This window comes from Musca autumnalis, unplaced genomic scaffold, assembly GCF_047663935.1.
Source record: "Musca autumnalis isolate F117 unplaced genomic scaffold, ASM4766393v1 scaffold_5, whole genome shotgun sequence".
In the NCBI taxonomy this organism is placed as follows: Eukaryota; Metazoa; Arthropoda; class Insecta; order Diptera; family Muscidae; genus Musca; species Musca autumnalis.
The window spans coordinates 149,514,232-149,586,320 of NW_027412088.1; the positions used below are offsets into that span (position 1 = coordinate 149,514,232).

Sequence of the window (72,089 nt, forward strand, 5' to 3'; positions counted from 1 at the left end):
TAAAAATATGAGACACGTGTATCGGCGTTTTTAAAGTTTACATCGGAAAGTAACCAAAGTAGGCGGGGCAAATTCCGCCCATTTCTAGTGTTTTCGAAATATTCGAGTTAAGATATCTAGGAATCTTTGCATTTTAGGTATATAGTGTCTTTAACAAATTTACTAAGGAGGATGAGGGGAATATTTAAGTTAAAAATTTTAACCCTCATGCGGTTCATCAAAGGGGTCTTTTCGGTCCTTTTTACGAAAATCTTTCAAAAACTCCATTAAAATGTGATCATATCAAATCCAAAAACTCTCCAAAATTGTTCGCCATAAAATGTTACTATAGGTCTCAGAATACATTAAATCTGTAAATCTCGGCTGGCAAGCCATCGGCTCCTGCTGCCTTATTATTCTTCAGCCGGTTTATTGCTGTCTTTACCTCCTCCTGGCTGGGCGGTTACATTCAATACAATCTTCTGGGATTGAATCTTCGCCGTCATCGCTACTATCGGATACCAACAGTTTGGAAAAATGTTCTTTCCATAACCTGAGCATACTATCTGTATTAGTTACCAAATTACCTTGCTGGACTCTACAGGAGGATGCGCCTGTACCAAAGCTAGCTGTTTGATGTTTTACTCTTTGGTAGAACATTCGGACTTCATTCTGGCTCCTGTACATCTCGGTTTTTTCACACTCCCGCCTTTCTATTTCTCTCTTTTTCCTGCGGAAAAGACGTTTCTCCTCTCTCCTTTTCTCCTGATACCTTTCTCGTGCGCTACGCGTTGCTACTGATTGTAGAGTAACCCTATATGCCGCATAGAACGGTACCACCCGATTTTCGGTATTTTGAAGGTTTTAGCCTCATTATCAGACCGAAATAGCTGAAATTTGGTACTTATTTTTCGTTGGGAGTTCAAAACTTTCTCCCAGAAATTTGTTGGTATAGGTCCACGTCTTTATATAGCCCCCATAGAACGGTACCTCCCGATTTTCGGTATTTTGAAGGTTGTGGCCACAATAATCCACCGAAATGGCTGAAATTTGGCATTTGGTCTTCATTTGGCGTATTAAACTTTCCATATGAAATTTGGTATTATCTATTCCAATAAATTGTTTAGCCATCTATAACCAAAACTGGGAATTATTATCACATGTTTTTGGAAAATACATTTGATCCTGTCTTTGTTTCTATACGTCTTTGTACAGAATAGACTTACTGGTCTCTGTGATATTAGAGAGTGTCTGCATTGTACCGTTTGTGAGGTCCGAACCAAATAATTGTGTTGCTATCCTCCAGATTTATTTTAAAAGTCCATGGTAAGCGTATGCCTATGTGCGAACAATTTCCTTTACTATAAAACCTTTGTTGATAAACGAACTCTCATTTTCCTAACTTCCCCATACGTCCAATCTACTTTCACAAATGTCGGTTAATTTAAAGACAATAAAAACCAATACTTTTTAAGGATCTATATTAATTTTAGTTAAAGGACACAGCTGACTAAAGTAGCAATTATGCTTAACAAAGGCTCACTTAAGTGCAGTACACATTGTCAGTTTTGAATGTCGATTTTTTGCAATTATCGATAACTGTCCAACCGTCCAGCAACCACAAAATATTTTGTAGTTGCATGATGAATGACAAAAATGAACGGCCACACTAGCCAGCAAACGTCATTCAAAACTGACAATGTGTACCCAGCTTTATACTGGTGTCCACAAACGGAAACATCAATACATACTTGGGCAATCAGTTACACAAATTTTTACCAGCCTTCTTCGCTATCTGTATATGTGTGTGTTCGGTAGCTCGATGAAAAACAACAGAACAGAGAAAAGCTGGTAATGGCACTTCAAGTTCCGTCCATTTGTGCGGCGAGTAGTCTTTATTGAGAGCTCTTAAACGTTTGGCGGGCAAACGGTAGTTGCTGCTTTCTGTAGGCCACTCGATATTTTTATATGGAAAGTTGTTAATCTTTGTAAAGGAGCTGAAATAAGAATGGTGGAGATGTTCTTGCTGCTGTTGTTATTGCTCTTGTTGGTAACATTGAAAAATATTGAGGAAAGTTGAAAAATCCAAATTAAAATGAAATGTGAATCAGACAAGGTTGCTGCAGCATTGTTAAAGGTGAATGTTAAAGCCTTCAATTGCAAGCAAGGTGACTGGAAAGGAATCGGGTTTTAACAGACAAGGTTGGTGAAGTGTAATACTTTAAGGATATTTTATTTGCATAATAGAAATAGCAATGAGTTATCGAGCTGCATGTCAGAGATATTGGAATTGTTTATAACAAAAAATATTTTTTTCAAATTTAAAGGCGACTTTGTTCTTGGTAACATTCAAAATTATCCACACATGTTCGGAATGAATTTTCAAATTTCATTTCTTTTCCAAATAAATCCGAATCATCTCACTTATACATCAAACACCATGAAAACAAACACCAAGAAAAAACTTACACCATCAAATAGTTTGACTTGACTCAAGATTGAGAATAGCAAACACAATAGATTTTTATTGCCAATTGCAGAAGCTTTAAATTTTCTTACAACAGCACTATATACTTTGGCAAGAGTTCAGGAGAACAAAAAAATATGGTGCAAATGGTAATAAAGGTGCATGAATATCCATGAAGCAACTCTACTTTTATTTCTTCGACAGCTACCATCTTCAAGAAGCTACCTACAACAAAAACATTGATATATAAGTTGATTATATTGGATTTTCCATTCAATCTACAACAATTCGAAAAGTAAAACGAAATTGCTAAAGTCTCTCTTTCCTCATGGGATTTTTGTTTAACATTGATGATGGTGGTTATGCTTCTGCTGCGATCTATGCGCTTCTATGGTAGATGTAGATGTTTGTGATTTCGTTCTTCTGTCTATTTGGCGAAACTATTTACACTGTGCAACAAAATTCAATATTTTTTTCAAAATGATGGGAAAAACCATATACATTATGAAAGTAGAGCTAAAAATATGAGACACGTGTATCGGCGCTTTTAAAGTTTACATCGGAAAGTAACCAAAGTAGGGGCGAGGGTGTAAGTTCCGCCCATTTCTAGTTTTTTTCGAAATATTCGAGTTAAGTAAACTTGCAATCTTTGCATTTTAGGTATATAGTGTCTTTGGCAACATTACTGATGAGGATGTGGTTAAAAATTTGAACCCTCATGCAGTTCACCAAAGAATTCTATTCGGTCCTTTTTTCGAAAATCTTTCAAAAACTCAATTAAATGTAATCATATCAAATACAAATATTCTACAAAATTGTTCGCCATTAAATTTTACTGTAGGTCTCGGAATACACCAAATCTGTAAATCTTATCTAAACGCCAGGAATCTCTAAAAATGAAAAACACATTTTAGGGTAAAAGACGGACTTCATCTGAGTTTATTCAAAATTGTCCCGCGAAACTTAACTTTAGAGAGATGTCGTCAAATACAAAAATATTCTCCTTCAAATTTCACTGTAGGCCACTAAAGAATTAGAATGTCTATTTACATTGTATATCATGAAAAAATCAGTATCAATTTTGCTGAAAAAAAACATGAAAATATTTCTCATTTTTTTTGATGAAAATTTGTTCCTTCTTTTTTCGAGTTATATTCACCACAAATATTAAAAAAAAAATTTAAATGGAGCGCACAACATCTTATGTGTGAATTCAGAATGAAAAACCATCAATAATATATTTATGTCAATCACAACGACAATCTGGATAAAAAATGTAAAATATGGCCCTAAACCCTATGTAAAAAATAGGGACTGTTAAGAATGTTATATGTTATGGTTACAGATTTCTTTTATTCCGAGACTCATAGTGAAATTTGATTTGGAACATTTAATTTTTAACAATATCCCCAAAAAGTGAAGGATTTTGTTAGATTTTGATCCAGCATGGATTTATGTAAAATTAAGAGTCCAAAATGAAAGCAAATAATTTCAACCAAAAATATACAAAATTGTAATCTAATTTTCTTAAGAAAATAGTAATGAAATTTTGTGTAGAATTTTTCTTTTTTTGGCACTTTTCACCTAGACCCGACCGAAAAAAGAAGGAAAAATTTTTCATCAAGAAATTGAGAAATATTTTCATGTTTTTTTTTTCAGCAAAATTGATACTGATATTTTCATGATATACAATGTAAATTGACATTTCATTTCTTTGGTGACACACAGTGTAATTTGACGAAGAATATTTCTGCCTTTGACGGCATCTCTCTAAAATTATGTTTTATGGGTAGACAGCGGCATTTTATGCCAGCCCTATTTATGGTCCGGTTCATGTCAAATTTTGGGACTGGGCATATTTTTGGCTTCTGATTAAATTGCAATCGAAACATATGACATATGCATTTTATATATTTTCTTATGCAACATATACTTAAATAATAGGCACAAAAATTTTTGTGTGTACAATTTTTATACCCTCCACCATAGTATGAAGGGTATATTAAGTTTGTTTTTCCGTTTGTAACGCATTGAAATACTCATTTGCGACCCTATAAAGTATATATATTCTTGATCAGGGTAAAATTCTGAGTCGATCTGTGCACGTCCGTCCGTCTGTGGTAATCACTCTAGCATCCACAAAAATGGAGATAGGACGCTGAAATTTTGGGCAAATGCGTCTTTTGTTTGCAGGCAGGTCAAGTTCGATGATGGGCTATATCGGTCCACGTTTTGGTATAGCCCCCATATAACGGTACCCCCCGATTTACGGTATTTTGACGTTTCTAGCTACATTTTTAGACCGATTTAGCTATAATTTGACATTTAGGGTTCTTAAGTGTCAAAAAACTTATATAACAAAAGTTGTGGACATAGGTCCACGTTTTGGTATAGCCCCCATATAACGGTATCCCCCGATTTACGGTATTTTGACGCTTTTAGCTACATTTTCAGACCGATGTAGCTAAAATTTGACAGTTAGGGTTCTTAAGTGTCAATAAACTTATATAAAAAAAGTTGTGGACATAGGTCCACGTTTTGGTATAGCCCCCATATAACGGTACCCCCCGATTTACGGTGTTTTGCCGTTTTTAGCTACATTTTCAGACCGATTTAGCTATAAATTGACATTTAGGGTTCTTAAGTGTAAATAAACTTATATAACAAAAGTTGTGGACATAGCTCCACGTTTTGGTATAGCCCCCATATAACGGTACCCCTGATTTATGGCATTTTGACGTTTTTAGTTACATTTACAGACCGATTTAGCTATAAATTGACATTTAGGGTTCTTTAATGTCAATAAACTTATATAACTAGTGGACATAGGTCCATGTTTTGGAATAGCCCCCATACGTTACCGCCCGATTTCAGGTATTTTGACGTTTAAATTCACCTTTCTAGACCGAAATAGCTTTAATTTGATATTTAGGGTTCTTAGTGACCAAAAAACTTATATTCGAAGTAATTATGAACGTAGGTCCATGTTTTAGTATAGCCCCATATAACGGTACATCGGTATAACGGATTTCGGTATCCCCATATAACGGATCTTCGATATTTTGAGAATTTTACCTACAAGTTTTAACAGAATTATCTGTAATTTGAACATTTGACATTTGAAATTCTTAGTGGTCACCACACCTCTCCATCAAAAATTGTCAAGAAAGGTCGATGTATTGATAAAGCTCCCATATAAAAGTACCTCCCGATTTTCAGTAATTTGATGATTTTAACTACAATATTAAACCGAACTAGCAGTAATTTGACATTTGAAGTTCTTAGTGGCCACAACACCTCTCCATAAAAAATTGTCAACATAGGTCCATGTTCGGATATAGCTCCCATATAACGGTACCTCCCAATTTTCAGTAATTGGCAATTTTAGCTAAAATTTTTAACCGAACTAACTGTAATTTGACATTTGAAGGTTGTAGTGGTCACCACACATCAACTTTGCCCCAATATAACGATACTTCCCTATTTTCGGTACTTTGAGGATTTTACTTAAAATGTTTAACCGAACGTAGGTCCATGTTATGGTATAGCCCCAAAACAAACCTCCCGATTTTCTGTACCTTAGCTTTATTCTTTGGATGAATTTTCTGTAATTTGAAATTTAGAAGCCAACAAAAATTGTTCATTTAAGTTCATATTTTCGTATAGCCCACATACCTCCGAACTAGCTGTTAATGACATTTGAAGTTCCCACGTTATCTACCGATTTTCGGTATTTTGAGGATTCTATCTACAATTTTTAACCGAATTAGGAGTTATTTGACATTAAAGGCTCCCATCAAAAACTGTCAACATAGGTCCATGTTTTATTATAACCCGTATATAACGGTACCTCCCAATTTCTAGCCCACCAAAATTGTCAACATACATAGTTAGATATAAGCACCATAAAAAAGGGCCTACCGAATGAAACATTTTATGTACATTATCTGACATTTTCACGTACTCACTTAAAGTTAGGGGCAGGAATGAAAACTAATTATTCCATTTTAGTTCAGAATATTTTATGGTGGAGGGTATGAAAAGTTCGGCCCGGCCGAACTTAACGCTTTTTTACTTGTTTTGTTTAAAGTTCTCTTCAGACAAGTCACTAAAATAGAGAAATGTGTAACCACAACCACAACCTTCAAAATATCGAAAATCAGGATATTCAGGTAGGATATTCACAAACCCTTGCATATGGTTTTGCATACACTAATTTTATGCAAATATGTATGCAAATTTTCTGGGCCTAATTCGTTTTATTTTATGATAAAACGAGCTTCTGTCAAAACAGATTTTCTCTACGACCATCCTAACCATATATGCATTTGCATAGGATTCCGCTGTCTATTTATGGGACAGTTTTGAATAAACTCAGATGAAGTTCGACTTTAACCCTAAAACGTGTTTTTCATTTTTAGAGATTCCTGGCGATTAGATAAGATTTACAGATGTGGTGCATTCTGAGACCTATAGTAAGATTTTATAACAATTTTGTAGAACATTTGGATTTAATATGATCACATTTTAAAGGAGTTTTTGAAAGACTTTCGAAAAAAAGGACCAAAAAGACCCCTTTGATGAACTGCATGAAGGTTAAAATTTTTAACAAAAATATTCCTCCTCAGTTAAGTTGCCAAAGACACTATATACCTAAAATGCAAGGATTCCAAGATAACTTAACTTGAATATTTCGAAAAAAAAACTGGAACTTGCCCCACCTACTTTGGTTACTTTCCGATGTAAACTTTAAAAATGCCGATACACGTGTCTGATATTTTTAGCTCTACTTTCATAGCCTACTCGGTTTTTCGCATCATTTTGAAAAAAAATTGAATTTTGTTGCACAATGTAATATATGACATTGTTTACTATTCAAAACTTCACTTTACCTCTTTAAATTTCTAAAGTTTAAATTGGAATTTGTCTCTCAAAATGTTCAATCTATCCTAATACAAACTTATTTACTCCTTGTGTATGTTGCAACAACAGCTGTACATTAAAATGCCCATCATAGTACTATTGAAATGTTAGCAACTAAAATTGTTGTATTCATTGCATACTTTGTGGCATTTTCAAAAATGCTTATACGTGTTATTCGTTGGAACATTGGGTCTCATGCATAAAACGTGAGCATGAGCTCGAACTCGATTTTTTGAGTAAAAGGTGCTTGTCGTATGCATAATAAAATTTGATGTATTTGCTTTTACTCACTGCTCACGTTTGATCTCTTCTTGCTCAGTTTGAACTTAGCAGTTGAAGTTAGATGAGATTGTTCTCATTTTCATATGCATAAAAACAAGGTTTTGCTTACTTTTGTGAGCTCTTGCTTAAATTTTGTGGAGCATGCCTTTTAGTTAACTCGCGTGCACTAAAAAGGAATCATGGCTGAATATTTTGTACCACAAATAAATAAAAAATGTTATCAAAAGCGTAAGACAAATTTAGCAAGTGAGGATAACAAATTATACAGGTTTGTAATCTTAATTATTATTTTTTATATAACTAATAATAAAATGATAAATACATAGATTTGATGGTAGTATCATTTGCCGGTTAGCGAATTATTTTTTTGAGGAGTCAGAAGAAAGACGTGGTGGTGCCCTCAGCAACATTGATAAAATTCGACTCTATTTAAGATTCTGTGCAGATCCTGGATTCCAAAATGGTACAGCCACAGATATTGGGGTCCATCAATCAACTGTGTCGCGAACAATTGCGGAAGTTGCAAAACTTATATCTACCAAAGCAAGCGAATGGATAAAATTCGCGAAAGATGCAGATCAAATAAAAGACTGTCAAAGGAAATGGCAGGCAAATTATTGCTTTCCATTTGCAATTGGAGTTATTGATTGTACTCACATAAAAATTAAAAAAAAAACCACAAATCAAACCCAAAATCTTTCATTTTTGTACTAAAAAATTAGATATATCGTCAGTTTCTATTTTATTATTATTTGCTTCTACTTCTACTTTACATCCACTTGACGACTTGTTTGTACTTCAATAACAATTAGAGGTTTGATCTCAATTTACTCAAGTAATTGCAATTGGTTTGAACTCATTTTTATGCATACGAAATTGAGCAAAAGCTGTTGCTGTTCGATCTAACTCAACTTACGAGCAATTGCTTTCTTGACTCAACTCATCGCTTTTACTCGTTTTTATGCATGAGACCCATTAACTTTTAACTTAAGAACTCAAATCTATCCACAAGGTATGCAGCTGCGCATACACATGGATAAACATAGTATATCATATACAAATGCATCTATGTACATGGATAAATACGTGTATATATGCACTAGGGTTATTTCTTATTGAGTTTTTTCTTAAGAATGATTTCCTGTAGCGAAAATGAATGAACTATTGCCTATTAATGATTAAAAAAACGTTTATTCCATTGAAATATTATTTCTCAAAAAATTATTTCCTTTGCACAAATAAATGACCTTCTGCCTACTAATGACTAAAATAACTAAAGGCCTGCGTACATAAGCTGCCTTGCCTGCTTACCTTGCTTACTTCTGATAAAAGAATAAAAAAGAAAAGGGCAACCCAGTTCGAAATTTCCTCGGCCTTCTTTATTCTTTTATTTTTATTATGTCAGAAATGAAGCAGGAAAGCAAGGCAATCAGGCAGAGCAGCATATGTACGCAGGCCTTAACAAACTAAAAATAATTTTAAAATAAACTCATCAAAATATGATACAGGATACGAAATTATAAAAAAGTCTTAACCCTAATATACACATACATATTGTAATAATTTCAGCCTCATAAATTTATAAGGTACGTGCTCATAGGATCGACATTAGTGTATAACAATATTTGAAAATATTCTTAAAAATTCCAGCTTCCAAGAAGTTGACTTAATGTTTATACCCTACATCACCAACAGCGTGACCGCTGGAATATTTCAAAAAGTATCACAAAAAGTATCATTCCAGGAAAAAAGTGGCACAAGTATTTCAAAAAGTGGCACACACTTTTCTTATTATTAAAAACGGAAAGCAATAAAGAAGCTTAACAGAAACAGTTCGAATATAAGTAGTAATATACAATAAGTTAAAAAATACACTAAAATTAAAAAAATATTAGGAAAAACACATAATTTCAAGTGTACACGGTTTCATGTGTTTGTAAATTTAGCTTATTTGCAATATTCGTAATGAAACTAACAGTCCGTTTTATTTTTCTTTTTTCACATTTGTCAAAATTTCAGTGAAATTACTCTTTGTGTGGACCGGGACTAACCTAAAAATAATAATGAATTTTCCTTCAAATAAAGAATCCACTCAACTATTTTTCTAATTATACTAAATGCATTATCCGTAGAAATTTCTACAAAATGACTACATGGAAGGTTATAGCACTCTGAAACTTGGATTAGACTTTACACTTATACGATGATTAAGGGCATTATCTCGATTTATTTGACATATATTGTATGAAAATGACAACTAAAATCCACAGGAGTTGCTAAAGCAAGCATACTCTAAACGGTATATAATGTAGATACCTTCACCTGATAAGAAGGGTCTTGAGTGTAGTTGTTATGAGGATCAAACTGTCTGACTACCATTACCAAGCAATTTCGTTCATTCCTACCAACCAAAAAACTGGTTTTTACATACGCAAATATCACTTAAAAACAAACTAATAAAATATTGCCGCATGTTACCTCAACTCCCTAATTCAAAATCGTGTAGTTCGACTCCTTTTCTACTGCACCTTGTGATTTAAGTAGAGTTTGAATTACAAATTAGAATTACAAATTAGGTATGAAAAAGTATCACAAAATTTCAAAAAGTGGCACATTTGGTATCGAAATAAAAAAGTGGCACAGAAGTATCAATGCCGAAAAAAAAGTGTCAAAATTGATACTTTAGTGGCACAACGGTCACGCTGATCACCACACTGTGGTAAGAGGTCTTTGTGCATGGCTACTTTTGACGATCTACATAGCATCACATTCTGAGTTGATTTATGCATGTGCATCAAAGTGCAGTTCGCACAGTACAGTTCGAATTCTAATAAAAAAATTCGAATTCTAAAAAAATGTTTTAGTTTGGCATCTTAGTACTCTTGTCGGATCAGTATGATTTTTTTTAATTAATTGAAACTAATTGAATTTTAATTTTTTTGCGGCAGATTGTGTTCGCGGTCTCTTTTACAACAGTACAATTTTTCCGGATTTTTGTAGGATTCTTTTTATAGCCACAAGAATGAGCAGGTAAAAAATTATCATCGATTGTACCATTAATGCGGCTTTTAAAGAATTCTTTTGAAAATGCACCTTTGGCCCCATACAAATTATAACAAAGATCCCTCTGGTGGCACCAGATAAAATGCAACAAGTAAGAACGGCGTTAAGAGGTTCGCTTCTATAGGGGATATAGGAACCCGCGGACCTATACTGATAATTCTCCTCTGGAATATTTTATAACCACATGGAGGACTAAATAACAAATTTCAGTCTTTCGGTTGGATATTGACGTCACAACCTTCTGAATAAGAAAATCAGGAGGTACCGTTCTATGGGGGCTATATCGAAACGTTGACCTATATCGACGAATTTCAGTCAGAAAGGATTTTACTTCAAAAAAAAGACTAAATACCAAATTTCTGCCAATTCGGTGGGTTGCTGTCGGGGAAAGTTGTATACCCCAACGAAGACTAAATACTAAATTTCATCCATTTCAGTGGATTATTGTGGCCACAACCTTCAAAATACCGAATATGGGGACGTACCGTTCTATGGGGGCTATATGAAGGCGTGGATCTATACCGACAAATTTCTGGGGAACGAAGTCTAAGTACCACATTTCAGCCATTTTGGTGTGATAATGAGGCTAAAACCTTCAAAATACCGGAAATAGGAAGGTACCGTTCTATGGGGACTATATGAAGCCGTGGACCTATACCGACAAGTTTCTGGGGAAAAGTTGTATAGCCCCAACGAAGACTAAGTACCAAATTTTTGTGTGATAATGAGGCTAAAATCTTCAAAATACCATAAATCGGGTGGTACAGTTCTACGTGGGCTAAATCAAAACGTGGACCGATATAGCCCATTTGCAGTACCTAACATCCTAGGAGTAATAGAAACTTCTGTACAAAATTACAAAGCTCTATCTTAAAAATTGCAAGCTGTATCTTGATTTCAACAGACGGACGAACGGACAGACGGACATGGCTATATCGATTTAGAATTTTACCCTGATCAAGAATATATATATACTTTATAGCGTCTCCGATGAATATTTCGATGTGTTACAAACGGAATGACAAATTTAATTATACCCTCCATATTATGGTGGAGGGTATAAAAATGTAGGGGTAGGCGTTTCAAAAAAAACTTTGTCGTTTTTTTGGTCGCCATAGTGTACATAACGCCGCTGAATAGATGTGCCCCGTTTTATCTTCCCAACAATAGTTTTCTTTTAGAAGAGAATAACCGTCTGGTACTAAGGAACTTCAATACTCATCACGAACTTTGGTTCAACAGATTGATGACTTCACATTTAGCACGGTGAAAGAGGAAGCACCACACAGATTATGGGTGGTGATTCGCGGTGATGATTCCCGCATTTTATCCACGTCATCTCGTGGCAACCGGTCATGTCGATTGGATCGGATCACCTCCTCATAATCATATCCATTGATCGGCTAGTCGACTTTATAACCTCTGAACGAATCACTTTCATTAATTTTTTGAAAGCTAATTGGCAAGAATTCAGTGAACTCAGTCACAATTTCTTCAGGGAACTGCCTCGGATCAGTGTGAAATGTTTCAGAAAAAATATCAACTCTGCATTTCTATTCCTGCTGGGAGGATACCTGATATAAGACCTGTCATCCCAGCTGAGGCTGTAGAAATAACCATGGAACGAGATGATATCCAACATACCGACCAAGGTGAGCCAAGGGTCGGAGAACTGACGATCGCGATCAAAAGATTGGTTAGGTTAGGTTAGGTTGAGAAGAGTGTAACGTGGTTTTCTCGTCGGCTGGGGTAACTTCAGTCGCGTCCACGGTCTCCATAAGGACCCACTAAACCTTACGAAACGAAAAGACTAGTATTCTCCCTTTCCTGGGGGCTAAATCGGGGATTTATTGATTAAATACTAATTTACAATCTACTGGTGTTTAAATGCGATAAGAATGAATTCAATGGGTATATATTTGGATTAATAGTTTGCGTAAGTATTATGCAGACTCGCTGGGGTTTGGCAGTTGAGGAGCTCGTGTTAAATTAGCGGGTTATTCTTCGTGGAAAATGGTGTTGTTTGTGTTCGGGTGTGAATGATGTATTCGGTGTTCGGCTGTAGATGATCGGGAAGACGATGTATTCGGTGTTCGGCTGCAGATGATCGAAAAGACGTCGAATTCGGTGTTCGGCTGCAGATGATCGGGAAGACGCTGTATTCGGTTTTCGGCTGCAGATGATCGGGAGACGATGAATTCGGTGTTCGGCTGCAGATGATCGGGAAGATGATGAATTCGGTGTTCTGCTGCAGATGATCGGGAATACGATGTATTCGGTTTTCGGCTGCATATGATCGGGAGACGATGAATTCGGTGTTCGGCTGCAGATGATCAGGAAGACGATGTATTTGGTGTTCGGCTGCAGATGATCGGGAATACGATGTATTCGGTGTTCGGCTGCAGATGATCGGGAAGAAGATATGTTCGGCTGTTGATGTTCGGGAACACGATGGGTTCGGCGTTCGGCGGTTGATGTTCGGGAACAGGGCTCGGGTGTTGATGCTCGGGTATCGATGTTCGGGAAGACGATATGCACGGCGTTCGTATATTGACGCGATAAATTCGTCGCTCGGGTGTTAGTCTAGGATTACGGTCTAGTTTCTACAGTCTACTACTATTACTCAAACAGTGGAATAGATGACCCGAAGGCCCTGCAGAACTAAAAACCCGAAGGTCCAGTGCCGAATAGAACAGATGACTCGGAAGCCCTGTAGAATTGGAAACCCCGAAGGTCCAGTGCCGAATGGAACAGATGACCCGAAAGCCCTGTAGAACTGAAAAACCCGAAGGTCCAGTGCCGAATGGGACAGATGACCCGAAGGCCCTGTAGAACTGAAAACCCGAAGGTCCAGTGCCGAATTGAACAGATGACCCGAAGGCCCTGTAGAACTGAAAAACCCGAAGGTCTAGTGCAATTTATTAGCTACCACAATTTGATGGGTAGCTTCCAAAAAGTATTCCCAACTCGGTAACACCAAAGTGTACGTTGGCGGATTTAGAACAATATTTAGTTCCAACCCGTGTAGCTAACTCCCTGCAGTAGCCAGCTCAGCATTTGCCTCCAAAACTGAAATACTTTAATAACTATGAGTATGAAGCGAATGAGAATTATTCGCCCTAAGTATAAATTACGATGGTTGCAAAAATACACTGGAGTTAAATTTAGCAGTGTGTGACCTGTGATGCCACTAGTGTCAGGTAGACAAGTGTTGTCGAAGCGATGTATGTAGGGGCGTTTTCTTGGTAATAGTTGTTGTATTAAGTACGTGAACATATTGTCACGTTACAAGAGGGGTGATTCAAGATCACCACATGTCCTTAAAAAGAAAGGACATACACTTAAGCCAGAAGAGGCCTGTTGTGCGCTCTAATTTTATGTGTCCTGGAAGTTGTTTTTGTTAGTTTAGGAGTTCCGTCCCATTGACGCAGTCCCTCAAGATTTTGAACCCGATGTCCTTGATATGGTCGAGTCCTGTAATTATGTCGTTTCCCATTAGTTGAGTTCTCAAGTTTGTGAAAGCCTGGCAGTGGCAGAGATAGTGTTCCAACGTTTCGTTGTCCTCGCCACATGCCCTGCATTCACTATTCTCTGCACAGCCTATCCTGTGCAGATGCGCTTGTAGTCCTAGATGCCCTGTGAGGACACCGATCAGTCTACTGATATCCTTTTTACTCATCACTAGGAGGTCACTTGTTTTGTCCTGGTCTGGGTTTCCCCATAGGATTTTTGTAGTTTTTCCTTTTCCTGGTTATTCCATAGGGATACATGAGCATTCTTTGCCCAAGCTTTTAGTTCTATACCCGCCGCCTTTAAAGGTTTGGCATTGTCTAGACTTACTGTAGGTAGCTCCCTGGCTTGTTTTGCTAAGGAGTTTGCTACTTCGTTTCCCGTAGTCCCTATGTGTCCTGCTACCCATATAATCTTTACCGAGCCATAATGGGAATAGTCGTTAATTGAATTTTTACACTCTAAGACAGTTTTCGATATTGTTGCCTTACTTGTTATAGCTCTAATTGCTGCTTTACTATCCGTAAGGATGTTAACTGTGAGTGGCCTTGTATTTGTTTTAAACCAGTTCAGACATTCTGCGATCGCTCGGATTTCGGCCTGGAGGATCGTGTTATGATCCGGCAGACGAAGGGAGATCCTCGTTTCCGTGTCTACGATATAAAGACCCAGTCCCGTTCTCCCCCCTAACACAGCCCCGTCCGTAAACCCGCAGCTTCCAGCGGGAATCTGTGCAAGGGTTCCATCGATCCACATATCTCTGTCCGGTATTAGAACTTCACACAGAGCTACTTCACTTGATTCTGGTATCCGGTCCGATACTATTTGATTTATAGATTCACCCGTTGTGAACCGTAGTATGCATTGGTGGTATGTTTGGTGATCTCTTTCGATCCACTCGCTCATCGCTTTCAGTCTTATAGCCGCGATGGCTGCTTCATACCTTACCTGGACAAATCATCGGGTGGACAAATAGAATTGTCTCTAAAGCCCTAGTTGGTGTAGTCCTCATCGCCTAGGCAGCACATTCTTTGGACTCTTTGCAATGTTTCCAAATTGTACTTTTTGTCCATAGTTGTCTATCATACAACAGATGCGTAAGTAAGAATCGGTCTTATTACGCTTCTGTATAGCCAGTGTATCATTCTAGGATTAAAACCCCATTTTGAGCCTATAGCCCTTCTACAAGTTGACCAACATCTGTGTGCTTTGGCAGCCCTTTCCTGAATATGGTCATTCCATTTGAGATTCTTATCTAGAATTACCCCCAGATATTTAACTGTTGGAGATATAGTTAATGTCTTATTCAGGAAAACTGGTTCCTCGACGGAGCCCAATTTTGTTTTCCTAATGAAAAGACATAACTCTGTTTTTTCCGGGTTAACATTAAGACGTCTTGGTCTAGCCCAGTTGTAAGCTATATTTAGAGCCTCTTCGGCTCTCCTGCAAAGTAGATTTGGATTCTTTCCCCTTAGAAGTATTATAACGTCGTCTGCATAACAGACTGGTTCAAATCCTTCCTTGGTTAAGGACCTTAGTATCCCCCCCTGTGACGTTCCCTGCCCTACTTTGTCTCTTCTTGTTACGTCATGTAGCGCGCAGCTTATCCATCTGTTCCTTAGCATGTCGTCTATCCAGTTCCTCAGCGTTCTGTCTACACGAAATTCGTCTTAGGAGTGGATCAGCGTTTCCGTGCTGACGTTGTTGAAAGCACCTTCTATGTCGATGCAAACTGCGAGTGTGTACATCTTCATTTCGAAGGTCCTCTCTATGTGGTGTACTACCTCATGTAATGCGGTTTCCACTGATCTACCTTTCACGTATGCATGTTGTTTATATTTCAACATGTCGTTGGGGATTTTGCTCTTGATCATGGTATCGACTGTCCGTTCCATTGTCTTGAGTAAAAAAGATGTTAAACTTATCGGGCGATAAGATTTTGGTACTGCGTAACTTGCTTTACCTGGTTTGGGTATAAAAACCACCCGTGCCTCCTGCCAGGCTATATATACGCAAATTTTAAGCACGCGTTGAAAATTCTGACCAGCTTGGATGAAATGTAGTCCACTTCCCTTTAAAGTTAGGCCGGGAAATCTGGTCAGGTCCTGCTGCTTTGTTTGGTGAGAAGCTCATTATGGCTTGCTTAACCATAGAGCTGTCTATTTTTGGTACTTCTTCTGATGTGTGGACATTTTCCTTGCTTGTTTCCATCTTCCTTCCCATTTCATCAACCATTAGCTCGGCTTGTGTATGGGTTTTGGATAGAAACTTTTTAATTTTTGATACGTCGTTTACGCTATCTACCTGTTCGCAGAAAAGTTTCCAGGAGTTGCGTTTGGCGTTCCTTGTCAGTTTGTTGTATTGTTTTAGTTTTGATTTGTAGTTGTCCCAGAATACAGCTAATTTTTTTCGTTTTGCCCTATTGTAAAGTCTACGGACCTCTTTGCCTTTGTTACGAATTTCCCCTGTCATCCAGGGTTTTTCGTAGGCAGACTTCGTTTCTCGTAGGGGACAGCTATCCTCGAAAGACTTTACCAGAGCTTCGGCTAATTTGTTGACTTTACTGTCAATGTCCTCTTTACTTAGGCATTTCTCATCTTCTCCTTGCCCTAGTCTGTACCTTAATTTAACTCCGAACTTGGTCCAGTTTGTTTTGGATTTGTTACGGAATGTTATCGGGTTTGGCGGTGGCCTTGATATTTTGAACCTAATATACCTGTGGTCAGAGAAGGAGTGGTCATCTGAGACCCTCCAGTCATGTACCTCGTTTATTCGGTTTTCTGAACATATTGTTATATCTAGTACTTCCTCCCTAATTCTGTTAACAAAAGTAGGTTTATTTCCTATTGTTAAGAGTTATTAGGTCGTTAGTATTCAAATAATCTAGAAGGGCTTGACCCCTTTTGTTAGTGTTAGTACTAGCCCACGAAATGTGGTGTGAGTTAGCATCGCTACCTACTAGTACTTCGTTACCTGTTTGCTTGATTTTCCTCACCAGCTGCTGGAATTCCGACGTAGGTGGTAATGTCGGGGAGTCGAAAGGTAGGTATATAGACGCTAGGTATATATTACCATTCCATGCCGTCCGACGATGGCGTCCGACGATGGCGTCCGACGATGGCGTCCGACGATGACAACTCTGGAGAGAAAAGAAAGCATACATTTTTATGGACTATAATACGGGTCCTCGGGCGGGTACCTGTACTAGCGTAGAAAAGTTGATAATTTATATGGTTCAATCCATAGACCTTGTTCTTCACTATCCAAGGTTCCTGGATTAGACCTATGTATATGTATATTACCTTTGTTCATTTTCTCCATTAGCGCATGAGTTGCCGTTTCGCTCCGATGGAGGTTGATCTGGATGACCTCAATCATTGGTCGTCCAGTAGACGGTTTTCTTGGGAGGCGCTGATGGGTTCGTCTCCCTCTGTGTCTTCGCTCGGTAGGTTTTTCTCCCGGCTAGGTGGTTGGGCATCTTCCTCCTCTCCGACTCTTGCCCTCCCAGTCATGAAGGTGACTGCGTTGCAGATATAGAACGCCCTGCCCTTCGTCTTTGAGAGACTGGCTAGTGAGAGGTCGTCAATTCCCACCACAAGGAGAGTGCCATCTTCTTTCTCCTCCCTTCCTTCTTTCTCCTCCCTTCCTCCTTCGAGCATGCGCTCTGTCTCCAACTTGCAGCCATAACCTTTTACGAAGACTGCCGCTTTAGTCAGGTGAGGTACTTTCTCCTTCCTCACCTGCTTTAATTTACCACCTTCCCAAGGGATGCACACTGGTCGAAACAACTGATCTAGCGGCGCAAAAGTCAAAAAATCGAACTATAAAATTGCGAAATATTTTCCATTGTATCGATTACAGACACTTTGCAGACAAAGATTTTGTTTTTTCATTTTTGTTGTTGTAAATATTCTCTCAGTTATTCACTATCAAATACAAGAGTTTTTGCTGCATCAGATTTTAAAAAACTGTTGCAATAAAATTAACTTGATTTTTGTTTAAATCTTTATATATAAAACTCAATTGTCGTTTGTTGGTAATTGAATCAGTTGAAAACGGCTGGAGCGATTTGAATAATTTTTTGTGGAAATGTTAGTCATAGTCCAGTTTAGGTTTTTATGCAAAGAAAAATTGGCCACGCCCACTTTTCCGCCCACTGTTATAAATATGTTATATCTACGAAACTGCTCAACAGATTCCTGAAATTTTCAGGGAACGTAGAGTGAATTTGGTTGAATTTCGGATCGGGCGGGGTACCTCCCCTATGCCCTATTTTTGTAAAAATGCAATATTTGCAACAATTACAAATGTATTGCTTTGAAAATTAATTTCCGAGTCAATGGCGATTGTGTCTCCGACCTTACGTGCTTATTTGGGGCATTAAGACTGGACAACGCCCACTTTTTTAAATATGTTATATCTATGAAACTACTGAATTTATTTTCCTGAAACTTTTAGCGAATGTACAGGGTTGGTCCCCGATGAAAATAGGCTACATATTTTTTGACTTTCGGATCGGGCGGGTACTTCCCCTATGCCCTATTTTTGTAAAAATGCAATATTTGCAACAAATACGAATGTATCGGTTTCGGAATTTATTTACGAGTCAATGGCGATTGTGTCTCCAACCTTACGTACTTATTTTGGGACTAAGATCCGACCATGCTCACTTTCTAATTAGGTTATATCTACAAAACTACTGAAGGGATTTTCACGAAAATCGCGATTTGTCTAAACTTTTAAATCTTTAAAAATAAAAATCAAATGTCGTTCGTTGGTCATGGCATCAGTTGAGAACGGCTGGACCGATTTCGATATTTTTTATGCAAAGAAAATGTACGCCCACTTTTTTCAATTTTCAATTTTTATCATTTCTACAAAAACTACCGATTTTCCTGAAATTGCCAGGGAATGTACAAGGATGGCCCCCGCTTAAAATAGGCTACAAATTCAGTTGAATTTCGGAAGGGGCGGGGTACTTCCCCTATACCCTACTTTTTTAAAAATGTTATATTTACAATAATTACGAATGTATCTATTTCGGAAGACCTTACCCACTTTTTTAGGATCCAATGACTTGACCACACCCACTTTTTAAAATATGTTACACCTACAAAACTACTGAACCGATTTTCCTGAAAATGTCAGGGAATGTACGGGCATATTTTCTTGAATTTTGAAGGGGGCATATTGGAAAAAACGCCTTACCTTTATGAATAAAAATCAAATGCTGTCATAACCCAACTTAGGTTTTTTTGGAAAGAAAAGTTTACCACGCCCCCCGAAAACAGGTTACATATTTTATTGAATTCCAGAGGGAGCGGGGTACATCCCCTATGTGATATTTTTACAAAACGTTATATTTGCAAAAATTATGCATGTATCGGATTAAAAATTTACGGATTAATCTACAATCTAGGTACTTCTTTAGGGCCTATAGGCCCGACCACGTCTGTTTTTTAATATGTCATAACTCCAATACTACTGAAGGGATTTCCATAAAATTTGCGACAAAAGCTCAATGTTTGCCGTTGTTATGTATATATTATGAATTTCGGAAGAGGTGGGGTACCTTCCCCATGCCTTTCTGTTAAACGCTATATATAAGCCAAATGTATGATTATATCGGTTTCAGCATACATATTGGTAGGCAATGAAGTTGTGTGCACCCTAGGTACATATTTGGAGCCAAGATGCCGGACAAGGCCTACTTTTTTTAATATGTTATATCTTGAAAACTGATGACCACGCCCACTCTTTTCAAAACATTATTTTTCCAAAACTACTGAACCTAATATTCAGAAAATGTTCAGGAATGTCCCGTGGTCCAAAATGCTATATATTTGTAGACGAATTTCGGGGCCTATTATTTTATTATCGCTATATTTGCTAAACTTATGAGTGCATCGGGTTGCAAATTAGTTTTCGAGACAACGGTGGTTGCGCCCCAGATCAAGAAAAACTATATATTTACAAATTTACTTGAATGGTGAGGTTCAACGGCCATGAAAAGCTAAAACATATAAGTCTCAATAAGCGGAAGAATTCGATTTAACCACTTTTTAAACTTTAAAATTAGATCGCTTTAAGATAAAGACATGGACGATAATAAATCCTAAAAAGCTTAATTTGGCGAAAAAATCCGACAAAGTCCGTAAGAGATAAGAAAGCTTACAGACAAAAAATCCTTCTCGGTTTGACAATAGACCGAAGAAGTGAGGTAGAAAATACCTATTTTTTAATTTTCAAGCATAAAGTCGATAAAAAGTTGTCATTAAAACTCATTACGACGGGCCAGCAACGCGGACCGGGGTCTGCTAGTGTTAAATAAATTTGTAATGAAACTGGACAAGATATATTTTTTATTAATAGCAGAGGGTGTGATTTAAATTATAAAAATTAGTTTGGGGTCTGGAGAGACTTAGTTATATAGCAAAAAGTTTTCAAAAAATTAAATTTTTTAGAGTTTTTATGGTTGTACGCGCTTGTTCCATAGAGTTCATCTTGTAAACTTAGCCGAACTTAGGTTCGATTATTTTTTGGGGAATAAAATTGGACTCTCTGGATACGGAATAACCACATTAGGGCTGCAAATATTTGCAAATCTTTTGATGACTGCACTTTTAAAATAAGGGATTTTGCATGAAATTCATACAAATTTAGCTGTGCATTTGTATGGGACCTAAATAAAAATATGGACCTATCTTGAGAAATGTTTGCAAGGAGGAGTTCTACCCCCGGAGAAACTATAATACCATATTATAGCTAAATATGTTATTAAATATGGGATAACAAGTAAAAATTCAACGAATCGGAGGTACCATAAAAGGGACTACATCGAAACATAAATCCGCGTTGAAAATGTTTTGTAAGAAGATTTTATTAGCACTGAGAACACGGAATGCAAAATTACAGCCAAGTTGGTTTAAAAATGTGGTCACGCTATTCAAAATACCTTAAATTGGGAGGTACGGTTACATGGGGGCTATATCAAAACGTGGACCTATCTCCATAATTTTTGGTGAAAATATTTTGTGACTACTAGGAACCCTAAGTACCAAATTACAGTTAATTTGCTACGAAATTGTGGCTTTAATCCTCAAAATACCGAAAATCTTAAGGTACCGTTATATGGGGCTATACCAAAACATCAGCCGATATTGTTCATATTTGGCCCATTATTACCCACAGGTACAAGCTGAGTTTGTGCCAAATTTCAGTGACGTATCTCAATTCGTTTGCAAGTAATTAATTTCGCGCCGCTAGATCAGTGCTTTCGACCACCGTGGGATGGTTACTTCACGGTCGGTTTTGCTTTTGGGCCCAAGTAGAACCACAGGAAGTCCCCCTTGAGCTCGCTGCTAATTATGTTTATTGGGCCACTTCTCAGGATGCGATCCAATATTTTGTCGCCGATCGTTTTTTCGATGGCCTCCTGGTGTTCTTTTGGCAATCTGCCGGACCCTCTACTGGCGTGTTCGTCCCTGTAGTACTTCCCTTCATGACTGAGCTCACTTCTTCTCCCTCCTCATAATCATATCCATTGATCAACTAGTCGACTTTATAACCTCTGAACGAATCACTTTCATTAATTTTTTGAAAGCTAATTGGCAAGAATTCAGTGAACTCAGTCACAATTTCTTCAGGGAACTGCCTCGGATCAGTGTGAAATGTTTCAGAAAAAATACCAACTCTGCATTTCTATTCCTGCTGGGAGGATACCTGATATAATACCTGTCATCCCAGCTGAGGCTGTAGAAATCACCATAGAACGAGATGATCTCCACCATACCGACCAAGTAACCAAGGGTCGGAGAACTGACGATCGCGAACAAAATATTGGTAGGCGAATATAAAATAAACAAAAGACTAGATAACTGACTTATTTAACGGATAAATCGCTTTCCAACCCTTGTAGGGGAACGACCAAAAATCTGTCATAGTTGGCGATGATGTTGTGAAAATTCGCAGAGGTGCGTCAACAGGCAGCTTTTTGAGCACCAGGAAAGTAATAGGCCGAAGAAAAATGAACCATCTCCAGTGTCGAAGTTGCAGAAGTCATTCGCAAATCAATGTCATCCAAAGTAATTAGCCTGGTCTGGGCTTTTTATGATCATGTTGAAGCAAATTGGTGAACCTGAAGTAACAATATCAATGGCTCCCAGATTTTAGTTCGATTTTAGATTTTAGTTGATTTTTCCCAATTAGTAGTCATTTTTGTCGAAACATGTTATGTGTGGGTACGTTATGAGACACACTTCACTCCTCAATCATTTTGTTCACCCCGTTTACGCTTATTTTTCGAGTATTTTATTGACGGACTAGGGTGTACAGTTCTTTTTAAATGCCCTCTCGTAATGAATCTTAGCCCAAAGAAATTCGAAAAAATAGGAATAAATGGGGTGATTTAATTTATTTTTATTATTTTTTTTTTTTTGCCAGCACTGACGAAGTATTATTTGTTGTGGTACAAAAGCGAGAGAAAATCTCTAAAGACTGAATCGTACTCATAAATTTGGAAATTTCCTGATAAGAAGATGCTGAGTTATCACGAATACAATGCGCAACAACACAACACGCTGAGCAAACAAAATGCAGATGCAATTTAGTCAACGTCCAGCATTTCAAAACGAATGACGCGAAAAAAAACGGACAATACGAGCGATAATTTAAAAATATATTGGATTATAAACAATATATACGCGTATATATGTATGTAACGAGAACAATACATATCTAGTAAATAATTAAGATAAAAATATTCAACGAGAAAATGGATTAACTTATTTATACTGCATAGTTTCGAAAAAGATCATAGAAAAAATTTGTTTTATCTATCTTGTCATATACGAAGAGTAATTTTGTTGTAATAAAAATCGGACCGGTAATGACGTCACCAAAAGTAAACAAAACAATTATAAGTGCCGATGCCGTACTCAGTGATTGGGATGGACATATAGCTCTAATGGAACAACCAGATTTATCAACAATACCACCGTATAATGGAAATAGTCCAAATGGAAAAAATAAATCCAACAATCCTAATGAAAACAAAGAATCCCACGGAGATAAACAAAATGGATATGATGGGCGAAGAGAAAAATCACACAGCGAATGCAGCAGTGACTCAAGCGATACAAGCGTGCAATCTATGTCATTACAAAGTGATGAAGAGAAAAGTACTGATTCCAATGGACCACAGTGTTCCACAAAACCTCTCACCTATACCAATCTAAGTTCCAGTACTTCAGATGGTCGTGAAACATTGGCTATATCAACGGTTTTGGGACGCCATGCTAGTACAGATGGTATTAGTCGACCACCATTATCTCGTGGTGGTTCCTTTTATCAACCCTTGACAATGGGTTCTTCTATTGTTGCTGTTAGTCTAACAGAAATTTTAGTAAGTATTTCTGAAAATAAAATTTGCAGCAAATGAGCCAGATCATCAAACCACATCCATCTTCATTACGCCCTTTGTTGTGAATAATTAGATTGAAATAAATCAATTAAATTGAATTGTGATAAGAGAGACAGCAGATGGGATTTTTGCTGATCATTGTGTTTAAGATTGAATAATTTGTTTAATTTTTGAAGCATGTTCAACGTCGTTTTGAAATAACCCAATTATTTCACTGAAATTAGATTGAAGTCTATCATACAGTACACCCGATAGTATCATACGTGCCACTTGGTGCTCTGTAGTTAGTGCATCAGCCCTTTCGCCGATTACTAAAATTTTTACACCCACCCCCTTAAAATAATTGAAAACAGTTTTCGGCGATTTCGGTTGGATTATGTGGCTCTATGGAGCTATATAGACCTATTCCAAGAAATTTCATTTCAGCCATTTCGGCGGGATATTGAGGCCACAACCTTCAAAATACCGAAAATCGAGAGGTACCGTTCTATGGGGGCTATATGAAGACGTGGACCTACACCAACAATTTTCAGGTGGAAAGTTTTATACACCCAACGAAGACTAAATACCACATTTCAGCTATTTCGGTGGATTATTGAGGCCACAACCTTCAAAATACCAAAAGTCGGGAGGTACCGTTCTATGGAGGCTATATAATGACGTGGACCCTTTCCAACAAATTTCAGGTGAACAGTTTTAAAGGCTGAACGAAGACTAAATACCAAAGTTCAGCCATTTCGGTGGATTATTGAGGCCACAATGTTTAAAATACAGGGAGGTACGGTTAAATGGGGGCTATATGAAGACGTGGACCTATAACAACAAATTTCAAGTTGATTGTTTTATACCCCCAAACGAAAACCTAATATCGAATTTCCGCCATTTTGGTGCAATAATAAGGGCACAACCTTCAAAATACCGAAAAACGGGTGGTACTGTTCTATGAGTGCTATATGAACGTATACTAAATACCAAATTTCAGCTATTTCAGTGGGATATTGAGGTGGCAACCTTGATCTATGTTTGGGAGTCAATCCTTTCAATAAGTGTCGCTCCCACCATTTCATTCGAAAATATCTACTTGTACACGAAAAACATAATATCGTTGTAAGCAGGAAAATTTTTGAAATTATCCTAGAACTGCGAACAGAAGTGCACTGATAAGGCCTATCTTCAAAATTTATCTAAGTTTGGACAAAATATTGAATGGTTCACATTTTGGACCAAATCGGTTCATACGTTAGAAAGCTAGCGTGCGCATCACCTGCACCAACTAATCCAAATCGGCTCCAAATTGTCTGAATTTCGTCCAAACATACACACAATAGTATAGAGGGTGTATTAAGTTTGTTTTTCTGTTTGTAACGGATTGAAAATAAAATATAGTTTAAAAAAATTAAGTAACAGTGTTTTATTTATAAATGCACTTAAAAATAGAAAATAATTTTTCATGCTGGAATCTCTCAAATAAAACGCTTGCATTTGAATTAAAAATTGTGACAATATTGAACGGCAAGCGTTTTATTTGAGAGATTCCATCATGAAAAATTATTTTCTATTTTTAAGTGCATTTATAAATAAAACACTGTTACTTAATTTTTTTAAACTATATTTTATTTTTAACTTTTTAGTAAATACATTTTTTGACCACTGAGAACAAAATTATAGTCAATTTAGGCCGAAAAATTAGATACAAACTTTAAAATGCCTGAAATCGTGTAGTACCGTTATATAAAGGCTATAACAAAATGTGGACTTATGTCCATAATTTTTGGTGGGGAAGTTTCTGTACCATTGGGGACTCCAAATGCCAAGTTACAGCCAATTCTGGCTAAAAATGAAGATAAAATCCTTAAAACACTCGAAATCGGGCGGTATCGCTATATAGGGGCTATACCAAAACCTTGACCTATGTCCATAATTTTTAATGGGTATGTTTCTGTACCATTGGAAACCCTAGTTGTCAAAAAACAGCCAATACGGGCTTAAAATGATGATAAAATACCTTAAATCGAGTGTTACCGCTTGATGGGAGCTACAGGAAACAATGGACCCATATTGGCTTTGGTTTCATATTCATGTATTGTCATCCAAATCTGAAAAGTATACAAAGTTTTAGTTCGATTGGTCAACTACAACTGTGTGAAAAATGAGTTACCAGATTTGAAAAGCAAATTAGATAAAAACTGTAAAACAGTTTAAAAATGGACCAATATTGGTTTTGATTTCATATTCATGTATTGTCATTCATATCTGAAAAGTGTGCAAAGTTTAAGTTCGCTTGGTCAATTACAACTGTGTTAAAAATGAGTTACCAGATTTGAAAAGCATGTAAAATTGAACACTGTACAACACTGTAAAAATGGACCAATATTGGTCTTGATTTCATATTCATGTATTATCATCCAAATCTGAAAAGTTTGCAAAGTTTTAGTTCGATTGGTCAACTGTAACTGTGTGGAAAATGAGTTACCAGATTTGAAAAGCAAAATACCGGAAATCGGGTGGTACCGTTATATGGGGGCTATAGGAGAAAATGGACCCATATTGATTTTGGTTTCATATTTACGTATTGTTATCTAAATCTGAAAAGTTGCAAAGTTTTAATTCGATTGGTCAACTGCAACCGTTTTAAAAATCAGTTACCAGATGTGAAAAGGGGGTTAAGTTGGACACCGTAAAAACAATGTAAGAATGGACCAATATTGGTTTTGATTTCATATTCATGTATTGTCATCCAATTCTAAAATGTGTACAAATTTTAAGTTCGATTAGTCAACTGCAACTGTGTGAAAAATTAGTTACCAGATTTGAAAAGCAAATTAGATAAAACACTATAAAACAGTGTAAAAATGGACCAATATTGGTTTTGATTTCATATTCGTGTATTGTCATCCCAATCTGAGAAGTGTGCAAAGTTTTAGTTCGATTGGTCAACTGCAACCGTGTTAAAAATGAGTTACCATATTTGAACTAAACACACCAAGGCAAGTTAAATAAAACACTGTAATAAAAATCATTTGTTACCACATAAAATATATTCTGAGTCGATCTAGCTATGTACGTCAGTTGTAATCACTCTAGCGTCCGAAACAATTGATCTATTTTTGTACCCGTGTGTCTTTTTTCGAAAGGGAGGTCAAAGATGGGCTATATCGGCCCATGTTTTGCTATAGCCCCAATATAACTGCACATCCCGATTTTCGTTATTTTGAGAATTTTATCTACAATTTTTAACCGAACTAGAGGTAATTTGCCAAAGGTCCATATTTTGATATAGCCTCCATAAAACGGTACCTCCCTGTAATACCTGTAATGTGACATTTAAGATTCTCCTCCAAAAATTGTCAACATTGATTTTGTTTTTTTATAGCCCCCACAGAAGGGTACCTCCCGTTTGTCATATTTTTAGGATTTTAACGACGCAGAATTCGAAAAAAAAATTAGAAAATATCGTGGCATCAAAGCGTATCATCCCAGATCCCCAATTTGGGTTCAGGAAAAAACACTCAACCTCTGAGCAAGTACACAGGGTTACTCAAACAATCGAAAATGCATTTGAAAACCAATAGATATGTACCACAGTGTTCCTTGACATCTCACAAGCTTTCGATGGGGTATGGCATAGTGAACATAGAAACAAAATAAAAACATTACTTCCTCAAAAGTACGCCGACATTTTATCATCATATCTGGATGAAAGATTTTTCAGAGTCAGATACGACAACGAATATTCGGAATTATATCCCATAAAATCTGGAGTCCCACAAGGCAGCATTTTGGGACCAATACTCTATCTACCCACGATATGCCTTTACACGATAATTGCTTTATTGGACGAAATTCCGCCGAATCTGTTCATGTCGACTTTTCGACAAGGCAGACACAACACAAACCATTGTATATTATGTAATATGAAAGACGTACCACACGAATTCTCTGCTAAATATTTAGGAATAACTTTAGACTCAAAACTCACCTGGAAGAAGCACATAAACAAAAAAGAGAGGAATTGAAATACCGCAGTTTAAGTTGGTTGTTGGGAAGAAATTCAGTTCTCTCAATCGACAATAAATTAATGATATACAAACAAGCTTTAAAGCCGGTCTGGCTATATGGTATTCAGCTCTGGAGCTGCGCAAAAGACGATCATGTGCAAAAAATCCAACGTTTTCAAAACAAAGTTATACGAAATTATATCAATGCACCTTGGTATGTCCGCAATAGCGACTTGCACCGCGACTTAAAAATCGATACAGTAAAGGAAGAAACATATACCGTAAAATACTACACCCGACTTCAAGACCATGATAATAGGGAAGCATTGTAACTATTACATACATCGTATCCTCGCAGAAGACTTCGCCGATATAAGCCATACGATTTAATTGAATCAATAACTACATATGAACCTTCAATTCAAATGTTTTTGAACAAAGCTCAAAAATTTGGCAAAATAATTTAATTTGCCTGGAAGTTATGACCACGTAAATGAATAAAAATAGGAAAAAAACGTTGAAGCTAACGAGGTTTTTTTCGTTACTATTTGATTGCTGATTAAACCGTTCAAATGACGGACATATGTCCAAAGTAAAAGTAGAAGAATACAAAATGAAGATTAACTTTCCAATGTATCACTTTTCAAAATTTCCACTGCATCCACCTTTTATGGATGCTGACATCTTGAAGCCGGATTTTAGGTGTTTTTCGTATTTTTAATTTAACTGGAACGCGCATTCGAGTATTTTAAAAAAACAAACAAAAGGATTAAGGTACTCGCGATTACGCATAATTTGATATGTATATTGGCTTGGTAGCCCACACAGCAGCAGAGTAATCTACTGCCAAATCCCAAAATTTAGTGCGATATTTTTTCTAAAAAACCTATTTTTTTGGGTACAGTATTTACAATATCCTTTTGAGTGTACTGGTACCCCGCGATATTTTAGTTTTTCGGCGGTCCGGATCATATAAATCATAGATCGTCAAAATCCATCAACTAGAACGGCGAAAACAGCAACTGCAAAAACCGAAAAATGTGCGAAAAGTGTTTTTGAAAATATCGCGGATTTAGTCGTATTTTCTTTGGATCGTTTCCTTGTCAATGAAAAAACTGACACATCACTCGCGGTTTTGCGAAAACAGCGGTTTAAAAAATTTAGTAGCAAGGGAGCTGTATCTGATTTAACCCAAAAATAGTGTGTGATGCTACATCCACGGTTCTTGATGGATTTTATCGAAATAGGATTAGATCGATGTATTTTTCCACGGTTGGTAGTGAAATCGGATGCGCATAAAATGTGTATGCACTTTGTGCAAATTATAAGTGTTATATAGATTGTTGCACACTAAACTGCAGACGACGCTACATCTTAGCGGCCAAAGTAAATCCTGGCAAATGTGTACAAATTAAAAAAGAAGAATTCGCCGTATTGATAAACCGCATTCGCATCAAGCGATTTTGAGGATTTCGCGATTTACACGGATTTCAAATGATACAGTTTTATTTGAAGATTATACCCCATTCAAAGGAACCCAACATTTATTTGAACGTTACCCATATCTTCCGCTAGATGTTAGCGTGTACTCGAGAAGTGATTAGTATAAAAAACGTGATTTTTTGCGTGAAATTTAACTGAAATATAAGAATAACTCCGACCTAATTTTCTAACATTTTCTTCAACTAACTCACAAGAAAAATTTGAAAAATATTTTCTCATACAAAAATTTTATAACTTCCCTCAATATAATTCTTTATGTTTTGCTAAAATGTGCAAACCGATTTCTATATTTTTGGTTCCATTTGAATCGTCGCGATGTTTAGATTACGTACATATTTTTAAAATATTTGTCCGATGCATAAACAGTTTAAATTTTATTAAAACAAGTTGCAAGCAAGGAATTTTTTTATTCTTTCTTTATTTCAGCGAAAATTTAAAACATCTTTGTGTTTATTTCAGCTTTAGTCCATATTTTGTTGTATTCAAGTATTTGAATAACAACAAAATGTTTTACAGTGGATATGAAATTGATTAGTTGCGGGCGGAGGGTCGGGAATACTATAGTTTCAGTTGTCACCAAACAACTTCATCAGTTCCCTTTTCCGCCGACTCTGTATCGATAAACAGGTCAATAAGCCCATCCAGCAAATTAAACAAAATGAGAAATTTGCTATATGGCCCTAAAACTGATTACCCTACAATTTGAGTCGAACTAAAGAATTTTATATCCACCACTGTTTTTATGTCGTCTTTGCATTGCAAAGAATACGAACATAGTGTGTTGCTTCAATAAGCGGGGGTAAAACAACGAGAAAGTTGTTGTTTTTGCATTACGCATTGATAAACAAGGCCGTGCTGATGCCTATTATTGTTGTTGGCGTTTTTTTTTATTGTTGGACTGCAGAATTTTACATCTTTGTGTTTATTTCAGCTTTAGTCCATATTTTGTTGTATTCAAGTATTTGAATAACAACAAAATGTTTTACAGTGGATATGAAATTGATTAGTTGCGGGCGGAGGGTCGGGAATACTATAGTTTCAGTTGTCACCAAACAACTTCATCAGTTCCCTTTTCCGCCGACTCTGTATCGATAAACAGGTCAATAAGCCCATCCAGCAAATTAAACAAAATGAGAAATTTGCTATATGGCCCTAAAACTGATTACCCTACAATTTGAGTCGAACTAAAGAATTTTATATCCACCACTGTTTTTATGTCGTCTTTGCATTGCAAAGAATACGAACATAGTGTGTTGCTTCAATAAGCGGGGGTAAAACAACGAGAAAGTTGTTGTTTTTGCATTACGCATTGATCAACAAGGCCGTGCTGATGCCTATTATTGTTGTTGGCGTTTTTTTTATTGTTGGACTGCAGAATTTTACATCTTTGTGTTTATTTCAGCTTTAGTCCATATTTTGTTGTATTCAAGTATTTGAATAACAACAAAATGTTTTACAGTGGATATGAAAAGGGAACTGATGAAGTTGTTTGGTGACAACTGAAACTATAGTATTCCCGACCCTCCGCCCGCAACTAATCAATTTCATATCCACTGTAAAACATTTTGTTGTTATTCAAATACTTGAATACAACAAAATATGGACTAAAGCTGAAATAAACACAAAGATGTAAAATTCTGCAGTCCAACAATAAAAAAACGCCAACAACAATAATAGGCATCAGCACGGCCTTGTTGATCAATGCGTAATGCAAAAACAACAACTTTCTCGTTGTTTTACCCCCGCTTATTGAAGCAACACACTATGTTCGTATTCTTTGCAATGCAAAGACGACATAAAAACAGTGGTGGATATAAAATTCTTTAGTTCGACTCAAATTGTAGGGTAATCAGTTTTAGGGCCATATAGCAAATTTCTCATTTTGTTTAATTTGCTGGATGGGCTTATTGACCTGTTTATCGATACAGAGTCGGCGGAAAAGGGAACTGATGAAGTTGTTTGGTGACAACTGAAACTATAGTATTCCCGACCCTCCGCCCGCAACTAATCAATTTCATATCCACTGTAAAACATTTTGTTGTTATTCAAATACTTGAATACAACAAAATATGGACTAAAGCTGAAATAAACACAAAGATGTAAAATTCTGCAGTCCAACAATAAAAAAACGCCAACAACAATAATAGGCATCAGCACGGCCTTGTTGATCAATGCGTAATGCAAAAACAACAACTTTCTCGTTGTTTTACCCCCGCTTATTGAAGCAACACACTATGTTCGTATTCTTTGCAATGCAAAGACGACATAAAAACAGTGGTGGATATAAAATTCTTTAGTTCGACTCAAATTGTAGGGTAATCAGTTTTAGGGCCATATAGCAAATTTCTCATTTTGTTTAATTTGCTGGATGGGCTTATTGACCTGTTTATCGATACAGAGTCGGCGGAAAAGGGAACTGATGAAGTTGTTTGGTGACAACTGAAACTATAGTATTCCCGACCCTCCGCCCGCAACTAATCAATTTCATATCCACTGTAAAACATTTTGTTGTTATTCAAATACTTGAATACAACAAAATATGGACTAAAGCTGAAATAAACACAAAGATGTAAAATTCTGCAGTCCAACAATAAAAAAAAAACGCCAACAACAATAATAGGCATCAGCACGGCCTTGTTGATCAATGCGTAATGCAAAAACAACAACTTTCTCGTTGTTTTACCCCCGCTTATTGAAGCAACACACTATGTTCGTATTCTTTGCAATGCAAAGACGACATAAAAACAGTGGTGGATATAAAATTCTTTAGTTCGACTCAAATTGTAGGGTAATCAGTTTTAGGGCCATATAGCAAATTTCTCATTTTGTTTAATTTGCTGGATGGGCTTATTGACCTGTTTATCGATACAGAGTCGGCGGAAAAGGGAACTGATGAAGTTGTTTGGTGACAACTGAAACTATAGTATTCCCGACCCTCCGCCCGCAACTAATCAATTTCATATCCACTGTAAAACATTTTGTTGTTATTCAAATACTTGAATACAACAAAATATGGACTAAAGCTGAAATAAACACAAAGATGTAAAATTCTGCAGTCCAACAATAAAAAAAAAAAACGCCAACAACGAAAATTTAAAACTTTTTCACTAATGTTATGGGACCTCAGTAATCATATAGTACGAAGGAAGCCCTTAATTAACAATGTTTCGCAATATAATGAGTAGCGTTGTTTTAAGATTTATTTCTTATTATCAGAATTAAAACCGCCATAACTTTTGCGCGCAACAACCAAAATTAGTATCTCGAACAGATTTGAGAATCGGAATTTTTTCCCAATCTATGTACCAAACATCTTTCATGTAGCTTAAAAAAATTTTAATTATACCCTACACCACTATGTGGAAAGGGTATTATAAGTTTGTTTTGGAAAAAATTCATGTAACACCGCGAAATATTCGTCGGAGACCCCCAATGTGGTATACCAATCATCATATCTCGGCGAGATAAAGCGATTTTGAGATGTGTGTCCGTCCGTCCGTCCGTCCGTGTGTCCGTCTGTCCATTATAAATTGTAATCAAACTCCAGGCCGCAATTATGGACCGATCGTCACGAAATTTTGTATGGAGGTCGGTTTCACATCAGAATAGATCGCTATTTTAATTGGTGATGATCGTGAAATATTTAGCGGGTGAAATGGACCAAAAACATAATTTTTATCCGATTTTGTAGCTGCTCTGTAGGTCGCAATAATAGCCCGATGGCCTCGAAAATTTAAATAAAGTGAGAGTATTTGACAAAGAAACAGCTTGCAATTAGAGATGGCGATCAGATAATATTTAGAGGGTTAAATGGACCACAACTTTTGTGTGAAATTTGTGAAAAATTTTAATATACAGCTTATATCTTTTTTCCTGGAAGAGACATTCCGGACAAGTAGGCTATACTTGGAAGAGGAACGCTTGACCTTTCCATTGATGCCAATTACGTTGATTTACGTGCTCAGATAACAGAGTTACAGCCTAATATATCCAGTTTTTTTGCTTGAAGTGTAATCAAAAACACACCAGAGGTCGCAATTATAGCTCAATAGTCACGAAATTTTGCACGAGGTAAGGGTTTAGGTCGAAGAAGATGCCTACAATTTTGGATGATGATCCGATATTATCTGGCGGGTGAAATGGACCATTACTTTTGTATGAAAAATATACAAATTTTATTTTTGGTCCATATTTTAATTCCTGGGGGGCATATACCGGCAAAGTAGCCTGATGCAAATTGCAATAATGTGTCTGCTAGATAACTGGCCTACTGCCTAATATATAATGGGTTTTGTGTAGAGAACCACAATTTCCTCTCATACTACAAATTGTCTCAATCATGACAGAGAAATTTTCAGTTCAGTTTTCCAATTGAAATTTTTATACAAATATTGCAGCTTGGGGTCGCTTCGCCCCCTATTTTATACCCTTAGCCTTTTGGGTTTTAGATCCCAAGTATGTTTGGACGAAATTAGTTTCAAACAACTTGGAGTCGATTTAGCCCTGTCCGTTCATCTGTCTGTCTTACTGACTAGCTGGCTGGTGCGCACGATAACTCCCGAATGGATCTACCGATTCGAACCAAATTTTGCACTTTTTTTTTGCCCAAACTTAGTTTAGTTTCTTTCGGGCACCTCCCCCACAAAAGTTAAAAAATTTTTTGAAAAATTGTGTGAACGATAACTGTCGAAGTGCGAAATCGATTTGGTCCAAACTTTCCAATTATTACTATTCCTTCCAGATATAGATCGGGTAAGACTATATCGGTCCACACCGTCGAGGACCTCCCACACAAAATTTGGAAAAGTGAAATTTAAGAGTCCTATCGAATCGTTTTGATTTTTTTAGCAGATTGTCCTTGCGGCTCCCTTTACGATGGTACAATTGCATTGGCAATTCCATACCTCCAGAGATTATGGCCGAAAAGGTCCAAGAAACCCTGAAAAACAAGTAAGAAACCTAACTAAAATGGCAAATCCGCAAGAAAACTCTCAAGGGGATTTTCTGATGGGTCCAAATTTGCACATCATATTATTTCATTAAGTAATGTATCAGGTTGGAGTATGGACTATATCGGTCCCGTCCTTCGAGTACCTCCTACACAAAATTTGGGAAAAGTGCAGTTTGAGGATCAGTCTTGGATCTATTTGAATTGTTTGAAGAAGGTTCTTTTCACGGTACCTATTGCAACGGTACAATTTTTCCGGATTAAGTCCATACTTCCTGAGATAATGGTCCAAAATTTCAAAAAAATAATTCTCAAACTTTTTCAAAAAAATCAGAAGCTAGCTTACTACAATTGATTTGGTATAGCCTTACATTACGATACCTACAAAATACAAAATATATAGATTTTTTTGTACGGCATAATTATTGTGTTTGTTTCTTTTTTGGTCAGATGCTGAGGGTATATCACCGTTAACGGAGCTGACTTATACTATCTTACTTGGTGTGTAATTGAATATGAATAATTTTGGGATTTATAAATTTGTTTGCAAGCAAATTATTTGAATTTCTATTCATTATTAGTTTTTTCTATCGGTATGAAATATGTATATAAACACAATGAACTTCTCGAAATGCCCTGAAAATCACAAAACTGCGTGCATTACCAAGCATATGTGAAATACTCAGGAAGTATCGGCAGCATTGCAAAGGGGTATTGTGCCACCGTTGAAAATTTGATGTGGCCAGGCCTGGGAATCATACCCGGACATTCAGCGTGCAAAGTGGTTGCACATAGCTAATTCCTAGAGGTTGTGGTGTAGGGTATCACATGATCGGCCCCGTCCGACTATAGCCTTTGCTTACTTGTTTTTTTTTATGGAAAACTGAAAAATTTTGTTTTTTCTTCATATATATTTCTGTACAATTTCAAAGGTAGCAATCTGAAAAATTTTTATATTATTTCTCATTCAACCTGATGAACAATTAAAGGAAATATATAACTTTGATCTGTAAATTCTGTGAGATATTTCTCATCTTTAATAAGTATTTACAATTCTGCTGTTATGATATATCTGTGGGGCTAACATTCAGGACATAACTCTTGCCACTCACTCACCCTCGACCTTACTCTAATGCACAATTTAACTGCAATGTAGAACCAGAAAATATTTTCTTTTTAAAAGTCAAGTAAAATAATCCAAGTGTGTACTTGACAATGTGTTAAAAAAGCCTCTAAATACTAGATAATTGCGCAATTCTTACGTATCAATTTAATTGCTAGTTAGTGTTTATTACACTTTGCAGACACTTATTGTTTATCAAAGTCTATTTTTGTAATTAACAAAACATTAGGAACTATTATATGGATTGTGATTTTTAGCTTAACTTGTCAATGTATCGTTTTCATAGTCTTATGGGACATGAGATAACATTTTATCATATACCTACTTTATAAAAAACGGCTTCGTTATTATAAATGTTCCCAATTATTAAATCATAAAAGTTAAACACATGCAATTGGTATACATTAACTCTTTCTCCAATATTTTTACAAGGGGGTCAATCACACTCAACTGCCGATTTGTTTTGGATCTACTGCAACCATATGTCGTTGTTTTATTGAAGCGTTAATTTTTATCAATGTATATCCAGCGTATTTCTGTTTTTTTGTTTCAAGTGTGACACACACTGAACATTTGTAAAAGATAAGAATGGATTCTTATCAATTGCTAGACTTTATTTTCTCTTAACATGCAAGATTTCCGCTACAGAGAATATCCAATTATGTTCATCATTTAAACAATTTGTACTGAGAACAGCCGACTAATGGATACTGTACATTTGATTTAAAAGGGGACATTATATCTAAGATCATGTAACTGACGACACAATTTGTTGACAAAGTTTTTAGGCAATTTACACACATACGTCCCATACATTCCAGCGACAGTAAAAAAATTGTCTATTCCATTCATATATATTCTCCTCATTCCTGGGCTATAAACAAAGCAACCAAGCATGTGGGGAATATTGACGTTATAATAAATCCCCATATTTTTGGTCAAATAGGTGAAAAAAAGTTTGGACACCGAAAGAATAAGCTCACGCAGAGAAGTTATATTGTAGGAGCAAAGAACAAAATAGGATATTTTAAAACTCTGAAATTATATATTCTTGCTTCAACCATATGTATATATATTTGTATAAGGCACCATCTCTTCTTCTTAATTCACAAATCCGGTATCCGGATATAAGCGTTCATACAACAACTTATAAATGCATTGAAGTATTTTATAATTTTCATGGGATATTATTTCAGTGGTTTCCCGTTCCCTCTAAAGGGTTGAGCGGTTTCCGTCTCCGTATTCAGCCGCTCCAGTGGAGTACAGGCGCTGTTTGTAATCGCCCAATATGGGAACAGACACTGCCATTTGACTTTTTGTTGGTTCGCCCCGCATATTTTATTTTTGCGGTACCCACCATACTGATGAGCGTTCCCCTATCCACCACCTGGGGAGGCGTCCGATGGGAGAAAAGAAAAACGGGAAAAAACAGCTCCATAATGACACAAAATATAAACGGTCTGCTGATGCGCTTTCTTGAAGTGGCCGAACAGATTCATCAACTATTAGATAGATAAACTTAGAGTACCCTCGAGCTAGTTCATCTGCTAATTCGTGTCCCATTATATACTATGTGCTGGAACCCAGCAAAGTTAAACGATATTGTGTATATCATACACAGAGTTTCTGCAATCAAAGATAGCTTAAAAGTGTATGGTCCACGACTTGAAAACCTTCAGAGCCACCTGACTATCGACAAGGTATATTATGGTCACTGGTCAATTAAATTTGCTTTTAAGTCCTTTCATCAATTCTACTGTATTCTTGAAAGACGCTGCAGCTTAATTATAAGTGTTTGAAAAGTGTGCCTTCCTCCATTTGGACCCACGGTAAATATTGCCAGGCCGTTCGGAGAACAGTTCCTGCATTCACCTTGTAGTTTGATTCAAGCTGACTATCAATTGATCCTGATCCTGACACCTGAAGCCTAAAAGCCGTCCTCGAAACCTGAAATTAAATCAATATATCCAGTGGTTGAAGATCCAGAATCACGTTTAAGGCGGCTTGAGGAATGCTTTAAATTGCTCTGGTAATCAGAATTGATGCAGCCTTTTGCACACTTAAATAATAAAACTTTTCCTAATAGGGTATTTAGCAACCGGAGAAAGTGTCAATGCAACTCCCTTCAAAAGAGTCTCTGTTAATAGTTTTCTTCTCGAAACTCTCTCCTATGCACGAATTTATAATCCTGCTTTTCAACATCTTATCGATCCATTCTACTCGAATGGAGGAAATTCCTGTGTTACTGAGAACGATATGGATGGATTCAAGGTCTCCTTTAACTCGAAAAAGTGCAGCTAAAATCCTCCATATTCTTCAAAACGTGTCCAACCAGGTGAAGCGGTTTCCACTGATTTACCCCTAAGGGGTTATCCCTAGTTGTGCAGACCAAAAAAATAATTTGATTTTTTTAAAGAAACTGTCAATATTTTTAAGCATCTGAAAGAGCACTTCCCATAATACTTTTAGAATTTTTGTTGTTGAAAAAGATTGCATAGTGTTTCGGTAAACGGCTACCTGATAAACCCTTTTTTGTAAAAGCGTTTTGCGATTCCAATCAAGGCGAATATAACAAGGTGATCCAAAAGGCAAATTCAGGCCGTAGTCTTCATTTGCTGTCAAATTTTTTTGCTCGAAATATCCACAAAAGGTAGAAGAAAACTGTAATATATTCTTCGCGAAGCTTAAATAAAGATGGTGTACACAGATATTCTTTATAGAACCGAAATATTTGTTATTTATTCTTGATTAAAAATATGTTTTGACAGCAAATGAAGACATCTGTTGGTATTATTGTATTACCTTGTTTCTTCCACCATGGTTCCAATGATAGCTCGAAAACAGATGGGCGATCTACGTATATTTTTGTGGGCGAAACAGGATTTAAAAAAAAAAAACTTTTTTTTTAAGTGATGCGACTTCGACAGTCAAAGTTTCGATTTCAACTAAAAAAATTGAATATTTGTCTGTCAACAAATCGGGCAAAAAATTAAAAAAAATCTATATCGCTTAAAGCCAATTTTTTTATGTATTTAATAAGCTCGCCAAACCATGTTGGCACCGACTTCAAAAATTCTATTTCGAGTAACACGCGTTTAAAGTTTCTATGCAACATACAAATCACAATAAATTGTTCCCTTCAATGCTCATGTCTCAGCTAATTTTGCTCCTGTACTTCAAAATATGTTTATAAATTTTTAAAGATTTTTTAAAGTGATAAGTAGAGGTAGCCCCTTAACTTTAGCATGTTGAGAACTACTTATCTTTTTGGAAACTAATTGTGACCTAATTTTCCGATACAGTCTAAAGTCTTTGGGTTACATGTGACTCGTTTTCCCCGATTTGTGGATGTAGATCACCTTACCTTCGAATTTCGTCTTACTGACTTTATTGTAGAATTACCCAGCTACTTTACGAATATTTGTTACACCAAACCGGTTTGGTAGAAAAGATTTTTTTGAAGATTTGGAATTACTTCGATAATAATTAAGTAAAAACTTCAAAATACGTCAAGTCGATCGGAACCTTTATTACGGTGCTATACCATAACATGAGCCGATACTCTTATCATCGAACTTGATCTGCCTGCAAAAAAGTTGCATCTGTGAAAAATATCCAACCGAAATGGCTGAAATTTGTTACGAAATCTTCATTTGGGGGTATAAAATTGTTCACCTGAAATTTGACGCTATTAGTCCACGACTTCATGTATAATTATAATATAATAATAATTGTTCCACAAACATCCCAGATGGGACAAGGGAGACTTCTCTCATATCAATGAGTGCACGCCGATTCATATTAGCTCAATGATATGGGACCTACTTTTTATTGCCGAGTCCGAACGGCGTGTATTACGACACCACTTGTAGAGAAGTTTTTCAAGGCTTAAATACTCAGGAAATGTCGCCAGCATTACTGAGGGGGAGTTTTGCCACCGTTGAAAATTTGATGTTGCTTGGCCTGGGATTCGAACCGCAGACCTTCTGAGTGCAAGGCGGACGTGCTAACCATTGCACCACGGTGGCCCCACGACTTCATGTAGCCCCCATTAATTGGCACTGGGATGTACTCCGAGGACGTTATTCACACTATATTTGCTTGCTTGATATGCCTGTTGATCCAGGGGTTCTCTCCAGTATCGTTGGACCTTTTCCTCTAGAGCGTGGATATCTTTCCCAATGTGCCTGAATGTTTCGGGCCTACCCACAAGATGGTGATTGAAATGGCACTCACGGTAACACCCGAGCAAGTACAGCAACGAAAACATCTCATTGTGTTGCTGTACTGGAAGAATCTTTGTCTCCTCATGTAGATGGTCCACTGAAGACTTGAGGAGGCAACCTGTTGCTGTTCTCAGGGCGGCATTTTAACAGGTTTGAATGTTTTTTCCATTCGTATCATATAATCCCGGGGACCAAACTGGAGCCGCATAGCTTACCCCAGACCTAACCTATCGCTTTATATGTGTTCAACAAGGTTTCTTTATCTGCACCCCAAGTGCTGCCGGCTAGGAACTTGAGGACCTTGTTCCTACTTTTCAGTTTGTCGCCGATAGCTGTGCCGTGCGCGCTCGACTTGAACGTAGTGTCGTATGTGACTCCTAGAATTTTGGGGCAGTTTGTGGTCGGAATTCTGCTACCGTCGACCACGACATTCAGCTCTCTTCCAAACTGCGCCATACATGTGGTGAACAGAATGGCTGTTGATGTTGTGGCGGAAATCTGCATATCCTCGCCTGCAAAAAGGTGGTAAGATCGGTTAAACTGGAGTTCAGTGTCTCACAGATGTCATCGGGGAAGGTACCTGACGCCAGGATGGTGCAATCATTCGCATACGTTACGATCTCGATGCCGTCTGGAGGGGGCGGAATACAGGAGAGGTAGAGGTTTAACGTTTCAAGCTTGGCCGGAGGGTTGTCCGCTCAATGTCCTCAAACAGCGTTGAGTGCCTGACTGTATCAAAGGCTTTTGACAGATCAAGCGCCACCATCACTGTTCAATCACACGGCGGTCGCTGGTTTAGTCCTTGACAAATATATGTGGAGATGGCGTGCAGCGCCGTTGTCGTGCTGTGCTGTTTACGGATTCCATGTTGATGATCGGCAACTGCATAGCTATTTCTGATACTGAAGAGGACTAAGACCTCAAGGGTCTTTGCTACGGACAACAAATGCGAAATTGGCCCGTACGATTCACTTTTGCTGGCATCATAGGCTGGCTTCGGGAACAATAAGGGTGGCTAGCGACAATTTGAGAAGTTTAGTGAGATACTCCACTCCCGGCTCATCCTGCTGCTGCAGTATTACCATGGAGATTCCATCACCGCCCAACGCTTTGGATGATTTAGCGTTCCCGATGACATTCGCAACATCATCCATTGTAAACTGAGGTGGTTCATCGTCCGCAGGAAGAGATCTGATGCGACATAATACTCTTTGCCCTGTCACATTCGGCGAGCTCGACAAACTGTCGATGGAAATAGCTTAAGCACCTCTTCGTAACAGTCAACGTAATGTCGCCGAACGTGACTGATGTCCCATCTTCCATACTTCCAGGGTTCGAGAGTGACTTAACCCTTGCCCACAATTCACTTATACCGGCTCCAATGTTGCAACTCTTCAGATATTTTAACCACTTCTTACGCTTATGCTCGCCGACCAGCCTTTTAACTTCCAGTGTCAGCTTCCTTACTCTGGGGTCATTGGAGTTGGTTCGACAAAGCTCATCACGCTCATTTGCTAACCCCGTCGCCTATGCTGGGAAGTTTGGTCTTACTTCGGGCATTCGACCAGCACGAATATGGCGAGAAGCTGCAGCAAGATGATGTCTCGTCCTTTCCGCTACCCAAATAGCAGAAGGATTGACAGCTCTCTGAAGCGGTGATTGGTGAACTCTCTGAAACCCGGCCAATCAGCTTTCTTATGATTGACGAATGTGCGGCGTTCAGAGGGAATGAAATCGGATGGTCTGCTAATGGAGACAATTATGGGGAGATGGTCTATCCAGGGGAAATTACGGGTAACGTTATTTGTCAGACCAGGTGACACGACAGCTATGTATGGCACTCTCTCTGGTAGGGGCGTCCTCATTGACCGAGCAAAACGTAGAGCTATAAATCTCTTCAGCCAACGCTGTAGTGGGATTGATTATAATTTAGTATTGCGTGTTGTCAGAGGATACAAAAGCCCAATTCGGAAAATTCTTAATATTGGTCCATGTTTTGGAACGATGACGTCCCATGTGAGCTCGTTTAAAGGGGTACATTTTCCTTCTGAAGTGGATAAAACTTGGTTTTTTGAAATCTCAATGTGAAGAAAACCTCCACGCAGAAAATGATCACTATAAGGTGATTATCATCAGTTAAGATATTCTCCTCCTCCAAGAAATAAGCCTTAACGTAGAGGAAGAGCCTAATACTTTCAGAAACGAAAGGAATCTAATTGCTCCTATTTGTTTCAATAGAGTTCGTGGTGGAGGGTATAAAACCTTCGGCCCGGCTAAACTTAAGGTCGTTCTTACTTGTTATGATTTATTTTATTTATTTAAAATATTTATTATAATAACAAATTATAGTAATAAAGCACTAGCAACACAGGCTATCGGCTTACTTGTTATGATTATTTTAATTTTTTGCTACAGAAATTTATAGATATTTGAGTTCAAATACAAAAAATACCATCAACCGGTACATGCCGAACTTAGGAGCACATACCCTACGTTTTATTAAACCCACCACCATAGTATGGAGGGTATGTTAAGTTCGTTTTTCAGTTTATAACGCATTGAAATAATCATTTGCGACCCTATAAAGTATATGTATTCTTAAGGGTAAAATTCTGAGTCGATCTATGCTTGTCCGTCCGTCTGTGGTAATCACTCTAGCATCCACAAAAATGGAGATAGGACTCTGAAATTTTGGGAAGATTCGTCTTTTGTTTACAGGCAGGTCAAGTTCGATAATGACCTATATCGGCCCACGTTTTGGTATAGCCCCATGGTACCGCCCGATTTAAGGTATTTTAATGTTTTTAGTCACATTTTCAAACCGAATTAGCTATAATTTGACATTTAGAGTTCCCAGTGATCAACAAACTTAAATTATGGGCATAGATCCATGTTTTGGTATAGCAATTTTTAACCGAACTATCTGCAATTTGACATTGACGATTTTCGATATTTTGATGGATTAAATAATTTATGCATTTGGGGTATACGTGGTCGAAAAATTTGTCCACCTAAAATTGTAAAAGGAAACTAATTATTCCATTTTTATTTAGGCTATTTTAAGTTGGAACTTAACGATTTTTACTTGTTGTTTTTATCAGATTTTTAGGCCAATTGTTTAATATATAGAGTTTAATATATAGACATATAGAGTTAAATATGTTGACAAAATACATCATAAGGGATGGGGTCGAAAAATTAGTATCATAGAAAAAAATGACCTTGACAATTTTTCCATAGAAACGTTATACACCTTTGGAACATAATATGCCAAATTAAATCCACAATTTTTATTAATGGTTCATATTTGAGTAGCTCAATCATCAGTCGACCACAGCCAAAGATATCTTATAATAATTTAATGAGTGATCTCTGAACTACCAAATTGTTTGGTTGTCTGACTGACCACATAGCGTCGATGCCGACTGCGACGTTAACTCTGACAAATGATCCAATGCGGGAGTATCTCAGTTTCATTGCTACCGTTTACCGTGGCAGACTCCAAAAATAAAATCAATAGAATCGCTACTTTGATTCTCACTCAAGCAGAAAATTTGACATAAACATTACGACTCTCTCTCCGGCAGAAAATTCATTGACACTCTTTTCGATTATTATTATCATCGGTTTGGGCGCGTAACCCTATCGATCCATCCGTCCACCGATCGATGTAAACAAAACAAATGAATTTAGTGAGTGATTTAGTTTAGCTTGAAGAAGCGACAGCATTTGCTTAAGATATACGATATACGGTGATTGGTGTTGTTGTTATTAATTTTGTTTTGTTCATGGACTCATGGGAATAAACATAAACAGTTTATCATTGCCTACCACAAATTGCTAACTTCATTAACGACATAACGCATCACAACACATTACCCCATTAAATTGTGGAAATGTACCAGAATGAAGCTAATAGTTCTTTTTGTTTTATAAATCGTTGGAATTTGCCACAGAATGAAGACTATCAAAATGAGCCGACCTCCGCAATACTGGACTACTGTAAGCGTACGGTAAGTTGTTGTTGTACAAAACGCACTCTCTTTCGAACTACCTCACTTTTTCATTTGTTGTTGATTCATCATTGCTTTTGTTGCAGTTCTTACGACCTTATATGATCATTTTATCGCTGGTTGGCCTGAATCCCATATCGACGGATACCACAAAATGTCGTTCATTTTTAAGTTATTTTCAGTGTCTGAGCTTGGTGGTGGTCCTGATATTTGGTTATTTTTTACAGTATTTGTCATCATATCGGTAAGTTCAATGCAGCCAACGTTGCTCATCGTTGATTTGTTTTTCTTGGAATGCCTGATTGACACACATTCATACATTGTTATTTTTATCTTCTTTGTCCCCACAGTGGTGATCGTGGCTTTTCAACAAATCTCAAAAGTCTACATTTAACGGCTGAAAATGCCTCATTGGCTGAACAACCCGACATCAATTCGAATCAAACAATTGGTGAATTAATCTTTGGCTATGTTATACCGTTCCTGCTCGATTTGGCCGGTTATGTATCATGTATCATTTGTTGCAAGTTCATTGATCAGGAACAGTTGCAGAATTTAATCGAACGCACCTTTCTCATGTCAATGCAGCCGAAGCGTTTGTGCCGCATGCTTTGGCTTCACATAGCTTTGGCTTTTATCATTTTCGGTTGCCTCTATGCTTACGTAGTACCGGTAGTCGTAATGCAACCCACCATAATCAAGGTCAAGTGGTTGTCTCACATGGAAACTGATCTGGGACTATCAGTAAAGGTATGTATGGCCGTTTGTTTGTTTGCTTGCTGTTGTTGTTGTTTGTATAAAATGATAAGAATGATAGAGCCCTTAATTAGCATTTATTTATGGGATTATAAAAATTATTCTCATCAGCTCTGTTCTGTAGTAAATCTGCCAGATGGGTATGAAGTAAAATAATTTAAATGTAGTGAAAAATGTTATGGGGAAATATTTTATCACAAGCAAATTTATGCGAGTTTGCTTTGGAGTCTGTTGTTTACCGGAAAGAATGCTATTGTATTTTTATGTACCCTACACGACCTCGACCGAAAGTATGAACAGTAGACACCGCATATAAGAATCTCGGGGGAAAATCGGCAAATTTGTTTTTATAAGCGTGTTTTTCTTATATGGATGTATTTTATATAAGAAGGTGGTTTCTTATATGCGTGCATACGGAGATACTAAATATTTTTATAGGAGTAAGAAAGGTGAACCCAAAGACGACAATGATTATTATACCCTCCACCAATTGTTTAATATATAGATTAATATTAAGTTTGTTTTTCTGTTTGTAACACATGGAACTAATCATATGCGACCATATAATTTTATAATTCTTATTGTATTAATTACTAATCATTTTATAACTTGTTGCAAACTATAAAAACAAATATCAAAGTTAAACCCATTTTATAACTTAGATTATTATCGCTTTATAATTATTAATTTATATCTTTTGTAAAAGTAAAACACCCACATTGTAATTTATAACACTTGTTGTTGTGTGGGATACCAAATAAATAAATACATAAATTTTGTTTTTCACCAACCCTCCTAAATACAGAAATAAAAAAATAAATAAATAAACAAATAAATAAATAAATTTATAAATAAATAAAAAATAAATAAATAAGTAAATAAATAAATAGATAAATAAATAAATAAATAAATAAATAAATAAACAAATAAATAAATAAAAAATAAATAAATAAGTAAATAAATAAATAGATAAATAAATAAAAAATAAATAAATAAAAACATAAATAAATAAAAACATAAATAAATAAAAACATAAATAAATAAAACAAGTATATATATATATATATATATATATATACTAGCAAAATGCCCGCTACTTCGTATGCGGAAAGGATATAAAAGAAAATAAACAATATTTAATATGGAAATGGAGAACACTGGAAACTTTTCGTTTACTAATACCAATTTTGAACTATATTAAATTTTATTTAAGTACTGTACCACTTTACCTTTAGTTCGACTTTAGTTCGACTTTTAAAAAAAAGCCGTATCTCACCCTTACACATCCACAGCGACACACATTTTTGAGCGCATTTTAATTAAGGGCGTTCTGTCCCCAGAAGGTAAAACACTCTTGTAAACAAGTACACCCAAGACCAATTTAGTACCATTTGGTACATTTTGTAGCTTTATAGCAGGCATATCTAAAACCATTTCAGAGAAATGTCAGAATTTGTACGCATTTGAAAAAAAAACTCCTTATATTATCGTTCATGCAATAACAAAATGGTAGACCTGAACCTTAAAATTACTTTTTATACCAAAGGCGAATCTCATTTCCAGCTCTATCACTTCTTCCAAAGACGATAATAGTAATTTACTATTAAATTTACGAATTTCCGAAACCTCCCCCAAAAATTCCTGCTAATCCCTTTACATAATAACAAATTATAACAAATTAGTACTTTTCATAGTATGTATTTCCAAAACCGTCTCCATATCTTAACACCAAATACCGGGCCCGGGCCCCCCCCGAAATGATTTTAGTTCCCATAGGATATTAGCTTATGTTATACATTTTTTAATTTTTGAGTAACATTTTAAACAGTTTTAAATAGTTCAAGAAATATGTAAAGTAGTTGGAAGTATTACAGAGAGGTATTTAACTACATTGGTATACTTATTGTCCAACATATTTGAAGATATAAAAATAATGAACAAGTTAGGCTTTTTGAGCAATTTTATGCATAGTTCTTGTTAAATTTTAAGGTGTTGTGTCAGAACAAAACGTTTATTTCTATTTATTGAACGTTTGTAACATATTGCGTACAATACTTTGGCTTATAAACAATGTCAAGAAAAAACATTTTTCCGATATTTTATTTTTGAAATTTTTTATAAGAGCAATTCAACAATAAAATATAAAATCGTTGTGGTTTTAAGTGTTTGTATATTTTCTCTAACACGTTTTTATAATGAACTATTTTGAAATTCATAACAATTACAAATTCTTTATTATGTTTGAAATTTGCAATAAAAAAAACTATATCAACCATTTTTTGATATAATTTCTGTTCCACCGCAGTGTCGTAAATGTCTATTGGACAAAAGGATTTTTTGTCGAATTTTTATGTTTTGTTCGACCTTTCGAATGTTAATAAAATAAAGATTATTGAGCTTGAGGCCAATGTTTATATTTTAATAGCTGAACCCGGTGCGCTTCGCTACCCCGAATAAGGTAAAATATATTTTGACAAATTTATTTGTAGGACAATTTTCGTCAATCATTCCAACTTTCATTAATATCGGGTATATAAAGCTTATTTGGTGCATCAACTACATGAAATCGGACGAAAATATATATGGGAGCTATATCCAAATCTGAACCGATTTCAATATAATTTGGCAAATTTATTTCTAGACCAAATTCCTGCACACATCGAAAATTTGGAGACATTATCTGTTACCATTTTATAGATATTTGCATAAAAAACTAAATTTTTTGGAGGTACCTCCGATTCTGATGCTATATCTCCGGATCAACGTGGAATTTCAGAATTTTTTATAGCCTATGTTACTTTCAGTCCATGTAGTGATATACTCTGAAAATTTTAGGAAGATCATTTCAGCGGGTTTTATGTCCATAAACTTCAAACAAACAAAAGTACAAACATTTTTCTACTTTATATAAATACATACACTGTGCAACACGAAAATTATTAACCATATTCTGACACCGCAGCGTGATAGAAGACCACAAAAGAGAGGACACGTGTCTCGCAGTTTTTTCGTATCCCATCAACTTTCGCGGTTATAGGCCTCCAAAGGTTTGAGGCTTTGATGTAAAATGGGTAATTTAGTCAGGACTATTTCTTCCAAACCGTTAGGAAATTTGAATTCATCTCAGAGGTAAAGTTGTAGCTCTTGTCTTAAATAACAAAAATTGTGAACACTTATAATCCATCAAACCTCATCTGCAAGGTCAAAATCGCCATAGTCAAATTTCTTTTAAATTTTTTTCTCAAGTTTTGTTCTACAGCTATAAAACCGATCAAATTTGAAGGAAACAACCACCTACAAAAATGTACCTCAGATCTCAATAAACATCTTTCTAGAATATACGAACTCTGTAGAAACGGATCTTAATGGTCAAAATAGCAAAACAATTTAGATTTTTATCCTCTCTTCTCGGCTTCTGCTCCATAGATACTAAACCGTCCAAAACTCAAGAAAACAATCAACCACAATATTGTAGCAAAGGCATCAATAAACAACATTCGGGAACATGCGGAATGTCTATGAACGGTTCTTAACGGTAAAAATAGCAAAAATCTTTTGAAACTATCCAATTTTTATACGTTTTTCTCCGACTCTGGTCCAAAGATACGCAACCACCCAAAATTTAAGGATACAGTCAACTACAAAAATGTGCCTTAGATTTCAACAATCAAGTTTCTAGAACAAATGAAGATTCTAGGAACGATTCTTCAAGCTCAAAATTCGATTATTTTAGATCATTTTTTCCTGTTCAGGTCCGTAAATAACAAACCTTTCAAACTTCTTTGAGTTAATAACAGTTTGTTATTTCCAAACCTGAGCAGGGGGAATGTTAAAAATAATTTAATTGTTCGTGATTTTCAGCCCTAAGAATCATTCCTAGAATCTTCATATGTTCTAAATAGTCGTTTATTGAAATCTTAGGTACATTTTTGTGGTTGACGGTATTCCTAATTTTTGGGCGATCGGTATCTGTGGGCCAGAATTGGAGAAAAAAGTGTAAAAATTGAATATTTTCAAAAGTGTTTTGCTATTGTTACCATTAAGAACCGTTCATAGACAGTTCATCTTCAGGGATTTTTCTGTCGATTACTGTTTGAATAACACCAGAAGAAAACGTCATAGAAACCCACAGCAATTATATTTTGGGAAGTACTTTCAATGTATGCACATTTCTAGAAATGTTAATTTTTCCTCCTTCGGTAAAGGACTTTGTGACGACAAACGAAATCTAAAAACTGATCGGAACAGGTTCTTCTTCGTCAAAATCTCAACAAGTACCACTCGACTTTGCGGACAGGAATATACCCTGAGCCTGTGTGAATTGAAACTTTCATCTATAGATCCTTTAACCCAAAAACTATGTATTAGAGGATTTTCTGAAATTTGTAGCCATTTCCGGACGTATGAACTTGCAAACAAAATATGGATTTGTATCATTGATCACAAGTGTTGTGGAGGAGAAATGGACCGGGCCGACATAGTTCATTTTGGGAGTAGATCTTATTTTGGGTGTCTTTCCTTTTAAAAGATATTGCGCCCACCAGTCAATTCAGTTCGCCACAGTATAATTTTCACCTTTTGACTCTTATGTCAGGAAATATGGACTTGCCCACGAAAAACATAATACCGCTCCAAACACAAGGAATACCTTCAGTAAACATGTCTAAAGATTCTCAAATAGACCTTAAACTGCACTTAAACAACTATTTTGAAGGTTTGTGTTTGGACCAAATCTCTTGCTCCGTTCAAGAAAAATCGCGCATACCACTTTAGCTAAAATTCTTGAAATTTGGGGGGAAAATACCAGAAGAAGACCGAAAAGCACCATCTTCGAATTTTGTATATATATATGGCTCGCTGAAATATTGCGATAAACAAAGTTTGGACCAACGCAGTATCCGGTTCGAAAGTTGTCGTGCGCACTTGCCACTACACATAATTTCTTTAGGTGTTCCTTACAGCTTTTGGGCCATTTTCTCTGGAAGTATAGACTTGCCTCTGAAAAACTTGTACTATAGTAATAGGGGCCCCGTGAACACTTGTTGCAAAAAAGCACAGAGAGTTCTTTTTATTTATTAATTTATTTCATATTTTTACTTATAACTAAATTATTAGCATAAAGGAAGTGAAGCCATGACCATTGAGGTTTAAAGCTTACACAGCTTATCCAGGGAGGTCTTAAACTGCACTTCGCTGAAAATTTTTGAAATACTCTGCGGAAGTTTGCCGAAAGAGTAGATCGATATGGCCCATCTTCGAAGTTGATCAAAATATCACGAAGGCCAAATTTTGGACCGAATCGGTTGATCTGTTTGAGAATTATCGTGCTCTTCAGGTAGCTACCCAGACAAATGGACATTGCTTAGTCGACTCCAAGTTTTCTGAAACAGATTTCTTCCAAAAACACACTTTGGCCCTAAAGCGATTATTTCGATGAGGAACATTTTGGCTAAAGGCTGAGAGTATAAAAAATGTAGATTTGGAAAAATTGTGTTTATGGATTTTTGCTAAAAGAATGTATACAGGTATAGACCTTGGATTGGGCGACATAATTTCATTTTAAAAGAATTTAAGACTGGATTCCAGAGTTTCCCTTGTTCCTGATCAATTTATGAGAAGATCCAGGATAGGAAACCAGAATTTGTATAGGTGAAGTCCGACGATTGGACGCCAAAATTAGTCTATTGACAGATGCACGATTTGGCGACAGAATTTGTCATTTACATAACCGCGATTAGGTGCTAGAATTTCTTGATGGATAGACTAACTATTGCTCAGCATTAGTTCTCGGCCTTCAGAAATTCTTTGTGATAAGTAGACATCGGATTTTTGCATATATTTGAAAATTATAATGTTAAGATATTTGAAAATTAAATGTTATGATATTTCTAAGGTTTTCCAATTGTATTCGCTTTCTTTTGGTCTTACCGAAGTGATATCACAGAATTTCATAACATTCACTGTAGTTGTGAATTATTTGATAAATGATACGCCCAAAAATATATGGGATTATTAATATATACATTGTTTTGATATTAACTGTGACATATTATCAAAAAAGTTCTAAAAACAAGATAAAATTGACGCCATTTGAATTAAAAAAAATAGTAATGAAAATTATTTCATCAGTAAAATAAATCTACATCTTTGCTAAATAAGCCATTTTCGCAAACATGAACTTTCAAAATTTTGGTCAGGTGGGCCCCCCCCGAAATGAAATCCTGGCCTCGTCCCTGCCAAATACCAACAGCGACTCTTTGAAAAAAAATGTAGAATTCCGCTTAGGTACTATTCGTCAAGTTATAAACGTATTCCTTAAAACACGTTCATATACCAACGCTACACACTACTACCCACCCAACTCCAAAAAATAAAGATTCCAGCTCTGTCCTTACATCCAACAGCAATTTGAGTTCCATTTAGTAATTTTTGTATACATATGGTACGTATTTCGACAACCACGTATCTCATCCCTACACATACATTAATACAAAATAATAACAGTAATCTTTCTTCCACGAAAATTACGAATTTAAAAAACTACTCCAATCCTACACTCCAACAGTAATCGTAATTCCAAATTGCAAGATTGCAGCTCTATCCGTTCACCCTAATCAAAATTGTACCATACTTAGTACCGTTTAGTACCTTTCGTACACGTAGGTACGAATTTTATAAACTTCCTCAATCCTACACTCCAACAGTAGTCTTAATTTCTAATTCCAGGATTGCAGTTCTACCCGTTCACCCAAACCCAAATTGTACCAAATTCAGTACCATTTATTACTTAATGAGTACTAATTTTCAAAACATCCTCCATCCTACACCCCAATAGCCATCTCAATTCCAAATTTCAGGATTCAAGCTCAACCAAATCCAAATTGTACCAAATTTAGTACCATTTAGTACTTTTCTTAACACAAGTTCGAATTTCCAAATGTACCTCAATCCCACACCCCAATAGCAATCTTACTTCCAATTTCAGAATTCCAGCCCTATCCGTTCTCCCTAATCCCAATAGTACCAAATTTAGTACCATTTAGTACTTTCCGTACCCATAAGTACGAGTTTCCAAAATTACCTCAATCGTATAGTCCAACAGTAATTTTAATTCCAAATTTCAGGATTCCAGCTCTATCCGTTCACCCAAATCCAAATTTAACAAATTTTGTACCATTTAGTAATTTTCGTACATGTTAGTGCGAATTTCCAAAACTACCTCAATCCTATTCTCCAACATTAATTTTGGTTTCATATTTCAGGATTCCAGTTCTTTCAGTTCACCCAAATCCAAGTTGTACTAAATTTTGTACCATTTAGTACTTTTCGTACACATAAGTACGTCTTTCCAAAACTACCTCCATATCTGAATCATACGCGCTAACAGAAATCTTAATTCCAAATTTTAGGTTTCCAGCTCTATCCGTTCACGCAAATCCAAATTGTACCAAGTTTAGTACCATTTAGTACTTTTCGTATCAATAAGTACGAAATTCCAAAACTACCTCAATCCTAAAATCCAACAGTAATCTTGATTCCAAATTTCAGGTTTCCAGCTCTATACGTTGACCCAAATCCAATTTGTACTAATTTTAGTACCATTTAGTACTTTTCGTACACATAAGTATGAATTTCCAAAACCATTTACATATATCAATACCACTTCCCAAGCCTGATTCCCATACCAAATATCAAGATTCTAGCTATAGCCGTTCAAAATATACAATTGGTACTAAATTTTATATCTTTTAAAACTTTTCGTACACTTATAGGCCGAAATTCCTTTGGTACTTTGGTACATCTTTCTAACTCTCCACCAGTGACCCTCATTTTAAATTTCAGAATTCTAGCTCTTCCCGTTTGATTAATACAAAGGATGCCATATTTAGTACCTTTTAGTACTTTTGGTACCCTTCCAGTTCGAATTTCCAAAAACCGAGCCTTATCTCACGCCTGCATACCATCTGCAACCTACACTCAAAATTTCAAGCTTCTAGCTTCAGCCGTTTCGTCTGGGCGATGATCTGTCAGTCACTCACTCACTCCCTCACTCACTTATCACTAAGCTCTTTTATATAATAAGATATATAATAAGATATATATATATATATATATATATATATATATATATATATATATATATATATATCTATATATATATATTCTTCATCAGTATAAAATTCTAAGACGATCTAGCTATGTCTGTCTGTCCGTCTGTTGTAATCACTCTAGCTCTAGGCTATAGCGGACCACTTTTTGGTATAGCCCCCATATAACTGTACCTCCCGATTTTTGGTACTTTGAAGATTTTAGCTAAAATTTTTGACCAAACTAAAACTCCACCTAAAACTGTCAACATAGGTCCATGTTTTGGTGTAGCCCCCCATATAACGGTACCTCTCGATTTTTGGTATTTTGAGGGTTTTAGCTAAAAACTACCAAACTACCTGTAATTTCACTTTTGGGGTTCCCAGTGGTCACAAAATATCTCCACTAAAAACCGTCAACATAGGTCCATGTTTTGGTGTAGCCTCAATATAACGGTACCTCCCGATTTTCAGTATTTTGTGCATTTTAACTATATTTTATTACCGAACTAGCTGTAATTTCACGTTTGGGGTTCCCAGTGGTTACAAAATATCTCCACTAAAAACCGTCAACATAGGTCCATGTTTCGGTATAGCCCCATATAACGGTACCTCCCAATTTTCCGTATTTTGAGGATTTAAGCTAAAATTTTTGACCGAACTACCTGTAATTTGAGAGTTGAGGTTCCTAGTAATTACAAAACATCTCCACCTAAAACTGGTATAGCCCCCATATAACGATACCTCCAGATTTTTGGTATTTTGAGGATTTTAGCTAAAATTTTTCACCGAACTACCTGTAATTTGACAGTTGAGGTTCCTAGTGATAACAACATGTCACCTTCAAAAACTGTGAACAGATGTCTACGTTTTGGAATAGCCCCCATATAACGTTACCTCCCGATTTTCGGTATTTTGAGGATTGTAGCTACATTTTGCGACCGAACTACCTGTAATTTGCCGTTTGAGGTTCCCAGTGGTCACAAAACATCTCAACCAAAAACTGTAAATATAGGTCCTTGTTTTGGTATAGCCCCCATGGAACGGTACCTCCCGATTTTCGGTATTTTGAAGATTTTAGCTACAAATTTTACCGAACTATTTGTAAGTCGACATTTCAGGTTTCCAGTGGTCACACAACATCTCCACCAAAAACTGTCAGCATAGGTCCATGTTTTTGTATAGCCACCCACATTTTTAAATTGTCAACGTAAGTCCATGTTTTGGTATAGCCCCCATGTAACGGTGCCTCCCCATTTTCGGTATTTTTGACCCAACTATCTGTAATTCGAAAAACTGTCCACACAGATACATGTGTTTGTAGAGCTCCCATATATCGGTATGTCCCGATTTTCTGGTATTTGGATTTTAGGTACAATTTTTGACCCAAGTATCTGCAATTCGACATTTGAGTTTCACAAAACTTCCCCACCAAAAACATAGGTCCATACTTTGATTTAGCCCCATATAAGGTTCCCGACCGATTGAATACATTTTTTATGATTCTTGCTAGAGCTGGCAAACTATCGATATTCCCAACATTAGATATTTTCGATATTTCATTTCAAAAAATCGATTGCTATCGATATTATCTTTAATTTGTCGTCACCATTAATTTGGAAATGAAAATGGCAGAAATGTCTAGGCTTTTGTTAACATTTTGCACAAATGTTCACAGAAATATGAAGGAGAAAACAAAAGCGATGCTTTTATTTGATAAAAATATACGAAAATACATTTTACTTTTCCGAAAAATGTGTACGAATGGCTACGGACTTACTTTCTCACATTCACAAAACCGAAAAGCCTCTAAATTTCTATTTATTTCAATGAAGTTTTGATCGTCCCACTGAGTAAATTAATAAAATCTCTTATATTTTAAATTAAATTGTGGAAATTACATTGTCATTTTTAATAAATACTTCAAAATGCCTGAAAGTGGTCGGTACCGTTATATAGGTGCTATATCATATTTCGAAAAATGTAGACAAAGAACTTTAAAATACCTTAAATCGGATGATACCGTTATATGAGAGCTATTCCAAAATGTTTAACTATGTCTACAATTGAATGTAGAAATTTCTGAATGTAGAAATTTCCGACCATTAAAATGCCAAATTACATCCAATTTGGACCGTCGTTGACCAAAAGTAGACCAATGTTCACAATTTTTGGTGCAGAAGTTTTTGACCTACCCATGTCCATAATTTTTGGTGGACCACTTCGAACCCTAAACGTTAAATTACATACAGATAACGGCCGAGAATGTCGATAACAATTTCAAAGTACCTGAAATGGAGAAGATTGAAGATTATATGGAGGCTGTTCCAAAACATGGACTTAAATATGTCCCTATACATTTTTACTACGATAACAATTTTTCCTTTAGGTTATCTAAAAAAATATTAAAAATTCTTGCAGTTCTGGAACAGACCATAAATGAACATTGGAGGGTATAATTAAATTTGTAATTCTGTTTGAAACATATCGAAATATACGTCGGAGACCATATAAACTATATATTCTTCATCAGCATCAAATTCTAAGTCGGTATAATCATGCCCGTCCGTCCGTCCGTCCGCTCGTTTGCACGTTGAAATCAAATCAATATTTAAAATAGAGCCTTATATTACTCCTAGTATGTTTAGTATTAAAAAAGGGACATATCGGTCCACGTTTTGATATAGCTCTCATAGAACGGTACCTCCGACTTTCGGCACTTTGAAGGTCCGTCTATACGTTGAAATCAAGATACAGCTCACAATATTTAAAATAAAGCCTTATAGTTTGGTATATAAGTTTATTTTACTCCTAGGATTTTTGTTATTGAAAACGGGCGATATCGATCCACGTATTGCCCATGGGCAATCTATGCATAGAACGGTTCCTCCCGATTTTTGGTATTTTGAAGGTTGTGGCATAAATATTCAAGCGAAATGGCTCAAATCTGACATTTAGTCCTCGCTGGGGTATAAAACTTTCCACTTGAAATTTGTCGGTTTAAGTCCATGTATTTATATAACCCCCATTTAACGGTACCACCCGACTTTCGGTATTTTTAAGGTTTTGGCCTCAATATCCCACCGAACTGGCATTTAGTCTTCGTTAGGGTTACAAATCCATTCGGGGAACCTGTAACCCCTATTGGACCCATCCCCAGTTTGCGGATAGCTAAATGCTTCCCAGATATGGGTGGAAAGACGGAAATCAAATACGTTTCGCGGACCATCAGGTAGCTGGGTCTGTCATTAAGTACAGCGACAGCAAGCAGCGTCTGAACTCCAGGAGGAGCGGCTGAAACTAGACTCAAAACTATAAACCCTGCAGAAGATCTCGCGAAAACACTGAAGTAAATCTCCCCTGTCCCTCAGTCTCCGGCCAAACGATGGTGCTACTTCAACATATTTATAAATTATTGAATGATCGTTTATATCCGAATAACGGATTTGCCAATTATGAAGAAGAAGTGTTACAAAATTTCCCACCTGAAATTTATCGGTATAGGTCCACGTTTTCATATAGCCCCCATAGAACAGTACCTCCCGAATTTCTGTATTTTTAAGGTTTCAGCGTCATTATCAAGCAGAAGTGAAAGAAAATGTATTATTTTGTCTTCTATTCCAGTAGAAAATTATCAGTATAGGTCCACGTTTTCATATAGCCCCCATAGAACAGTATCTCCTGATTTTCGTTATTTTGAAAGTTGTGGGCTCCATATCGCACCGAAATGGCTGAAATTTGGTATTTAGTCTTCGTTGGGGGTATAAAACTTTCAACCTGAAATTTGTTTCGTATAGGTCCACGTCCTGATACAGCCCTCATATAAGGGTACCTTTCGATTTTTCAATATTTTGAAGTTTTGCTATTTGGTATTTCCACCAGAAATTTGGTAATAGGTCGACGTTTTGATAAAGCCCCCATAGAACGGTACTCCCGATTTTCGGTATTTTGAAGGTTGTGGCCTTACAAATCTTTCCCCAGAAATTTGTCAGTACCGGTCCATGTTTTTATATAGCCTCCATAGAAAGATACCTCCCGATTTTCGGTATTTTCAAAGTTTTAGCCGAATTATCGTACAGAAATGGGTAAAATATATGGTCTTCCATTACAGCAGAGAATTGTTGGTACACACAGGTCCACGTTTTGATATAGCCCCCATAGAAAGCACCTCCCAATATTCGGCATTTTGAAGTCGATTTAACTATGTTCATTAGGGTTATGACTCTTTTAAAACCTCGTATTCCTGTATAATATTTTGATAAGTTTTTATTAATAGACAAAATGCCATACATTCGTGCAAAAGGATAAAATTTTTTGAGAAAAAAAATTTCCTTTCATACTATGTCCATTAGGGCGGGGCGATTTGTAAGGAAGGAAAAAAACCTGAGAAAAATTGTAGCCAAGACAGTGATTAAGAACTCTCTAATACATCGCAAAAGCATTGGAACGCTCCTTCAGGCAGTTTTCGCCTTGAGAAGGTGCAAACTTTTCGGAAAATGTCGATAAATGGCACTGTGCTACAAAAGTTGACCAGAAAAAGCGTTCAGATGCAAAATTCTATCGTGTTGGGATCCATGGACAACGAAAATGCCTTTTGTACGTTTGGGTCGTTTCGTTTTATTGTTTTATAACAGTAAAAGTAGTGAAAATCTGGGTTTCTTACGTTTTCAAATTTAAACGGGCATATCTTCTTTTTTTCACAACGGAATTCTATTGATCCTTCTTCCTTTTATTTTTTTAATCGGTTCACAAATGGCTAAGTAATAGTGGTTTCTGTCTGAAAACCCCCACTGTAGTGACTGTAAATTCGGTTCTCAATGGGTAAAACCTCCACGAAAAAAATAATAATCAATATATGTTGATATTTTGGTATGTACCCCAGATGTTACGTATTTTGAAAGTCCAAATGGAATGACTTTAACATGGTATTTTGGATTCTGAATGGGTAGAAAATATCGATGACTCATTGGTGTTAAACCTTGTTTAAAAAAACGATATTCTTCAGTTAGCATATTCCACTTCTCCTAAGAGTAAGCCTTGACGTGGCGGAAGAGCTTAGTACTTTCATAAATATAGGAAACTAATTGATCATTTCTACTTCAATACAACTCGTGTTGGGGAGTATAAAAAGTTCGGTGCACCCGAACTAAACGCTTACTTACTTTTTCCATATACCTTTATCCTCTATTTTTATTATTTTATTATTTTTTGTATATCAATTTCAGATACTGCTCTTATTAACTATTGCTGCGCAAGATATTATTGAGATTATCGTACTGAGTAGTTACTGTATCGAATGTTATCTGCTGAAGATACATTTGATGACATTATCACAGAAGTTGCTCTTGCATTCAATAGACTCATTGGATTGGATGAGGGTAAGTACTAATTAGCAAATAAAAATATGATAAAAAATCTTGGTTATAAGGAACTGGCAAACAGTGAAATTTCAAACGCTATACAGTCGAACTTCGATATAAACAATAATTTCCTATGACGAAATGTTTTATAAATCACAAATATGAATTCGATCATAAAATAACTTCTTTATGAGGAAGTATCTCCATAACGTAGTAATGTTTCAGTCCCAGCAGCTACTTTATAGAGATCTTCGACTGTATGTGATAGAATGTTATATTAGCCAATTTAGTGTTTTAATTCAAAATAATAGTTTCATTTCAAACCAAAAAAGTTGTTTTTACTTAAGCACCATTAATATTTTGTCCTCTCTCTCTCCCCCTTTCTCCAAACAGGAAATTCTGGAATTTCGTAAACTATTGGATCGCCTCAACAATCATGTTTCAATACCGGTTTGTTTTTTCATCGTAATGAATTTGGCCTATGCCTTTGCTGGTTTCATTTTTATGTTTAAAGATTTCGATTTTCATTATTCGGCCTTGAAAATTGTCATATTAAATTTCATAAATGTGGTACTGTGGCTTCTGCTGGGCCTTATGCCATTCTTTATGGCCTCCTCCCTAACACATGCTTGCCAAACGGTCAAAGGTAATGGACACTTTTTGCGGGTACGTCCATTCCTCTATCACAATACCTCCACCGATGATCTCAATTCAATGCTAATGTTTGCCTCAACGTTGGATATGTCAGCGAAATTATTCCGAATGCCAATACAATCGAATTATTTATGTTTTGCCATACTGGTGCTATCCATAGTCGTACTGACAATGGGAATGTGTTTTAATTTAAGTCTTTTGGGAATGTTTTAGTAGATAGGCAGAGAAATATCTGCTTTTCCCCTATAATTTTTTGTTGTTCTTTTTGGACTAGATTAAGTATTAAAATGTTGCCTGTCTCTATGTAGATATGTATGTACATTATAGAAGAAGAAAAAAAAACGATTTCAAGCCAAGTGATATATTTTATTATATGAATACTATAAGTACAAATAAATAAAATAAATTATGAAAATACATTCAAATTCTATTACATATGTAATTTCCTTTAATTTCCGCAGAACACGTGCGCACTTTACTGGTAGGTATGAAGTGAACGGATTATTTGTCATGCGGTGGTAATATTGTTGTTTACTTCCTATGAATATATTTCTAATGTCTGGTTTAGATATTAAATTTTAATTTCCTGGGAAGTTGTTTCTATTAGAGGGAAATAGAAATATCTTATCAAAACAAGTAAAAAAGTATCAGTCGACATTGCCGACAGAGAGAGATATACCCTCAGCCTGTGTGGATTGAAATACTTTTTTTTCAAAAGAACTTACGTATTTAGGGGGGTTTTCAAAACAATATGGATAGGATTAAAGCGCAATAATTTGCGGGGATATCGATAGATAGGGATTTTTTTAAACTGAGTTTCGACAATATTTAGAGTACCATTTTAGCGAATATTTTCGAACTTTTGTGGGGGAGGTATCGGAAGGTCCGCTCCTTCCACCTTCGAATTTCATATAATATTCGAAGAAATATTACGATACCCAAAGAGCTCTCCAGTCTCTACATATGATGCCATAGGGGGTTTTTACAACTTTCGAGCTTTTTCTCAAGAAGTATGGACTTGCCCTTGAAAAAAATTTACTGTCGTAATTGAGGCAGCGAATGCAAGTTTCTGCAACAAAAATCAAAGTGATCCGAGAGCTGGTCTTAAAGTGAATTGATCCAAAAATGTGTGTGGGAGGTACCCGACGGAGTGGACAAATATAGTCCATATTCGAACCTGACCTATACCTGGTACATATATTAGGATGTGTAAAGTATGGACCAAACATTCCGAACATTTTTGAACTTTTGTGGGGGAGGTACCGGTAGGTGTGGACAGATATGGCTTATCTTCGAATTTAAACTAAGTTTGCATAAAATATTACAAAGGCCACGTTATGGACCGAAACGGCAGATCCGTTCGAGAGTTATCTTACGCTCCAACCACTACACACGGTGTCATAGGGGTTGAGTCCATATTGGAAACTCATCTAAGTCTGGCAGAAATTATACAATGTGCAAAGTCTGGACCACATCGGTTATTCCCTTCAAGAGTTATCGTGCGCACAAATTTTCCAAACATTTTTGAACTTTTGTGGGGGAGGTACCGGTAGGTGTGGACCGATATAGCCCATCTTCGAACTTAAACTAAGTTTGGACAAGATATTATGAAAGCCAGTTTAGGTCCTGCTCACGAATCGCTTTGATTTTTGTTGTAACAATTTTATTCACCACCCCATACGACGGTACACGTTTCATCTGGGGCAAGTTCATAGTTCAGCCTGAAAGGTGCGAAAAACCCCTATGACACCATGTGTAGTGGAAGCAGCGCAAGATAAATTTCCAACGGATAAACCAATTCGATTCAAAATTTGGCAGTCGTAATATTTTGCGCAAACTTAAATCATGTTCTAAGTTGGGTCATATCGGTCCACTCCTTTGGGTACCTCTCCCACAACCGATAACTCTCGAATGCAATAAACTATTTTGTCCATACTTTGCACATCGTGATATTTCTACGAGACAAATATCAAGTTATAATACGGACTATATATGTCAACTCCTTCGAGTACTTCACACACAAAATTTCGGAAAAGTGCCGCTTATAACCTCCTCTCGAATCGTTTTGATTTTTCTTGCAACAGGTTGCACTCAAGCCCTCTATTACGTTGGTACAAGTTTTTTGAGTGGCTAGTTCATACTTCTTGACCCTTACGGGCCAGCAAATATAGTGGCCGGTGCGCACGAAATTTCTCGAACGGAATACTGCGTCGAAGGTGGTGCTTATAGGTCCACTTCTTCTGGTACCTCCCCCACAAAAGTTCGAAAGTATTCATAAACGGTGCAGCTGGTCTGGTCCAAACATAGGATCTCGAAATATTGTGTCCAAACTTAGTTTATATTCAAAGGTGGGCCTTATCGGCCCACTTCTTGGGATAACACCCACACAAATGTTCAACATTTTTGTTTCAGTGAAGAGTCTGTTCGCGTATCTTTTAGAAAATTTTACCGAATATACTTCTAGTGTCCCCGTTTACAGAGATAATATGATTTTCTTGGGCAAGTTCATGTTTTCTGATATAATGGTCCAAATGAAATGACTGGTGGGCGCGATATCTATCGAGAGGAATGACTCCCAAAATAAGACCCACTTCCAAAAGTGGACTATGTCTGTCCATTCCTTTACGTATGGTGCGCAAAACCTTCGAGGTTTAATCCAAATCCATATTATTGTCGGCAAGTTCATACGTCCAAAATTCTGAAAACTCCCTAAATACATACGTTTTTTGGGAAAGATGTGTCTCAATTCACATATGCTGAGGATATACATATCTCTGTCAGCAAAGCCGACTGATACTTTTTTACTTGTCACTGGTAAACATTTCTGACTACCACCAAACTTAATATACTCATTCCTCTCTGGGACCCCCATTAGCCAATAAAATTCCCTGACGATTGCGACCTGTATCGTGATTACAAAAAATGAAAAAATTGGATCCGATCATAGTTGCGACCTGTAGTGTGATTAAAAACAATGGAAAAATGGGATACATAACCGACTATTGCGATATCTCCGTTGCTTGATCTTCTAGGAAAACCTACTTTACATCGTTGTAAAGGTGATATTTTCTTCTTTCATTGCTTGGTTTTTCTTTTGGTAGCGGAGATATTCGCTTTGTAATTTAAAGTTGACTTTTTTCCAAATTATCTGGCTATCACCAAAATCAAAAAATCGTGACGATCCGATCAAAATTGTGACCGGTAGCGTGATTTCAAAAAAATGTTAAAATGGGATGTTTTACCGACTATTGCGATATCTCCGTTATTTGGACACCTACGCCAATCTACTAGGGATACGCAGTGAAATGTAATAATCAGTTTTTTGGATTATACGGTTTTCTTGAAAAACTTAAAACTCGATTTTCGGTTAGCCGATTATTTGAGAGTGTACTAAAAGTCGAGTTTCGATTATTCGTTAACACCGGAAAACCGATCATAATCGAATATAATATAATGATGCAATCTGTGATGTACATATCGACACCTCTAAATAATAGTATGCTAAGTCTAAAAAGCGAGTTTTGCAGGAGAAGCTCTCAAAGTTTGGAAATTTTTTTGAACTTCAGTACTATGCTAAGTCAATATTTGTTTATAACTTCTGTTCGGATTGACCGATCATTACCAAAATTAGATAGAATTTAAGTTAAAGGACGTTCGACACCTCCAAATAATAGTTTGCTAATTCTGAAAAGCGAGTTTTGCAGGACAAGCTCTAAAAGTTTGGATATTTCTTTGAACTTCAGTACTATGCTAAGGAAATATTTGTTTATAACTTCTGTTCGGATTGTCCGATCATTACTAAATTTGACAGAATTTAAGTTAAAGGACGTTAAATATAAAAATGTAAAGAACTTGAAAACATGCTAAGTCGACTTAGCATACTATTGTTTGGAGGCGTCGATATGTACAAACAAGTACCGTCCATTACGCGGTTTTAGCACACCCAATAGTCAACTACGACCAATAGTCGTCCACGATTAATAGTCGACTACGAATAATAACACTGTGCAACAAAATTCAATTTTTTTTTCAAAATGATGGGAAACCCCGAGTACATTATGAAAGTAGAGCTAAAAATATGAGACACGTGTATCGGCGTTTTTTAAGTTTACGTCTGAAAGTAACCGAAATAGGCGGGGAAAGTTCCGCCCATTTTTAATTTCTTCGAAATATTCGAATTAAGATATTATGGAATCCTTTCATTTCAGGTATATAGTGTCTTTGGCAACTTTACTCAGGAGGGTGTGGGGAATATTTTTGTTAAAAATTTAATCAAAGGGGTCTTTTTTGTCCTTTTTTTGAAAATTCTTCAAAAACTCCTTAAAAATGTGATCGTATCAAATCCAAATATTCTACAAAATTGTTCGCCATAAAATTTTACTATAGGTCTCAAAATACACCAAATCTGCAACTCTTGTCTAATCGCCAGGAATCTCTAAAAATGAAAAACACGTTTTAGGGTTAAAGTCGGACTTCATCTGATTTTATTCAAAATTGTCCCACAAAACATAATTTTAGAGAGATGATGTCAGAGACAAAAATATTCTTCATCAAATTTCACTATGGGACCCAAAGAAATGAAATGTCTATTTACATCTTATAGCATGAACATATCAGTATCAATTTTGCTGAAAAAACATGAAAATATTTCCCAATTTTTTTGGTGAAAAATTTTTCCTTCTTTTTTCGAGTTGATACATGGAAGTAATATAAAACTTGGTTATAGGTGAAAAGTGTCAAAGGATGAAAAATTCTACACAAAATTTCACTATGAGTTTCAAAATAAACTATATATCTATGTATACTATTTCCTTAAAAAATAGATTACAAAACATGAAATTGTTTTTTCAGCAAAATTGATACTGATATTTTCATGCTATAAAATGTAAATAGACATTTCATTTCTTTGGTGACCCATAGTGAAATTTGATGAAGAATATTTTTGTCTCTGACATCATCTCTCTAAAATTATGTTTTGTGGGACAATTTTGAATAAAATCAGATGAAGTCCGACTTTAACCCTAAAACGTGTTTTTCATTTTTAGAGATTCCTGGCGATTAGAAAAGAGTTGCAGATTTGGTATATTCTGAGACCTATAGTAAAATTTTATGGCGAAAAATTTTGTAGAATATTTAGATTTGATACGATCACATTTTTAAGGAGTTTTTGAAAGATTTTCAAAAAAGGAAAAATAGACCACTTTGATGAACCGCACGAGGGTTAAAATTTTTATCAAAAATATTCCCCACACCCTCCTGAGTAAAGTTGCCAAAGACACTATATACCTGAAATGCAAAGATTCTAAGATATCTTAATTCGAATATTTCGAAGAAATTAAAAATGGGCGGAACTTGCCCCACCTATTTTGGTTACTTTCCGACGTAAACTTAAAAAACGCCGATACACGTGTCTCATATTTTTAGCTCTACTTTCATAATCTACTCGATTTTCCTTGTCATTTTTTGCTGTCGCACAGTGTAATAGACTACGACTAATGGTCGACTACGAATAATAGTTGACTCCGACTTTCGAAAGTCTATTAAGAATAATCGGTTATACGGTTTTCGCACAGTCAATAGTCGACTACGATTTTAAAGATTTTACGGCTAATAACCGATTAATCGATTAACCGAAATCGGTTTTACGTATCCCTACAACCTACTTTGCATCATTGTAAAGATGGAATTTTCCGCTTTCATAGTCAGGCTTTGCTTTAGGAAAGTCCCCAACCAAAGCTGTGATATTCATCATTATAATTAAAATCGCGAAAATGAAAAGTTGGGTTTTATTTGCGACTATTGTGATATCTTCGTTGCTTGACCACCGACGACAACCTTCTTTACGTCGTTAGAAAGATGATATTTTGATGAAAGTAGAATATCCCACCTTTATAATGATGCAAAGTAGGATGGCGTAGGTGGCCAAATAACGGAATTATAGCAATAGTAATTAATTAATACATCCCATTTTTCATTTTTTCCCGAAATCGCGCTACAGGTCGCAATTTTGATCGGATCGTTACGAAATTTTGGGGTTAATGAGGCTCCCACAGAGAAAGAAGCCTATTGATTTTGATGATGGTCGGATAATATTCAGGGATCGGAATGGGCAAAAACTTATTTAGAGAAAAGGTCAATGTTTTATTTCAAAGACAATATCTCTGTTTCTTTAGGAGGTATATCAAAAGCAAAACCTGGCAAGGAAAGTAGAAAATATCACCTTTACAACGATGTAAAGCAGCAGAGATATCGCAATAGTCGGTAATGCATCCCATTTTCCGATATTTTTGTGATCATGCTACAGGTCGCAATTTTGATCGCATCGTCACGAATTTTTTGGGAGTTGAAGCGGGTCCCTCAGAGGAAGAAGCCTATTAAGTTTGATGACATTTGGTGGTAATATTTAGGAGTCGGATATGCAAAAAGCTTATGTGGAGAAAAGTCAATTTTTTCTTATGCGATTATCTCCGCTTCTGGTAGGAGTATTCCAAAAGGAAAGCCCGTCAATGGAAGAAGAAAAGATCTCCTATATATTGATGCAAAGTATGTTGGCGTATGTGGGCAAACAACCGAGATATCGCAAAAGTCAGTAATATATCCCATTTTTCCATTTTTTGTATTCACGCTACAGGTTGGAATTTTGAGGATAGTCACGAAATTTTGGGGGTAGATGGGGGCCCCATAGAAGAAGAAGCCTACTGATTTTGGTGATAGTCGGATAATATTTAGGGGAAAACTCTGGGAAAAACTCATGTGGAGACAAATTCAAAGTTTCTAGTTTCTTCTTCTAGTACGGGTATTCCGACGGCAAAGAATGTCAATGAAAAAAAAAATATTACCTTTACATTGGTGTAAATTAGGTTGGCGAAGGTGGTCAAACAAGGGAGATACCATAATAGTCGGTAATGCATCCAATTCTTCCATTTTTTGCAATCACGCTACAGGTAATTTGATCGTAATTTTGATCGGATGATCACGAAATTTTGGTTGCTTATGGGGGTCCAAGAGAGAAAGAGGCATATTATTTTTGGTGGTAGTCGGATTATATTCCCTAAAAGAAATGTTTACCAGTGAAAAGCTTACGCACAGGGGTAGTGGTGTAGGCTATCACATGGTCGGCCCCGTCCCGAATATAGCCTTTGCTCACTTGTTTAATATATAAATGTTAAAAAGATTTATATGAGTTTTATGAAATCCCAACGAGTACTTTTTTTAATTTTGGGAAAAATGTCCAAAGTATTTTTTTTTATTTTTTTTTGTATTTTTATGGTTTGTTTATTTATGTTTGACCTTTTTAAATAGTTAGAACCTATGAAAAACTCAAAAACATTCAAATTTTGATGCAAAATATGAAAAAATTTCAAATTTGACCTTAAATTCTTCTGTAACTACTAGACAGAATTCGAATGTTTCTAATGCATCGGAAAACTGATTATGTTATCTGTCAAACAAATGAAAAAAATATGAAAAAAGTTACAGCATTTTGACCAGGAAAAAACGACATTTCATCATATCGGAGATAGCTGTTGCATGAGCGGAAGATTTATTTTAGCCATCGAATGTGACCTCCCTGTTATCTTGTGGTAGTTACTGATTAGGATTATTGTCCTGCCACACATTTACAATTTCATCAAAGTTGTATAGACGCAGTTTGTTCGGTGAATCAAATACTTAAAAAAATTGGGCGAAAATATATGTACATACATATGTACATACATACGTACATGCATATATCGTCACTTCCGATCATCTGAATAGGTTTGAAATTTTTTCTTTTTATATCCCAGCGAAAAGTTTGCCTCCAAAGAGGCAGTTAAATGATATGTACAAGTGATTTGGAAGTGCATCAAATTATGCATTTTCACTCATGATTTTTACAAGGGAGTGACCCCGGAAAGAGGCACTCCATTGCACAGCATTTTAACTGACCCTTTGGCATTGCATTTTAACTGAACCTTTGGCACTGCATTGTAACTGACCCTTTGGCATTGCATTTTAACTGACCCTTTGGGGTAGAATAGGAGGCAGTCCAGAGCACGTGTTTTGAATAACAAAATAAAATGCATTTATTATTTGTGTAAAACAAAAATATTAATAACTTTATTAAATTAACATAAATTATGAAAATTCTCTATTGAATACAATAGCAAACATGTGTGTTCCTTCGCTCTTTATTTAATCCAAGCTTAAGTGCTTTTGCTTCTTCTGCTAAGTGGGTTTGATATTGTCTTCCCATCACCAGTTAAGATTTCGACATGTACTCCAACAGCACCCCATTGGGAAATTTTCTTCTCGTGAGTTACCGGAAAAATGTTCACAAATTAAATATTATTTAGTTTGTATTAACAAATGTTTGGAAATGTTAACGCGATTATCTCTTTTTTTCCGCTGCCTGTAGAGATGTATAAACTGATTTATGTACATGTAGGGATCTCTAACAACTGCTAATAAAATGTAGTGAACGGAGTGCCTTTTTCACGACTCCGTTTGCACTGCATCCGGATGCTGTTAAATTGTGAGGAATTGGAGTGCCTTTTTCACGACTCCGTTGAATTGCCTCCGGATGTTGTTAAAATGTGACGAATGGATGTGATTCTTTGGATTGCATCCAAACGCGGTTAAAATGTGAGGAATGGAGTGCCTTTTTCACGACACCGTTTGAACTGCATAAAAACATGCCGTGAAAGAACTAGTCTACATTGCACTACTTCCAATTTATTTTGCTGGGATGTTAAGTTATCTTCTGATGTGTTTGTATTACAAATCCATACTATTTATTTTTTGAGAGTCCTATACTATGCCAACATTCACAAGAAAAAACATATCATAACGTAAGTATTACCATGCTCAGAACGCCTCCATAGTTGACCACATGTATCATAAATATATAAAATAAAATTGGTCTGGAAGAGTGTTTCTTCGATGACAATAACATAGAAAATTGTAATTCAAATTTAACTCAAAGGGGCATGATATCCCCGACTTTTATAGTGCTGTAGAACCAATATAGTCAGGTCAAAAATTTTTTTTCTGTTCACAAGTCATAAAACAAACACGAATAAGTATAAAATAATGGACTACAGAGGTTATACAGCAGTATAAAATTCGGGGATTTTATGCCCCTTTGAGTTAAATTTGAATTACAATTTTCTACGTTTTTGTCGTCGAAGAGACATTCTTCCAGACCCAATTTAGAACATTTATGATACATGTGGTCGGTCAATTATGGTGGAGTTCTGAGCATGATAATACTTAAATTTGTACTGCAAGGATAGTTAAACATGAAATGAAAGCTAAAATACCAAATATTTTCAATTACCTTTCTAATTTATCGATCCTAATATTATGGCTTACACTTGATTGGCCTGTTTCCGTACTTTATAAAGTGGTAAAAGTCGTAAAATTTGTAAAAGTCGTAAATGATTTTCATATAAATTTTGTGTACGGAAACGCAAAATGTGTAAAAGTGGTAAAAATTTCTTTTTGTGATTTAGTTCGGCTGTAGGTCTTGTTTAAATAAAACAAAGAATTTTCGTTTTATTTTAATAATTTATTTCCGATATTTCGGCCATCTCCGACGGTCATCTTCAGGGATCTTTTGAAAAACAAACATAAAACTTTGATTACATAAATGTTTTAACAAAAATACTTAACAATATCATACTTTTGGTATTATTTAACAAATATCAACTGTCAATCCTGCATCACTGCTGTTGTTAAACTGAAGTTTTTCTTAGTTTTTTGATGTTTCTGTACGACATTCCGATATATTTGCGCACAGTGTTCTGTATCGGTTTTGTAATTTATTCTTTTTTCTGTTGGCACATTTATTATGTGCAACATTTCCATCATATATCGGCGTTTGTAGTTATTTTCTTGAGTGAGTATTTTAACATCTTTTAGATTCGGGGTATGACCTGTTGTAGAACAATGAGCAGCAAGAGCTGTTTTTTGTTCCAGTGGTTTGTGTTTGGCTTTTTGATCTGATTTGTGTGCACTAACCCTGGTTTTTAACGTCGTTTTTGTGGTGCCAACATACACTTTTTCGCATATGTTGGACTTATCCCCATTACACGCTATTTGATAGACTACATTTGACTTATCGTCGTTAGATATTTTTGTTTTTGTACGGCTGAAAAACTTGTAGTTTGTATTGGTAGTCTTTAGAGCGATTTGGTATTGATCTTTATTGTACAAGTTACTGCCAGTAAACCGTTCTGAGAACCCAGGAATATATGTGGATCTTTTGTAAGTTTTATCGCTTTTTTTCTCTATGTTCAGTATTCTTGTTTTTGACTTGTTTTATTAAGTCATTAATTGTGTGTTTTGGAAAATCGTTCAATTTTAGGATTTTCCGAATTTTCTCTTCATTTTTGGAGTGGAACTTATTGTCACTTATGCTCAACACTCGGTGTATGAAATTGGTAGCCGTGTTTATTTTTACTCTTCCTGGATGCTTGGAATGAAAATTCATTAGTCTTCCAGAAGATGTAGGTCGGAGACGGCCGAAATATCGGAAATAAATTATTAAAATAAAACGAAAATTCTTTGTTTTATTTAAACAAGACCTACAGCCGAACTAAATCACAAAAAGAAACAGGAAAATCAAAGGTCGACAATAAAACCATAACAGTGGTAAAAATTTTAAAAACTTTTCAGTTCTGGAACAGAGCTGATATTTGCTTTCAGACAATTTTCAAAGCTCAGAAGGGGTCTTACGAAATAAAAAAGTCATTTAAAGCATGTTTATAAAACGTTTTGTTGGAATATTTCTGAAATTTATCTGAAAGTTCTTGGTAACTTTTCCATGTTGAGAGTGGAACCACGTTCCTAAAAAAGCAGGTCAAACTTGCTGTAGGATTTATCGGAATGTTCCATTTTACTAAATTAAAACAAAAAGCTGCACAATATTTGTATGGGTAGTACACTTTTTCAATTTTATTTGATTCAAACCTATTCCGATGATCGCAAAAATTGAACACTCTTTTGTAAATTTTTTATTATAATTTGGATATTGTCCGAAAATATGGCAACACCGTTATGTTTTTTCTTATGAATGTTGGCATAGTATAGGACAAAAAATAAGTAGTATGGATCTGTAATACAAACACATCAGAAGATACCTAAACATATAAAAAGAAAATACCTATTTCAAACCTATTCAGATGATCGGGAGTGTATGTATGGTGACAGCTGACCACTGAAAATCCTAATTATGGATTACAACCAATTTAACATATTGTTACGAATGTAACTGATAGGTTTAAGTTAATTTAGTTTAATTTCCGTTAATTTAAAAATTTGAATTGTAACGTAAAGTTTTATTACGCAGTTACTTTATTTAAGCAACAACAACAACTACCATGTAGAAATCTCTTCATCATTCTAGTTCTTTACCTTTCATTAATGTGCTTTTGTTTTGTTTTGCCATAATCATGTAATTATCGTTTAGTTTGTTACTTCTTTGTTTCTTGCATTTGTTTGTTGTTGTAATTACGTCATTACTGTGTTTGTCCACTGTATTGATCTTTCCCCATGTATGTGAGTCTGGTTGCTCGCTTATGGGTACTTTACACGGTATGTTTTTTACATATGAGTTGTCACTTCTCCAATACAAAATGTATATGCAAAGTGACAACTCATATGTAAAAAACATACCGTGTAAAGTACCCATTAGTGCGAATGTGCGTCTGTGTGTTCGTTGTACAGATTCGAGGTGTTGCCATATGTTCTAGATATTTCTCGAACAGGGAGACTTTGGGGTATAAATACAGGGGAACCGGGAATGACGAGTTAGTTGTGTTTTAAGCGTTGAACTGAACAGATCGGTTAATGAATAGCTGCGTGCTAACTAGAGACTTGCTGTGTGCTTAGTAATTAAAGTCGGTTCCGAATAAGTGTAATAAAGTAAATAAAGCATTGTAGAAACGTAATCTAAAACGAACCCTGTTTTATTTGGTACAAATCGTACTGGGGAATAAAACAACGTCTACACGGAGATTTGTTAAATCTAATTCCGTAACAATATGTAGATAAAAACCTCCGAATACCTGAAATCGGTTGGTGCCGTTATATGTGGACGGACATACTAAATCAGGGATGCACAAAACAATATGTGTGACTGTAGTGGTAAGAGTACCAAAATTACTCTCCGATTGAGCCCAACATTTAAAAATGTTGTTTCTAATAGATGTTTCTTATTTTTAATATGTTCATATCAAAGAAATAATTTTAAATAACAAACAATAAATTTAAAGTTTTAATTCTATTTTAAAAGCAACATAAAGAAAACAGTATGTACGTCCGTGCTTGTTTGCTTTAGTTGACATCTCATCAACGACTGAATGCAAGAGAATAAAAAAACAATCGACGCTAGAGTATGCTTTCATATTCCGATTGTCCTCAAACTTTGTGGGTGCCGCATAAAAAAATCCGACATCGACTTTTAAAACCCTAATGTGCATAATAGTTGTTTATCTGACCAATTCAAATCCTTAATTCCAAATTATATCCAATTTGGGGTGCTGCAAGATCACCACATTTCCGTGTGGACATACTCTTAAGCCATAAGGAGGCCTGTTGTGCGCTCTAATTTGGAGTCAGGATGAGGTTGTATTTTAGAATGTAAGAATTTATTAGATAATTCCTGATTATTTTGCTGACGTCACTTTAGAACAGAGGTGAACACGGAGAGTGCATTTGTTTGCAGAATCGTAATTTAAATTAAAAGCGCGCTCTTCTTGTTCATATCTGCTTTAGGATCTCTGTGCTATTGATATAGTCTCTTAAATTTCGAAACTCGATTGTCCTAATGTAACGTTCAGGGGCGTATGTGGAACTGTAGGTTGGTTTGGCCAAGGTGGTAGGGGGCCCAGACTAGTTGATGTGCACCGGCTACACTCAGTCGCCACATACGGCTACGTACAAAAAAAATATTGCGTCACAAAGAAAGTCATCACTAATCGTTATTGTTGTTGTTGCGTTCTGACAAGTTGTTGTTGTTGTTGTTACCATGGGTACCCTTAGGTGGTGTTGGGCCCCTTCTTTCCCTCCCATGGGTTCTATGAGAACCCCCATATGGGCTTCAATAATACATGAAGACCCCCAAAATATATCTTGACTGAACCCGCCCACTTACATATCCTTTTTAAATAAGTTTTCTAGAACATGTTCAGTTCATATTCACAAAAATATATATATTTATCCAGGAGGAGATCAAGTTATAATTCAAAACTATTATAATTATAATTCAAATCCATAAGTGGACAAAAAAAAGGTGGATACATACAATCAAAGGTACAATATTGTAGGATACATACAAAAATTGTTTAATTTTTGTTTGTTAATCCCATTTCTTGGTGCCAATGCGCACTAAATATTTATACCAAATGATACCTAAATCCTATCGAGCTCAATGGGTAGGTTTTCTTTCTAAACAATTTTGAAAAATTTCGTTTTGACTCAACGAAGTGGGATCAACAATTGACAAAATGGTTTTTAAAAAAAAATTAAAGAAAATACAACAAAGTATACAAAGGTAGTACTTTAGAGTGGCCAGAATAATTAAATATATCTAAAATATTTAGATATATTGCACATATGTATGTATTAGGAAGTATAAATGAAAAGTATTGATAATGAACAATGTTATTTATCTTTCCAAATCGGTATTACAATAAAGGAGCAAAATTGAACATAAGAATAGAATATTGGAAGGGTTCGTCGTCAGCACGGAAAACAAACAGATTTAAAATTGTTAAAAATACCGAAAATATC

The 72,089-nt window shown here is 36.0% G+C and overlaps 1 protein-coding gene across 4 annotated transcripts; it reads left to right on the top strand.

Moving 5' to 3' along the window:
- Positions 1-1,950: 1,950 nt before the first annotated feature.
- Positions 1,951-58,748, top strand: GrlHz (Gustatory receptor-like Holozoa). 4 transcript variants are annotated; one of them, XM_073957365.1, is made up of 6 exons: positions 1,951-2,116; positions 43,400-43,456; positions 43,543-43,700; positions 43,807-44,206; positions 57,525-57,677; positions 58,053-58,748. In XM_073957365.1, exons 1-6 carry the CDS (start codon positions 2,075-2,077, stop codon positions 58,524-58,526), a joined length of 1,284 nt encoding a protein of 427 aa, XP_073813466.1. In that variant the 5' UTR covers positions 1,951-2,074; the 3' UTR covers positions 58,527-58,748. The 4 variants fall into 4 exon arrangements, with proteins under 4 accessions (XP_073813466.1, XP_073813464.1, XP_073813467.1 ...); XM_073957363.1 differs by lacking the exon at positions 1,951-2,116 and adding an exon at positions 22,827-23,627; XM_073957366.1 differs by lacking the exon at positions 1,951-2,116 and adding an exon at positions 42,838-43,135.
- The last annotated feature ends 13,341 nt before the right edge of the window (positions 58,749-72,089 follow it).

Bases quoted from the DNA above. Each gene is read 5' to 3' on its own strand.
- GrlHz (XM_073957363.1), top strand. From the start codon at position 23,112: ATGACGTCACCAAAAGTAAACAAAACAATTATAAGTGCCGATGCCGTA. The intron at 23,628-43,399 runs GTAAGTATTTCT...AATTTGCCACAG, and splicing joins TTAGTCTAACAGAAATTTTA to AATGAAGACTATCAAAATGA. The intron at 57,678-58,052 runs GTAAGTACTAAT...TTCTCCAAACAG, and splicing joins ACTCATTGGATTGGATGAGG to GAAATTCTGGAATTTCGTAA.